This window comes from Thalia democratica, chromosome 5, assembly GCF_965202585.1.
Source record: "Thalia democratica chromosome 5, ktThaDemo2.hap1.1, whole genome shotgun sequence".
Lineage (NCBI taxonomy): Eukaryota > Metazoa > Chordata > Thaliacea > Salpida > Salpidae > Thalia > Thalia democratica.
Window position 1 is genome coordinate 32823173 of NC_139169.1, and position 60948 is coordinate 32884120.

Genomic DNA, 60948 nt, shown 5'->3' on the forward strand with positions numbered 1-60948 from the left:
CATAAAAAAGAAAAAAATACACATATCAGAATACATTTGGTTTAAAAACTGTTATTACAGTTTTTAAAAAAAAAAAGGGATTTTAGTATATAATTAAATAAAACAACTTTACAATTTATTTTTAATGGTCTTTTAGTTTTTAAAAGCTTCGTATTTTTAACAGTCAAAAGTTTTTAATGTGTATCCCAGAACTTTGATAATTCACTTGAACCTTTGAAAATTATGTTAAACATGTTGTACAACATTTTATAAATATTACAGCATAAAATCAACTGATAAATAATAATAAAAAACAAAAAAAATACTCTAATGTCATGCCTATCAACTTTGAAACTAATTCCTAAGTATTTCAACATGTTACTGGTTTTTGCTGTTTTAATTACTGTATTTTTCTAATATGTTGTTAAAGACTTAAGACACTTTTATTAATTTAAAATGCTTACTTTCACTTAAAATTGGCCACTATTTTTTGCGACTTATTTGTACTCATAAATTGTCAAAACTCTTGTGAGTTTTTTGGACTTAAAATTTTTCAGTTCTATTTGGACTTTGTTGACTTAAAATTTGTCAGCTCTATTTTGACTCGTGGGCAAAAACTTTATCAATACTAATCTGACTTTGTTGACGTAAAATTTGTCAGTTCTACTTTGATTTTGTTGACTTAATGATTTTTAAACTTTTTGTGACTTATTGGGACTTAAACTAGGACAATACCGTTTTTTACTTATTTGGACTAAAATGTTATTAACACCTATTTGATTTACTATTTATTCCACAAATTGTACTTTATTTAACATGACCCTCAATTGCCTGTTGACTCCATAAACCCTTATACTTTTTGGTATATGATTAAATTAAAAAGCTTTTGAAAGAGCAGAAAGCAAATATAAACAGTGTTTCAAAAAAATTAAATGCAAGTATTTTGTAAAATTTCTCTAAATCTACTGTTTAAAAAAATGCACTATAAAATTTGTAGGAGAAAAGTATCAAAATGTAAGACATAAGTTTGAAAAATGTTATGTTTAAAATAAAATGAATAAACAATAATAAATTAATAATAGAACAATAATAGAAAAAAAGTAGAAAAATAAAATAATAACTAAAAATTAAAAAAAAATGTCCTCTAAGCTCTAAAAATTAGCCCGCCTGATATTACCATAATAAAGGGTAGGATTTTTGTTTCAGAATTTTAACTCATGTTGTTGTAAGTTATTTAAAAATAAATTTTATTTTGAATAACAGCAAAGGTAAAAAAATATATCATATTTTGATAGATAGGTAGCAAGTAATGTTTTAATATAACAGGGTTGCCACTCTTTGAGTCAAAAAATCTTCCCTGAGTAACCTTTAACTTCCCTGAGTTACCCTGAGTTTTTTCAATACTTTAAAATAATTTATTTATAAAAATTAAGATTTTTTTTAAGAGTATTGAAGAACTTACTGCAAGGCTAAAAAATTTCTAAATAAGCACCTAAAAATTAAAAAAAAAATCTGAGATTTTTTTCAATCAAAACTGCCTTAAGTTTCCCTGAGTACAAATAAAAGAATCTAAATTCCCTGAGTTTCCCTGAACTTTTCTACAACATGAAAATTCCCTGAGATTGCCTGAACTCCTTATAGTGTGTAGAAACCCTGTATAAAAACAAAAAATGCAAATTTAAGTACTGTTTACTAAACTAAAATCTTTTAACTTTTATCTAATATCAGACTAATAAACAAATTGCACTGTGCAGTTACAAAACTACAGTCTAGTAATAGCTTGTACTTGTTTTCAGTACTAATTATTAGTACAGAATAAAATTATAAGAATGTAACTACATAGAATCTTTTATGAACTTTTAAAAAGACCAAAATTTCCTTTTTAAAAGGCCAAAATGTTCAGCTTACCAGGGCAGAAAAATTCTAAAAGTGATCATTAATAACTTTTAGGGAACTACATTGGCAACAGCAAGATCTGTTACATCTTTTTGTTAATTTTGCTATTTGGACATCATAAGTAAAAAAAATTAATAAAAGTATAATCAAAAAAATACTTATAATTTTGAGCAAAATTAACCTTAATAAGAATTTAAGGTTATGTGAAAAATACTTTAAAACTTTAAATAATGTGAACTGAAAATATTCAATGAACTCTAAATAATTAAACCTTGTTAAATAAAAACTCTTAATACTTAACTAATAATCAAAATTAAAAAAACAATTTACATATAACAACTTTTAGCAATATCTCAATACAAGCTCTAAGTATTATCAAAAACCATCTAAGACTTACAACATTGTCTGAAATACTTGCGTTCTAGTTAACTGATTTTGTTAAACTCAACATTAAAAAATCAACAATTAAATAGCATATAAAAGATGCATTCCATTACCAAAATAAAAACTAGTTTTAATTTTGCTTGATTATCTACATTAGATTGTTTTACAATATACTAAAGAAATGGCTGGCTTAATATAATTTTAAATTTATTTTAAAGATACTTTGAAACTGTTTAAAGTTTAAACATTTCAAAGTATCTGAGTACTTAGACAGCTATGTAGTTTTCTAAATTGTATTTTAAAAAGTTACTAGAGAAAGTATTTTATAATTAAACAAAAATTGTACATCTCTACTGAAAAAATATCTAAACACCCCCTTGATTTACGCAAAATCTAAAAAACAAAACATTTTACATCAAAATAATTTTAAGTTCATGAAAACTAACTTTACATAAAAATACAAACTAACAGTAATTTTGTAAAAAAAACCTGAATGTTATAAAGTTTTAAATTCATTAATTAGTCTAAAAATTACAGAGATTAGTTGAATTTTTAATCTATTAAAAAAAAAAACTATACCATTGGTATAGACAGGGTTGCCACTCATTTTTTCAAAATTTTTCTCAGGTTTTCCAAATTTCTTCAAGGTTTTTAAAAAGTTAAAACTTTTGGGTCTGTTATTAGTTTTAAGTTAATTTTTATAAATAAACTGTGTTAAATAATACAAAAACATTTAAGGGATGCTGTAAAGTTACTTTAAGTGTGTTTTTTAATAAAAAAAAATTTTTGACAAAAAATCTTATTTATATGATAGATATTTTGTGTCAAATTGAAGTTTTAGTTCTGAAAATTTTAAAATTAGTAAAAATTCCAGGGTTTTCCAGGTATTTTGATCAAAATTCTAGATTTTTCAAGGTTTTTTTCAAAAATTCTCTAATTCTAGGTTTTTCCAGGTTATTTTTGGCTAAACTGTCGAATTCCAGGTTTTTCAAGGTTTTTCAATGTTTTTCCAGGTTTCCTAGTAAATGGCAACCCTATATATAACAGGTTTTTCTTAACTTTTTTTTTTATAACTCAAGTTTTAAAAAATTACAATAAAAAGTTTTAACATGCCTTCCATGTAATGTCTACAGAAATAACTAATGTTTATGGTACAAAAATTTTACATAATTTTTGCAGTTAAGTAGGAATAATAAAGGTTCACATAAAAAAATACTTTTTTGTAACATAACTAAGTATTGATCTATTTAACATTTTGGAGATATTAATTTAAAATTTATATTTAATAAGCCCAATAACTGTTTAAATAAGATTACGAAAAAGAATTAACTTTTTAACTAAAAAGAGTCTGTCTTAAAAATTTTATATTTCAATACTCAATTTGATCAAAATAAATTTTTGTAGAACTGTTTTTTTTTTTCATAAAAAAAGTTTTTTTTTACAAAGTAGCTTTAGTACTGCTAATTTTAGATTTTCTATTTTGAAAGATGAAAAATGAAGTGTGGGATTAAATTTTGTCAGTTTTATTTTTCTATATGTCAGTTTAAGTTTAACTTTGTCACTAACTTTCTCTAACTTTTTTAGACTAATTTTTTGTTTACAACCATTTTATTTGTTATTTAATCTCCCAATGGCACTTTATTTATATTGACTTTCTTACCTTTTTATTTTCATAACCCCCTTTTCTTTCTGATTATGACTAAACTTCAAAGGCTTAAAAAGAAACTAAAACAGTTGTAAGTGCTACTTCTTAAAAATTAAATGCAAGATTTGTTGTAAAATTACCTAAATCTATTGTTAAATAAAATGCACTATGAAATGAAATTTAAGAATGTGAGTGGAAAATGTGATAAATACTATTTTGAAAATAAAAGGTAGTATACTAATAAAATCTATTTTGGTAAAATACTATCTGGGTCTTATTTAAGCGTTACCTAAAATACTAATGACTCTTTACATGGATGACACCATTATAAGCTAATTGCTAAAAAAAAAAATTATAAGGTTAATAAAAAATAATTTAAAGAGGTAACTTGCATTAATACAACATCATCAGATTTCAAGAAATTGTGCACCTATAGTAAAAGTAAATGTAAGAATCTAACTACTAGTTGAATATATGTTAAAAATATTTAAAATAATATATATTTGAAACAACTGTTTACAAGTTGTTTTTCAGTTGTTGGCAATCTCTGAATAAAAAAAGCTAAAACTGAGCTTTTAAACTGTCCTTAGTAATTCTAAACTTTTAAAAATACCTGAAATAATCAAGTAACCTTTTCAACATTATTTAAAATAAAACTTTGGTCATCCTGAGTTTTATAAATAACATTAAACTAGTCTGAGTTACCCTGAAATTTCAAAAAATTCAAACTGTCCTGAGTTATGCTGAGTATACTAAGTCTGTGGATAACTTTACTGTAATGTTACATGAACTAACTAACTTACAAAAAGTTAGCTTATTATTAGATTAAACCATTTTTGTTAGTATATTCTCACAGGTCCTTTTTCAAAAAATATTTATCAACTCTACTCATTCATACTTTGAGAGGTCTATTTTGGGCCATTTTGTTTGACAGTAGTCTAAAAGTTAGTTAATTTTTTTTAATTCGATAAAAAAAAAAAACTAAACTGTTGGTATAAACTAGGTTTTCCCAAACTCTTTTATAAGGCCTCTTTTATTGAAATGTAAAAAAGCTATAGCCCCTTCCGACCAGGTTTCTCAAAAAGCTACAATGAAATATGCCTGGTACTGTTTTTATTGTTTTGCATACAGCTTCACCTCCAGAATATCTAATGTGCAGTTAAATTGTGACCTCATAGTCCCCTGTGGCCGTTTAGACAACAAACTTTTAATAATAGCATGAACTTTACTTTTCTAAAAACTAATTGATTAGCTAATGCAAATTAAGTCTAAGATATTTTTTACTGATTCTTTTTTATCATTATATTTCAACCCTAACATTAAGAAAGAAGTTAAAAGTTTATGTAGAGTATGTAGTTTAAAAGAAGAGCTATAAAATGTTGGTGCAATTTTTGCCAATATAAAACGAAAATAATATTTATTTACTTATAAACTTGTATGACTATTTTTTATTTACGAGAAATTGTAGTTAATTAATCATATACTTGTCATAATTTTACAAAAAAAATATCAATAAATTTTAGAAAATAGATAAAATTTTAATTAAAAAAAAATCAGTATAAACCAAATCATACATTGTATTACATATTTAAGACAAATTTTTATAAATAAGACAAAAGTATTTAATTTACTTTTATATCGTAGTTTTTTATTCAATTCAAAGCTTAACTTTAGAGCAGTCATAGGACTATTACTTTTAAGCTTGGTATTTACTAATTTTGCTATCACTACAAATTACTATTGATACTAATTATTACTACTAATTTTTCTTTTAGTAATTTTAGCTTTAATTTCCATGTTTTACCCTAAAACAAGATGTAAATCTGTTTTTTTAAATAAGCTTACTATGGCAAGAAGGCAAATATAATATGGGGGAAAACAGTGAAGATTTGTCAACTAATAAAGGGGGCAATTTATATAAAACTTTCTTTTTGAAATCAAGTGTCTGCCTTACAGAGATTAAACTTTCAATAAAGTATCATTTAAGAAATGAAGGAATTCTACGTGTCAAGCTAAATTTTTCTAAACCATTTTTTCTTCTAAGTGTTTAAAAGATAAAAAAAAATATCTCGATTCAAATGCTAGAAAAATTATATTTTCTTTTATATAAGAATTAGAATGTTTTAAATTTGTCCTTACTGGTAACTCATTTTGTATAAACAAAATGATTTAATAAAAATAAATAATGTATATATTTATCAGTGAGAGAAGTATATCATAAATTCAGTGTTTCTGTTGATTTAGATATAAATAAAAGATGTTGTAGGTGGTAAACTTATAATAAGGGTTTTGGATACCATCCTATTGTTACTTTTTAATGGGGTTCGCTTGTCAGTATTTATGGGTAGTAAAGTTTTTGACTACGTGCATTAGTCAATCTAAACCTGGTAAAACATTATTTACTAAACTCGGAAAAAGAAAACATGAATTTTCCTGACTCCTTAGGCTATAGTATTTGATTAACTTAATATATATTGAGTATCTTTAATTAAATCATTTTTGTAGAAGTAACAACATAGCTAATTTATAAGTAAAATAAAGATACTGCGAAAAGAAGTAGAACAAATATATATACAAATAAACTCCACAACTTATAAACTTATTGTTGAGTGTCTTACTGACATTTAGAAGAAGAATTTTAAATGTAATGTGAATTGTGGCTTTGCTTTTTGTTGTACTTTTTTTTTTGGTTTTTATAAAATTGCATTAGATAAAAAACTTTTAGTGCAACTGGCAGTCATTTAAGAAACAGCAATTAATAATGTATCAACTTTACTACAAATTTTGAGTATATATACTCTGTAGATAAAAGGTAAAATAAGTGTAAGCAGTTACATATCACTTCAGTATCTAACGACTTTTACTTTAATTTTTTTTATCTCCGGGCCATGCTTAGTTATATAACAAATTATCAAAAAATAAAACTAAAGTTATATATTATAGGTTACGCCGTAGTCAAAACTAATAGGCTGCATCTTAGACGTGGTTTAAGCCTAACTAGTTGCGGAAAAAAACATAAGGGATATCTTAATTGAGGCATTTCAGTCAAAATTTTTAAAACAAGGGTTATACTATAACAAAAATAATTTTATTTTTATTATTTTTTTATATAAATTGTAGAAAAAGTAGTGTAGAGATTTTAAACTTTAAAATGATTTTGGTTTTAAGAAAGCTTAAGATTATATCTACAAAGACTTGTATGATACGACCCATACCAATATAATGTATTCTATGTCTCTGCCCATAGTAAGGTATTTCCCTAAAATAATAAAGATCACGCATAAAGGTTAGTTACTCAAGTTTTATTTTCCTAAGACAAGAAAAAACAAAGTTCTAAATTTAAACATCATGCTTGTTCGTCCAGTGTTACACCGAGGGCTTTCATATCTTCAGTAACACGATCAAGATATGTGGGATCCGGGTACCCGTAGGCCGATACTCCCCCGCTACGAGAAGTCTTGTGATGGATGTCGTTCCAAGTGATCACATTCTTCTCTCCGGTGGTCAAGCTGGTGCCCACCGTGAACGTCAGCTTCATCCTCCACGCTTTCCTGAGCAGCTCCGCCACTCGTCGTCCTTCCTCGTTGTCAGGCAGGTACGCCGTTCGGTGATCTCCCTTGTAACGCGCCCCCGGGTTCTCGTGCTGGGGTCCCTGACGACCGCTCAGAAAGCTGTAGCCGATCACGATCGTGCCGAAGTCTTCGTAACCTTCGCAGCTCCAGTTTTTCTTCACGCTCACTGACATTGTGCCTTTGGGGCAAGGGCCGAGTTTTTCGACGACTGTCTTCCTGCAAACCGGGCACTTTCTGTCGATTCTAACGCAGTCTTTCAAACAACATTCGTGGAAGAGATGCTCGCAGACTCCAGTGCCTTTTACTGGTCCTTTTTGTTTTAACGGTTCCAAACAAACGGAACATTCATCGTTTTCGTCGTAGCTACCCAACTGCACTTCAACACCTTCAAAGTTTTCTTGAGTCACCGTTTTCTTAACACTTTTGTCAAATTCTGCGATTTTTAGATAGTTTGGCTGTTCGCCACAATCAAGATTTGATACTTCGTCGAGCCACTTTTTCATCTTATCAGGATATTGCTTTTTGATTATTACGGTTGGGCAATATTTAAGCATTTCGTAGACTGTGGTCAAGACATTTGCAATTGAAATTTTACGTTTGTCAAAAACGTTTTTGTGAACTTTTCCAGTTTTCTTGTAGACTTGAGGGTGTGAAAAGTCATAAATAAAAGTCACAGTAGGCGGTTTGTTGGGGTAAGAGTCCGGAAATTTCAACATCACATCAACATCCTTGCCCTTTTTTTCAGAGTTTGGATGACTTGTCACTTTTGCATTAAGTGTTCCTTTTTCGTAGTTTATTTGTACGACTCTGATGTTGTCATTCAGGTGGTACACTTCAACTCCTTCGTCGTCTACTTTCTTCGTGAAAGATCCACAGGCTACTAGTTCCTTTTCAACTTGTTTTGAACTGATATGCTTAAAAATCATTTTTACTTTTAGTACATAAGGTTTTTGATCTGAAATTTTATTACTGTTATACAATTAAGACACTTATACTCCTTTTTTAAGATAGTTGCATTAACTAGTAAGAGTCTTAACTTTGTTTAGTTGAAGTTTTTAATAAATATTGGCAAATTTTATATATTTTATTTATCTATTATTTATAATGAAGTTCTTTGTAATAGAATATATTCACATACTAGTCATTGGAATTACACTCAATAATAAAAAAATCCATCTTATTATTTTTTATTTTTATATAAGCAAACCAGATTAAAAAAACTAAAGGTGTACATAAACTTTATATTTGTTTTTTTATTTTTAATAGGATCTTTGGATTAAATATTCTGAATTAAAGTTTAATTAATAAGTTTTCTAAACATTTTATTTTAATATTTCATTTTTTTATAGATTACTAGTTAAGGATTTTTTGTATATTAAAAGTGACAAATTAGTTTAAAGACTTTAAATGTCACTTTACAGAATGTATACAATTTAATTTCAACTAAAAATATATATAAGTTTAAAAGCAGTTAGATTTAATCTTTTTTTCTGTAATTATGATTTTCCTTTAAAACAATTAGTTGGAAGAAAACTAAATGCGGCTACAAAAACAAATTATTCTTACAAATAAGTTATTTATTTTACTTACATGTTATAAGCTCACTAATTTTTAAACTAAATCTATAAACTTGAGTTACACTAAACGAAACTGAGTCAGCCTGAGTATATATCAACATAAAACTGAAAAAAAAAAGCTACTTACGACCTGTTTACTGTTTCTTCTGAAGTCTATGAAAAAAAGAAAACTTATTAAAAAAACAATTGAAATGGTTCGTATCCATCTGTTAGTATTTCGGTATCAAGTTGTAAATCACAAATGTTGTAGGTGTAGTAAAGTGTACTTTAAACCTTTAGTATATATATAACCCATAATATATAAACAATAATAATAATACCGACCTAACTAATAATTATACTAAATAATACTTAAGGCTACTCAATATAAATCTAGGCATGACATTAAAAGAATATATTGTTAAAAAAAACAAATCTAAAACAAAGATTTTGATAAGAATCTCACTTAACCCTACCTTTGCCTTTTGTAGAAATATAAATACTATACTTCTTTCATAAAAAAGAAAAAAATACACATATCAGAATACAATTGGTTTAAAAACTGTTATTAATGTTTTTCAAAAAAAAAAGGATTTTAGTATATTATAAAATAAAACAACTTTACAATTTATTTTTAATGGTCTATTAGTTTTAAAAAGCTTCGTATTTTTAACAGTCAAAAGTTTTTAATGTGCATCCCAGAACTTTGTTAATTCACTTTAACCTTTGAAAATAATGTTAAACATGTGGTACAACATTTTATAAAAATTACAGCATAAAATCAACTGATAAATAATATTAAAAAACAAAAAAAATATTCTAATGTCATGCCTATCAACTTTGAAACTAATTCCTAAGTATTTCAACATGTTACTGGTTTTTGCTGTTTTAATTACTGTATTTTACTAATATGTTGTTAAAGACTTAAGACACTTACATTAATTTAAAATGCTTACTTTCACTTAAAATTAGCCATCATTTTTTGCAACTTATTTGTACTCATAAGTTGTCAAAACTCTTGTGAGTTTTTTGGACTTAAAATGTTTCAGTTCTATTTGGACTTTGTTGACTTAAAATTTGTCAGCTCTATTTTGACTCGTGGGCAAAAACTTTATCAATACTAATCTGACTTTGTTGACGTAAAATTTGTCAGTTCTACTTTGATTTTGTTGACTTAATGATTTTTAAACTTTTTGTGACTTATTGGGACTTAAACTAGGACAATACCGTTTTTTACTTATTTGGACTAAAATATTATTAACACCTATTTGATTTACTATTTATTCCACAAATTGTATTTTATTTAACATGACCCTCAATTGCGTGTTGACTCCATAAACCCTTATACTTTTTGGTATATGATTAAATTAAAAAGCTTTTGAAAGAGCAGAAAGCAAATATAAACAGTGTTTCAAAAAAATTTAATGCAAGTATTTTGTAAAATTTCTCTAAATCTACTGTTTAAAAAAATGCACTATGAAATTTATAGGAGAAAAGTATCAAAATGTAAGACAAAAGTTTGAAAAATTTTATGTTTAAAATAAAATGAATAAACAATAATAAATTAATAATAGAACAATAATAGAAAAAAAGTAGAAAAATAAAATAATAACTAAAAATGTAAAAAAAAAAGTTCTCTAAGCTTTAAAAATTAGCCCGCCTGATATCACCATAATAAAGGGTAGGATTTTTGTTTCTGAATTTTAACTCATGTTGTTGTAAGTTATTTGAAAATAAATTTTATTTTGAATAACAGCAAAGTTAAAAAATATATCATATTTTGATAGATAGATAGCAAGTAATGTTTTAATATAACAGGGTTGCCACTCTTTGAGTCAAAAAATCTTCCCTGAGTGACCATAAACTTCCCTGAGTAACCTTTAACTTCCCTGAGTTACCCTGAGTTTTTTCAATGCTTTAAAATAATTTATTTATAAAAATTAAGATTTTTTTTAAGAGTATTGAATAACTTACTGCAAGGCTAAAAAATTTCTAAATAAGCACTTAAAAATAAAAATAAAAATTCTGAGATTTTTTTCAATCAAAACTGCCTTAAGTTTCCCTGAGTACAAATAAAAGAATCAAAAATCCCTGAGTTTTCCTGAACTTTTCTACAACATGAAAATTCCCTGAGATTGCCTGAACTCCTTTGAGTGTGTAGCAACCCTGTATAAAAACAAAACATGCAAATTTAAGTACTGTTTACTAAACTAAAATCTTTTAACTTTTATCTAATATCAGACTAATAAACAAATTGCACTGTGCAGTTACAAAACTACAGTCTAGTAAAAGCTTGTACTTGTTTTCAGTACTAATTATTAGTACAGAATAAAATTATAAGAATGTAACCACATAGAATCTTTTATGGACTTTTAAAAAGACCAAAATTTCCTTTCTTAAAAGGCCAAAATGTTCAGCTTACCAGGGCAGAAAAATTCTAAAAGTGATCATTAATAACTTTTAGGGAACTGCATTGGCAACAGCAAGATCTATTACATCTTTTTGTTAATTTTGCTATTTGGACATCATAAGTAAAAAAAATTAATAAAAGTATAATCAAAAAAATACTTATAATTTTGAGCAAAATTAACCTTAATAAGAATTTAAGGTTATGTGAAAAATACTTTAAAACTTTAAATAATGTGAACTGAAAATATTCAAGGAACTCTAAATAATTAAACCTTGTTAAATAAAAACTCTTAATACTTAACTAATAATCAAAATTAAAAAACAATTTACATATAACAACTTTTAGCAATATCTCAATACAAGCTCTAGGTATTATCAAAAACCATCTAAGACTTACAACATTGTCTGAAATACTTGCGTTCTAGTTAACTGATTTTGTTAAACTCAACATTAAAAAATCAACAATTAAATAGCATATAAAAGATGCATTCCATTACCAAAATAAAAACTAGTTTTAATTTTGCTTGATTATCTACATTAGATTGTTTTACAATATACTAAAGAAATGGCTGGCTTAATATAATTTTAAATTTATTTTAAAGATACTTTGAAACTGTTTAAAGTTTAAACATTTCAAAGTATCTGAGTACTTAGACAGCTATGTAGTTTTCTAAATTGTATTTTAAAAAGTTACTAGAGAAAGTATTTTATAATTGAACAAAAATTGTACATCTCTACTGAAAAAATATCTAAACACGCCCTTGATTTACGCAAAATCTAAAAAACAAAACATTTTACATCAAAATAATTTTAAGTTCATGAAAACTAACTTTACATTAAAATACAAAGTAACCGTAATTTTGTAAAAAAAGCCTGAATGTTATAAAGTTTTAAATTCATTAAGTAGTCTAAAAATTACAGAGATTAGTTGAATTTTTAATCTATTAAAAAAAAGAAAAACTATACCATTGGTATATACAGGGTTGCCACTCGTTTTTTCAATTTTTTTTCAGGTTTTACAAATTTCTTCAAGGTATTTAAAAGTTAAAACTTTTTGGTCTGTTATTAGTCTTAAGTTAATTTTTATAAATAAACTGTTTTAAATAATACAAAAACATTTAAAAGATGCTGTATAGTTACTTTAAGTGTGTTTTTTAATAAAAAAAAAGTTTTGATGATGACAAAAAATCTTATTTATATGATAGATTTTTTGTGTCAAATTGAAGTTTTAGTTCTGAAAATGTTAAAATTAGTAAAAATTCCAGGGTTTTCCAGGTATTTTGATCAAAATTCTAGGTTTATCAAAGTTTTTTTTCAAAAATTCTCTAATTCTAGGTTTTTCCAGGTTATTTTTGCCTAAATTGTCGAATTCCAGGTTTTTCAAGGTTTTTCAATGTTTTTCTAGATTTCCAGGTAAAGTGGCAACCCTATATATAACAGGTTTTTCTTAACTTTTTTTTTATAATTCAAGTTTTAAAAAATTACAATAAAAAGTTTTAACATGCCTTCCATGTAACGTCTACAGAAATAACTAATGTTTATGGTTTAAAAAATTTACATAATTTTTGCAGTTAAGTAGGAATAATAAAGGTTGATATAAAAGAATACTTTTTTGTAACATAACTAAGTATTGGTCTATTTAACATTTTGGAAATATTAATTAAAAATTTATATTTAATAAGCCCAATAACTGTTTAATAAGATTACGAAAAAGAATTAACTTTTTAACTATAAAAAGTCTGTCTTAAAAATTTTATATTTCAATACTCAATTTGATCAAAATAAATTTTTGTAGAACTGTTTTTTTTTCATAAAAAAAGTTTTTTCTACATAAGTAGCTTTAGTACTGCTAACTTTAGATTTTCTATTTTAAAAGATGAAAAATGACGTCTGGGATTAAATTTTGTCAGTTTTATTTTTACTTTGTGGACTTAAAATTTTCTATATGACAGTTCTAGTTTAAGTTTAACTTTGTCACTAACTTTCTCTAACTTTTTTAGACTAATTTTTTGTTTACAACCTTTTTATTTGTTATTTAATTTCCCTATGGCACTTTATTTATATTGACTTTCTTACCTTTTTATTTTCATAACCCCCTTTTCTTTCTGATTATGACTAAACTTCAAAGGCTTAAAAAGAAGCAAAAACAGTTGTAAGTGTTGCTTTCTAAAAATTAAATGCAAGATTTGTTGTAAAATTACCTAAATATATTGTTAAATAAAATGCACTAAAAAATGAAATTTAAGAATGTGAGTGGAAAATGTGATAAACACTATTTTAAAAATAAAAGGTAGTATACTAATGAAATTTATTTTGGTAAAATACTACCTGGGTCTTATTTAAGCGTTACCTAAAATACTAATGACTCTTTACTTGGACGACACCATTATAAGCTGATTGCTAAAAAAAAATTATAAGCTTAATAAAAAATAATTTAAAGAGGTAACTTGCATTAATACAACATCATCAGATTTCAAGAAATTGTGCACCTATAGTAAAAGTAAATGTAAGAATCTAACTACTAGTTGAATGTATGTTAAAAATATTTAAAATAAAATATGTTTGAAACAACTGTTTTCAAGTTGTTTTTCAATTGTTGGCAATCTCTGAATAAAAGAAGCTAAAACTGAGCTTTTAAACTGTCTTTAGTAATTCTAAACTTTTAAAAATACCTGAAATAATCAAGTTATCTTTTCAACATTATTTAAAATAAAACTTTGGTCATCCTGAGTTTCATAAATAACATTAAACTAGTCTGAGTTACCCTGAAATTTCAAAAAATTCAAACTGTCTTGAGTTATGCTGAGTATACTAAGTGTGTGGATAACTTTACTGTAATGTTACATAAACTAACTAACTTACAAAAAGTTAGCTTATTATTAGATAAAACCATTTTTGTTAGTATAATTTCGCAGGTCCTTTTTCAAAAAATATTTATCAACTCTACTCATTCATATTTTGAGAGGTCTATTTTGGGCCATTTTGTTTGACAGTAGTCTAAAAGTCAGTTAATTTTTTGATTTCAATTATATTTCAATTTTTATAAGGCCTCCTTTATTGAAATGAAAAAAAAAAACTATAGCCCCTTCCGACCAGGTTTCTCAAAAAGCTACAATGAAATATGCCTGGTACTGTTTTTATTGTTTTGCATACAGCATCACCTCCAGAATATCTACTGTGCAGTTAAATTGTGACCTTATAGTCCCATGTGGCCCTTTTATTACTAACGTCAGTCAATCCTTAACACGAATGGAAATATTTATGAGTTATGAAGCTATGATATTGAAATTATGTAATACCCCATTAAAATTATCATCAGATTATGAAAATAGCCCTGAACTTTAATTTTGCACAAACTATTTAAAGAGACAACAGTCTACCTGTAGATTTTAATAACATCTAATATTTTTTGTTATCAAATTTTGTTGCAATGTTTCAATACATTTAAAATAAAATCAAAATGCTTAATTAAAAAAAAAAAACTTGAACAAAAATTGCAAAATTTAAAATAATCTCAATAAAAAATATTTGAATATAGTATTAGTTGTTAAGTATAACACCTACAGATAATAGAGTATTTTTATAATTAATTTTGTTGAAAAAATATTTCAGAAAAAACCTTCATACTGAAATAAAAGAAAAACTTTATAGTTTAAGCAGTAGGTTATTAATGTCTCTAACGTAATTCTGGCTTGCTTCTTTTTGAAGCAATAAGTGATCCTGAGTAACCAAAAACTAGACTGTGTTTCACTAAACTACCCCCCTTCAGCCTAATTTTATGATGAACAATAATTTAGTAATATTCAAAAAGAGAACAAAAACTACTATTTAAATTTAACTGTTTATATTATATACAAACTACATAGATGGCTAGATATAAAAGGGGAAATTATTTTACTTTAACCAATTGTTATTTTTTAAAATAATCAAGAAATTTATTAAAAAAAATTAACTACAATCTTTGGTTAAATTAAACTTTTGAAAGTTTTAATAAGTCTAAAAATCACAAAGTTACTGAAAAACGTATTTTAATTTTTATGCTTTTAAGAAAAAACTATTTCATAGGTATAAACTGGAAGTCTAGTTATCAATGTTACTAAATTTCTTATATCTTTACCTCTGGGATCTAGGTAGGTTATTAATTTAAAAAAAAAAAAAAAACGATTTTAAATCAATATTTTTATACTAGGTTAGCTTAAGAAAAAAGCACCTGTAAGTAGAAGTAGTTTATAATTATCTTATCTTAACATACTTACTTCTTTATAGTAACTACAATATCTAAAACAGTCAAAAAAAAAATTTAAAACTCTATGTCCTTTTAATTATATTGAAACTCTTATTTTTGTATCCGAAGCTTTACTTTTAGATTATTTAGCTTCTATAAAAATACCCGCTACTATAATAGTGAATCATATTCATTTTAATCATGATTAAAGTTCTAATTAGTTGTAAATAAAAAAAATTTAAAAATGTAATTTTAAGAACAGTTTAAAATTCTATAGATTTTATCATATTTTACCAAAATTTCCACCTTTTTAAATAACCTAAGGTTTTTTAAATTTGTTTAAAACTATAAAAATACTTTTCTAATGCGTTTATACAACGATTATCAATATATAAAGAAAAAATATTTTTTTATTTATAGATAGATTAAGAAAGGATTTCGTCAAAATTAGTATGAAATTTAGAAACTACTCAAAGTATGCTGATTTCTGAATTCTTCACAATAATTCTAACTCACTTGAGTTTTATAGAATTTATACAAAAAGTATAATATGCTTTCCATTTAAAGTCTTCACAAATATCCAATGTTTGTGGTACAAGACACTTTACTTAATTTTTGCAGTTTAGTAGGAATAGATAGGGTTTGTAATAAAAAATATTTTTTTTAAATACATTAAAGTACTGGTTTATTTATCATTTTCTGATATTTAGTTCAGATTTATATTTGATAGGCTCGATAACTATTTTTGCAAGATTAAGAAAAATAATTAGAATTTTAACAAAAAAATCCGTCTTAAAAATTTTAAATTTCAATACTCCATTTGATCAAAAATAAGTTTGGATAGAACTGTTTTTTAACAATAAAAAGTTTTTTACGTAAACAATAACTTAAGTACCGCTAACTTTAAAGTTTCTATTTTAAAAATTAAAAAAAAAAGACTATTATTGTTATACTAGGTAAGCTTAAGAAAAATAGCAGTTAAATAAAGTAATACCCCATAGTAGTAAAATTGTAACATACTTACACACTTGAAATTACTAACATATCCAAAAATTTCTAAAAACATTGTAAACTTTATTTTATAAAAAAATTTATTAGATATGTAAAACATTTATAACAATAAAAAATAATAAATAGTTAAAAAATATATACTCTAGTTTTTATTAGGTAATACTGAAAGTTATTTTGTTTATAAGGTTATTTAAAGATTATATCTTAATACTTAATGTTATAACATATAACATGAAGTATTTAACAAAGTTTTAACTACTTAAAGAATCCTTTCTACCATAATAACTTAAAAACTATTTTATGAATATTTAAGCTTATTTTTATTTTTTTTTTCTAATGCATTGTTGAAACAAAGTACTTTTATTGTTTGGTTTTGTTGTTCAATTAGCTTCTAGTTGCAAATAAAGAGAAAGTATATGTATTGAATAATTTAAAATTGCAATAATTAAGTTTTTATTACTGTCAACATTTTTAATAGAAAATTATAAAATCAAAAATATGTAACAACTTTCAAATAATAGGTATATCGTAAAATAAGGAGCTAGACAATATTTAGTAATTATTTTTCAATAGACATTTTAATCAACTACATTTTTACATTAGTAATGACAGGCACAGAGCTTTCAAAAATTTTAAAAACATTTCATGATTTTGATAAAAATATGTTTCTTTTTATAAAATCATTCAAGGTAACTTCTGACCAAATTTATTTTCTTAAACTATTTTTAAATATAAGCTATTTTAATTCTAATTGACTGGATAAAAGGGTAATTAGCAAAAATTAAGTTATTAAAAATATATTTTGGTTTACAAACTACTAAGAGATTATAAAATTCTTTCCAACATAAAAGACAAACCATATTAATACATTTACATACAGAAATATTTTATAATAATAACAGCTATTTAACAATTGAAATTAACAGTATGTTTCTGAAACTGATAAAGATTAAAAAACTTTTGTTGTAAGATATAACAAAAAAAAATTCATAAAACCATACTTTAGTTTAAAATTATAGTTTTTTTTTATATACATTATACAATTCATACAGATTTGCAACTCTATAAGACATAAAAAAGTTGCCTAACACACAAAAAATATCTTCATCAGCTATAAACAAGCTGAGTCAGTCTAATTTTATATTAAAAGGTGAAAAACTAATTGTGTATTGTACACTTTTTGTGCTTATAAAATTATTTACCTTGCAAATAAAATCTTAATAATAAAGATTATGTTAAATAAGTATAAGAAAAATGATTCTTATATTTTTTTCAAATATGCTAAATTTTTCTAACATTTACAAAATCACAATCGAAAAAATGTTTTATCAAAATGGTTGTAACAAACTATTTAAAGCCAAAAATAACATTTACAGACATATTTACTTTCTAATTAAAATCAACAGTGTAAGTTTAGACAAATTGAATTAGTAGAAATGTTTTTATATACAAATTATGATAATGAATTATTCTTCTTTTTTGAAACTTATACTATACATGATAAAAAAGAGCCTAATAATATCAAAATTTGTAATAAATAACCTAATTTTCAAAAAAATTCATAGCCTAAAAAAACTTAATTTTTATTTTAGTTTCAAAAAAGTTTATACTAAATTGAGTTTTCTAATAATTTTAACATGTTAAAACTATATTGACTTAACATGAGTGAGCGGAAATCCTGATCATCATAATTGTACGTAGATTCTCTTCATCAAAGTTTACACTTTTGTCTAAGTGTTTTATAAAAAGTATTTTTTTTAATATTGCATAATTAAGTAATATACAAATATTTGAAGTTCTAAATTGAACAAAAATAGTTCTCAAATTATTTGAAAATAGCGAGACAAATATACAACACTAATTAATCAAAATTTTGTTTGTAAAACTCAGTTTCACCCTTTAAAAGGGGTCTTCAGTTACAATTAAAATCTTTTTCAAATAGAGTCTATTTCCTATTTGGATAAGATTAAAATTAAAATTAAAGTTAAAGATAAACACTATTTTATTAATTATAATATCTTTAGATGGTTTAGAGCTAATTGAAGTAGGATAAATTTGCAGAATTTAGTTATTAACTAATTTGTTATTTTAAAATGCTAACTATTTAAAATACTTTTGTTAAAGCTTTAAAATAATTAAACCTTAAGTTATACAACTATATTTTTTAGGTAAAGAAATGACAAACACGTAGATTATATGCAAAACGAATATTACTATTAATATATCAGAAACAAATAAGGACTTTTTGTGCTGCAATATAAGGTTAATATAATGTTTGTCAACAATTTACAACTGAATTTTTGTTTGCGTGTAGGTTCAATTTTTTTACATATAAAGTTTTAAAAAGCAATGCAATTTTTAAGTTTAAAGTTTTCCTTCGCAATTGCAGGTAAATATGCATATAAAATTAAAATCATAGTTTATCAGCTTGTTTAGTATGTTATAAATAGCTAACTGTTTTGTAATATAAAACTTTTTTGTGTTAATATTATAAAACTAAACATATAACTTTAAATGATTGTTTTCAGTCATCATCAACTAAATGTTGTTTATAGTACTCTTAAAATATAAATATCTAGTTTAAAATATATTTCTAAAGTACTTTAAGTATTCTTCTGTCAAAATTAATACAACTCAAAATATAATATAAGCTTCATACATTTAACTGAAAATTAATACTAATCGCTTATAAAAATTGTAACAAACTACTAAAAGTAATTTAGCATTATAAAATTTTAGTTTAATTATAAAACAGTAAACTTATTAAAAAAAATGCGAACCTAAAGACTGTCATAACTTCTTTTTATATGATAATGACATAAATTATACTTTATTAATTTTTGTTTATAAATCCTTTTCATCTCTGAAAAATCAAATTTTTAATAATTTAAGGAGATTTCTAAGAAACTGCAACCAACAATAAATATAAACAAAACAACATTACTGTTTTACAGATAATTAATATAAGTAAGTTTGTATAGCAGTTTTAGATAACTTTCAAAGTTTTTGATTATACATTTTTGAATATCTTGATACGTTATAGTTAAAATTTAACAAAAATAATTTTTACAGATCGTTCTCTTTGTTTTGTTTATTGTATTTTTATATTATAAACTACAACCAACAATAAGTTTCATTACTTCTATTAATTTTTAAAGTTTCGATTTTATATTTTCAAATATCTTAACATGTTAAAGTTAAAGTTTTAGAATTTAAGTTTTGTTTAGTCCGTTGTCTTTGATTTTGCTATTGTTTTAATTTTCCAGTTTAAACTAAAAACAACAAGATGCTTTGTTTTTTCTAATAATTTACGAAGTTTCAAGTTAATACAATGTAACAAATTTTTTTCTAAGTGTAAGCTTCAATTTAAGTTTTTATTATTATATTATACTATTTCCTTGTATAACTTTTCTACATGCGTTACAATTTGTGCTCGTTTAGTTAACATTCAACTTTTATGCTGAGGTTTAATTTTAAAGTGCTTGAAGTAATATAACGAGTGTAAAACAAAAGCTTTGTTGATTTTTTAAAGTATGATAATTTTATGTGTGGCAATTTAAAGAAAGACAAAAAAATCACAAATAATAACTGACATTCCTAAAGGACGATTTTGAAAACATATACATTATAATACTGTTACTGTATATGAACTTGTTAATGATAAACTAATTCAAAGTAATATAAAACATGCAGTACAAATCCGAAAAAGATTAGCTTTTTTAAGCTCGTTATTAGTTTTTATGATGTAAAATAAAAAATGTTTTTGTGATTTTTAAGAACAAGAAAATATTGATTTTAACTTAGCAGCAATTTGATTTAGACTGTTTTGAAAAAACTTAGGCTAAACGTAAAAAAGTTATTGTTCTAAAGCAATGATAATCTCAAACTTTTTTTTCATTAATTATTAGATTATAAGTTTTCACTAGAGATACCTTTTACAATTAAAAAGCTTAAGTTTTGAATGCAATTGCTTCGTTTTAGAATACAAACTTATAAAGATACATGAACAAATTAAAAAAATACATTGTTTTAAAGATACAGATTTTCAAGCTAAGTTAAATAATTTTTATAAATGTAGGTTTCAAATGTTCTAACTGCTCAAAACAGTGTAATTTACAGAATATTGTAAAACATCTTGTGACATGTTTTAGAATGAGATGAAAAGTAAAACTGTGTACGTTGCTATTGATAAAAAGTATACTAGTAACATCACATCATCAGTAGAAAAAAATAAGTTGTAAGTCCACTGTGGTGTTGTTTATTAGAAAAATAAGAAAGTATGTAAACCAATACAACCATTAAATAGTCAATTAACTCAAATTATTATGGAATATTATTGAAAAAAGTTTCTCTCAGTTTTCAATTTATCATTTCTTTTTTTTCTTTTCTTTTTTTTCTAAATACATGGATATATATTTGGAAAATTTACAGTTTTCTATTTAGTCAGAAAATTAAGTACTTTAAATTAAATATGAAGGTCTTATTCAGTCTGAACTTTTTTATTTTTTATCAATTTTTTGTAAGTACAAAAGGTAAGTACGATATACCGCTGTTGTTTTAAAAATTTTATTCATCTAACAAGTTAACAAAATCAGCTTAATTAGTTTTTTTAGTTTAAAGGTAAGATAAAAAAATTATGTAGACACACTTTTGAAAAGTAAACTTGAAGATATTTTTTCAAGAACTAGACAAAATAAAAATTTTGCTCAAAAGCAAGTACATTACATATACAGAATGTATAGTAATTTGTTATGGTTTATGTTTAAAAAAAATTCAGTTAATAAAAAATAAATTAACTTGATTAACTATTATAATATTGTCACCGATTTTAATTACGTAACCAAAAGACAGGTCACAGGTGTAAAAACTTTGCTCGCATTAAAACCCAGACATGTCATTTATATGGAAATCAAACACAGCCGTAATTAGGGTAGAACGCGTCACATTATATTTTAAAAGCTTCGCGTCGTGACTTTATCGTCCATCTAATTTACATCATGAAAATCGTATCAAAGAAAATTTTTAACTGCGTTTTAAACGTTTTCGCTTTTTTAAACAGTTGTTTCAAATAGTTTTCATTTCAAATGTTTATTATAATTAATTTTGTTGCTTTCAACAACAAAATAGCGCTTAAACACGCTTCTTGTTTGATTTTAAATTAGAATGTAGAATTAAAATTACTAAATGACAATAAAGTATATGCTCTAATTACTATAGTCTATAAAAGCTCACTTTTAGTTGATACTAACTTCGTCTACAACATAAAACCAAAATTTCATTATAAAGAAAAAAAATTAAATTAACATTTAAAATACCTTTAAAGTTACAGTTTCATAACAAATTAAATTTAAATCTGACTTTTATTTGTTGCACCGCTTTTAACACTTTTACCAGTTGGTGAAGTCATAAAAAACGCAAGCTTTAAAAAGTGTGGTGTATTAACCATTAAAAAAATTTAATAAGAAGCATGCCACGCTTTGTTCAACCACCAAGTAATTTTTAATATGATTATATCTGCAGCATTGGTGTGCTGGAAATGCGACAACGCACGTGGAGATAGTGACTGCTTCAGAAGGGGCAAGCTGCACACTTGTACTAATAAAGAGGTAAAATTGAATATGTAGTTAAGATAACTTAAAAGAAATTTTAAAATAAAAACTTGTTTATTTATTTTATGTTGTTTTTAAATTATATTATTAGTATAACTGATAGTTATGAAAATAAAATTTTAAGCTATTTTTTTCATGAAAGAATTGTGACACTTAAGTTTTTACTTCTTTTTCTCATGTAGAACTACGTATTTTTCTAGAATTTGTTTGTATTTAAAACGTTTTATGAAGCTTTAATTTTCATACATCAATTAAGCATTACTTTAAATTTTGTTTGTAAAAATAGTGAAATTAAATATACTTTCTTCATTCTTTGTTTTCAACGACTCATACAAGTTTACTGCTTAAAAAGATATTAGCTTTTTTAAATACAAAAACGACACCTATAAACAAACTTTTTTTAATGGAAAGTTAATGTCATGAAAACTTTGATTGCTTGTTTTATATTTTAGATAATTTTAGTTAACCACAAATTTAAAACTAATATTCAGTTATTTTTTAAAAATAACTAAAACTAATGTTTTATTTGTTTCAATTATTCAGCATATTTTAGTCAATTCGTTTTAGATTACACTTTTATTTTTATCTTAGCATTGCCTACTATCAGCAGGAAATGATTCATCAGTAATGCTTTTAAAATTTTAACTTATTTAAGAAGTTGATATTCATCTGAAATTTATATACTACAAACTATTACTTAATTAACAATTTAAGAATAGTGCTAAAAACCTTAGACTTGAATATATTACTTAAACTTTGATTACAAGAAGGTTACTTGTTTATAAACTCTTCAATTAAACATTAAAGTTTAGTTAAGAAAAGTTAGATTAAATACTGTAGTAAAGTTCTCGAAAACTTAAGACTATTTTTAATTTTTAGTTTAAACAAGTTTTCAAGTTCAAACAGACTTTTAAAAAGCAGCACGCTTATGGTGGTTTGTGATGTACTTATCTAATCGCGCGGTTTATACTGCGGGCATACGCAGCATTTATTCACAGCGGTCAATCAAATGTATATATGCAATGTGTAGCAAATATTTCAAAAGGGTTTGTATCCAACAGATTTTTATTAAAATCAATTTACAGGAAATTTGCTCCACCGAAATAAGAACCATCGCAGGAAAGTGGAACATCAAAAAGGGTTGCCAGCAGAAAAGGGCATGCGAAAACAACAGACTCCAGGTTATATAAATTATCATGGGAATTATCTGACCAGAAATCACGAACGTGATTAAAAAATTGCCATAAATGAGATCATTGTATAGTTTGAACTTTATCTGTTTTTGTTGTTATCATGTGACTACAAAGCTTTTTCACAAATTGTTTTTGGATTTTATTTTTCTATTACGTTAAAAATCTATTTTAAATCAAAGCGAATGAACACTTCTCATACCTAAGGTTTTTAATTCGTCTGAGAATTTTTATGATTTATTTTTGTTTTCAACCAAAAACCTTGACGATTTTCTAATTGCTACAAACAGAACTCTCGTGCATCCAGCTTTAAGACGCAGTGCAACCCACCGAAATGGGGGTCTGTGTGTAGGTGCTGTTGCGGTGATAACATGTGCAACAGTAGAGGCTACAGGTGCATACAGGGTGAGTTGTTTAGTAATATATTTGTTATTTTAAACCATTATCATTAAAATTCATTAGTAAAATTTTATAATTTTTTTTAAGTAAACTTGTTATACGAGATTAGTTTGCATAAATGTAAGTTGTTTAACAAACTACATATATTTCAACACGGGATTTGGTATTTTAAAGCCAACGAAATTTAAAACCTTAGTATAGTTTTAGTTTGTTTTTTATTCAGATTAAATACCAATTGAAATTCATTGTTAAAGTAATTTCAGTAAACAAATGCATAGTTTGTTTTTTAAATAATTTTTCTGTTAAAAAGTATTTACATTTTAGTAATGTTAGTTGTTAACGAAAGCGATTAAGTATTTTTTTAGTTAGTTGAAATGTTATTTTTTGTATTTATTTTTAATTTTGGCATTTCTTTAAGCAGTACGATTTATTCAAAAAAAAGTTTGATTAAAGTTTTTTCTAAAACACAGATTAAAGGCTAAATGGTTTAGAATATTAAAGTATTTACATTTTTATAGTTACGAAATAAGTTTTGAATACAATGTAATTGTTTTTAACCGAATATTTACAAATGTTTATTTTATAAACTTTGAAATTTCTTTACCAAAATTACAATGCAAATTTAGGTATGGTAAAGGGTTTATATGATTTTTATATAAAAAAACGGTATTAGACATTAAGGTACTTTTTGTTGCACTTTGTTCTTAATGTTAATTCTATAAAAGCAAAACAAAAAATACGAAATACTAAGTTCTATAAAATAATAATTTTAAACACTTGATATTTTATTCATACAATACTTATGAATTTTATTTTAATTTATTTTTTCTTTTGAAAGATATATATATATATATATTTATATGCAGTCATAGTCTATGAAACTACGATTTTATAAAAATCCGTCCTTTATCTTAAAACCAAAATTAAGTAATTTTCCTTGCACGCTTAAATAGCGCGCAGTTTGTACTTAGTAGTACCATTTGTAAATATTTTACATTAGCTAATGTTTGAACGTTAAAAGTTCACAAAGCATGCTTATATTTGGTGTAAATTTTTGAAATCGTGATGTCAAAAAGACCGAATGGCTCACAATCAGTTATTACCTCAATCAAAATTCAAATGTTTTTATTTAAGTACTTATAAATACAACATTAACCGACATGAATTTGTAGACAAAGACATGAGTTTGATTTGCTCAAATTATTTTTCTAATCTTGTGACTAAAATATTTTGTCGATCTGACAGTTATTGATAGTTTAAACTATTTATTGTTTGAAGTTGAAGAAGCCTAATAATAAAACAGTTTGCAATAATTATACAACATTACACAGCCTAAATAAAAACATGACATTAAAATTTGTAAAATACTTTTCATAGTAAAAAAAAATTACTTCGATTTAAATTTAATATAGTTGTAAACTAAAAAAGTAACTATTTAATTGTATATATTCAAACTTTATTTTGTTTTAGCTCTGAATTTTTGCGATGAAGTACCAAGGTTTCAATACGGAAGTACAAAATGTACTTACAATAAATATCCAAATGAAATGGGCTCAAAGTGCAAGTTTACATGCAAAAAAGGTAAAAATTTATTTAAAAGTATGTTACTACGTTATGTTATATACAATACGTTTAGAGTATAGCAAAAAATTAAGTAACAATTAATAAATCAATTAAGAATTGTATAATATAGCTGTTTAAATTATTTAAAAAATATGTATTTTTTCACATTTAGTTTGATAAAAACTATATAACTATAAGTAGTCATTATAAACCTGTTTTAAATTAATAGTATTTTAAACTATATGTATGTGAAACTTCAAAAGACTTTAAACTTAGTAATAAATACAAACTAAAGGTTATGAAGCAACAGGCCTTGCAACTTCAACTTGTAGGAATAACAGTTTAGATTACAAGAGGCCTTCATTCGATAATCCGGCTCCTAAGTGTATAAGTTAGAACTAATTTAGTTTTTTTAAATAACAAATTTATGTTTAAGCAGTTTTGGTTTTTGTTAGTTATTCTTTCATTGCTTAAATTATTTTATAATGAGGTTATAGTCAAAATACTTAAACATTTGTTACTGTAAACTTATGTTATGTTATTTATCTAATGAATCCTTTCGCTTATAAAAACAAAACATTTTAAATTTATTTTTGTTGACATGGAACATGAAATTATTTTTGAATATGAATTGTAGTTTAAGACTTTTTATTCTATACTATAAAAAGGTTTCAAACTATCATAACTAGATTGAAACAAAAACTTTTGGTTTAAAACATAAAGTTAAGATTTTTTAAGTATTTTAAAATATGAAATAAAGTTTAAGAAAATTACAATTACTAAAATAAAACTTAAATACACGTTTTGTTACTTTATGTACAGAAAATATAACTATTAAAAACTTGAAAACTGCTTAAAATGTGTAAGCTTATAATTGAAAATGAAAAACCGCTCTACAACACAAATGTAATAGTTTTTTTTTATATTCCAAATTACACCAATCACTCATATTAGAAACATTTATTTAAATTCGATAACTTTTAACGTAAACGTTACACTTTTAAACACGTTTTTAATTACAAGATTTTCCAGGAATCGGTTGCCCAATAAGGCCAAGCAGCATAAGAAACGGGCGGGAAAAATGCACCCCTGATACTGATGAAAACACGACGAAAATGGGTTTTTACCGAGTTGGAAGCGTGTGTAATTACTCGTGCGATGATACATCGTTTGCAATTGTCGGCAAGTCTACTTCAACTTGTGGTAATTACTTGTTGTTTTATCTGTTTTGTAAACGTTAAGTTTCGCATTTTGTTTCCTTGGTGCGCTTTGTTGTATGTTAAAAATTTCCCATAGACTAATTATACCAAAATAAAGAAACATGAAACAATAAAACTAAATGACGCGCTTGCTTATTACGTAACTAATTGTAAAACTAGCACTTTTTTTTTCTTTTACTACTGAAGTAGTTATAAACTACAGCGTCAAGTTAAAATATTTGATTTCAATCATTTAAAATCAGTCAAAAATTCCAGGGCTTAATTAGAAATGTTTTCAGAAAACTTAAAAGTAACGTGACACGCTTATTTTTATGTAATTTTATCGTTTCCTATGTAGCTTGGAGTGTAATTCGAAATAACTAAACATTTTTGGGCGTTTTTAGTCGATGGAATATTAACTATCCTACAAGGTGGCTTTTAAAATATCATTATGACTTTTTATATTATCGGTCATTCTGTTTTGTGGTTTTAGATGGTTGTTTGGTATAACCAAGTAATTGCATGTGTAGTAGATAAACCTGTTTAGTTTATTTGCACTATTGTTCAAAAAGTTGTTGTTTTCAAACTAGTTACTTTTATTTTACAACTCATTTTAAAAATCTTAAAAGAAGCTCAAACAGTGAATTCTAGATAGAATTATAGTTGAAGAGCTGTATAAGGTGAATAATTAGCGAACAAATTTTTAAAGAACAATAAGTTGTGATTTTTTATAAATATAAAAACAAACTAAGAACGTTTGTGTTTTACTGAATTTCAGATCTAAAAAACTTTCAGATCAATCACGAAGTAATGTTTGCTATACTTTATTTCTTACCTCTTTAAATTAATTTTTAAACTTTGAATTAGCACAAACTCTTGTAATTTTACCTAATGAAATGTTAAATTTGAATTTTCTTGTTTTAAAATATAAAATCAATCTTTTTTTTTTGAACATAGCCTTATTTACTGTAGAATTAAGCTGAAAAGAAATAGTTTTATTAAACATTGTATAGTTTTCAAACATACGGTTATGATTTAATATATGTATTTCTTATAAGATTAGCGTTTTTTTATATAAAATAATATAATTTTAATACATTAACTTGAAGTAAAACATGATGACTATAATTATATAAGTCTAAACGACATTTTTAGTTATATTAACTAAGCTTGTATAGCTTATTATAAGGTTAAAAACTTGTTAAGCTACATTTTTGCTAAATTTAAAACTAAAAAACCTTTAAATAGTAAAATGTTTGATGAAAATTCTTAGTAATTGCATTAAGCTTTCAACTTTGAAATTCACGTTATCTGTAATTTATCTTGCCACACTGTTAATTTCAATACCACAATGCTTACTATACATCAAATAGGATACTTTGTATGGTTTTTGTGATCTACTAAAAACCGACGTATAATATTTGTACACACAAACCTGTAAACTATGAATAATTACAATCTTTGCAATGTTGTTTAATAAGGTAAATATTACAACCGTTTGGTACAGTTTTGTACTAAAAACATTTACTTAAAATGTTATCAAAAAAGCAAATGGAAGCTAGAAGTTTAATGCAAAATAACAGAAGTCAGGTTATATAGCAGAATAAAAAATATTTTAAATATGTAAAACGTTTTGGTTTTTGTAACACAGAGTTCACCATTTATTTAAACTTGTTAAGTTAAATTAATATACTCGATTGGAAATGTTTGGTACCGTAACTAAACAATGCTTTTATAGTTTTAACTGCATTATTGAAAAACTTTACACTTTATTTAAACAACTTAGTTTTTTACTCTATAAACAGTGATAATCAACACATTAACTTCGATTTTTTTTTCTTTTAACCACAAAAATGACATGAAATTATCACAGGTCCGAACAAGAGCTGGTCGTCACCGCAACCAAAGTGCGTTTCCATAACTTGTCGCAACATGACATCGCCACCTAACGGTAAAACCGTTTGTTCTTCAGCAGAAAATTTTCTTGGCACCGTTTGTAGGTTTGAATGTTGCTTTGTTGGTTGTTCGCATTGGTTAGAATTTACTACTTAGTTTTTACAAGTTTGATTGTTTTGCTGCCTTTTTTGCTAAATATTTTGATATCGTTTAAGTTTAAAAACTTGATAAAGTTTTAAGTTCATGCTTTTCTTTTTTAGCTTAAATATGTATCTCTAAACTTAATTTACTAAACCATAGTATAACTCATGAGATAGAAAATACATAGGTTGAATATGAGCTAATGAGTTTAAACCAATAACATTTCAGCCACACTTGCGGCGAAGGTTGGCAGTTAATTGGAGCTACATCAAGCGAATGCGTTACAAAAAAATCTGCTTCCGGTTCACTATTTGGTGATTGGAACACAAAAACTCCTACATGCAAAAGTTTGTGTCATTAATTACTTTCGTTTATCTTTAAAAAAGTATGGCGTGTTGTAGCTCACAACAAGTACAAACAAAAAAAAAAAAAAACAATTTAGATACAAGTGGCTACTGTATCTAAAGTTTTTAGAAAGTTTTGGATAAATTGATTTATCAAACTACTTATTCTTTATCTTAATTAACACAATTTTATAGTATTAAACTTAAATTAAGTATTACGGTGTCTTTTCTTTTAAGTTCAAATCAAAAACAAATACTTTAGAACTATTTATACCAGATGCAATTGTTGTAAAATTTTATTTTCTCCTGTTATTTTCTTCAAACTAAATATTACAATAAGCAATGTGAATTGTAGCACATAAGTAACCTTGTTTGTTATAGGACTTAAATGCGATGAATCTAGTTTGTTAAACGGTCAAGTAGATTGTACAAACGATAACTTTTACGGAAGTATTTGCACTTACAAATGTAGTGAAGGTTATGAACTAATTGGAAACTCTGTAAGCAAGTGTACATTTAGTCAAAATGGAATAACTAGTTGGGGTAACGACGCACCAACTTGTACAAGTAAATTGAAACTTTTTTGTTTTCAACATTTGCTGCGATATAACATTTTGCGAAAGCCAAATTAAAACAAATTGTCTATAAATAACATTAACAACACTCGTTAGCTTTAGTTGATAAATAATTAGTAAATTAAAAATAGTTAAACTTTTGTACGTATTCTTTTTGTAAGTTATGTTTAAAAACTGCTGTTTATAACTTTTAACAACCGAGCATGTTTTTATAAAATTTTCTTAAATATTGTCAAACAATTTATATTCTGATTTGATATCAATAAAAAAGTTAAGTCTCATTTTTTTGACATTGATTGTAACGAAAGTACAACGACAATATTAAAAATCTAAAACGTGCAAATCATTAGATAAAGAAAACTTTACAAAACAAACTCTTTTTGTCATGATTATGAACATAAGAAACATTCATAAAATAATTTACAAGAAATATTTAGCGCATTTGTAAACAACAATTTAAAAAAAACAGAAGCAAAGTTTTAGTTTTTATCAAAACCATATAAGATTAGACATTTAAGGTTTGTTACTAAATTATTCGTTAATTACTAATGAAAATTTGAAAAACTTGACAGGACTTCAATGTGAAGAATTAAGTTTATCAAACGGACAAGCAAATTGTACAAACGACATTTTATTTGATAGCAGTTGTAGTTTTACATGTAATGATGGCTATAGAATTACTGGAAAGTCTGTAAGCAAATGTGTTTATAATGGAAATGGAATAGTTAACTGGGATACAAATGCACCTATTTGTACCGGTTAATACGTTTAATAGATATTGTATGTATGCATTTGAGAATTTTTCTGGTAGTTTTTTTTGAAACAAACTAAAAAAAACTCAAAAAATAACACAACATAATTTAATAATTTTTTGAAATTTATTTAGTATTAAAGTAACATCAAAAAAAATTATATTGTTTTATAAATAAGTATAGTAAGTATGTTCTACAAACACTTATCTAAATTAATTTCTAAGCATCTAAACAATATCTAACCGTCAAAGTTTATTCATTAATGATTTTTAATGATTACTAAACAGTTTAAGGTAAGTTTGAAGTAAAAGCTGTTTATAAACAGTACTACTAGAGGTTTTATAAAATTTAAATGGTTAGTAAAATACAAGGATTTTTTTAGTTCTCCAATGCGAAGGAAGAAGTTTATCAAATGGACAAGTAAACTGTTCAAATAATAATTTGTATGGTAGAAGTTGTTCTTATACATGTAATGAAGGTTATATACTAACTGGTGATTCAGTTGCAACGTGTGTTCTTACTGGAAAGGAAACAGTAAATTGGAATAATGAAATACCTACGTGTACAAGTGAATACAAATTTCTGATAAAATATTATTGTCCAGTAAAACAACTTGATTTAAAATATTTAATTTTTAGAGTAAAATATTGTCTTATTCTTTAAAAGTTAAACCTAAGTAACATAAGCATACGTAATTGTTAGTTTACATTTCAATTATGAATCTGGTACATTTTAAACTAAACACAATAAAAATTCATGAGTTTAAAAATACAAATGTTAATTACAGAGTAGTTGTTAATGTAAATTTATATGTATAAATATATATATATATACTATACAAATTTAGAAAACAACGTAATTCATTTATTGATAATCGGCACCTGTTTATAACATTTGGCAAAAATGGACTAATTTTACTGCAAAATAACTACACAAAAAATAAACTTATGATTACGTGTAACAATTATAATAAAGTAGCAATTTTAAAGTACTCCAGTGTGAAGATAGAAGTTTATTGAATGGACATGTAAATTGTACAAACGACAGTTTATTCGAAAGCAGTTGTTTGTTTGAATGTAATGACGGTTACAAGTTGATCGGAGATTCTGAAAATAAATGTGTTGTTTATGAAAACAGAAAAGTTAATTGGAATAATGAATTGCCTATTTGTATTAGTAAGTTGTTTTTTTTTCGAAATAGCTATCTCGTAATATACATAGTTTTTTATATAATATTGTAATCAAACTAAAATAAGTTTTGATAGAGAATAATAGTTTTGTTTTACATGCAAAAATGTTCAAGGTATAATTAAAATTATAGTGTATACATTTGCTTTGATTTTGTAGGACATCAATGCGAAGATGAAAGCTTACTAAACGGACAAACTAATTGCACAAATAACAACTTTTACGAAAGTAGTTGTAGCTACATATGTAATGACGGTTATGAACTAACTGGAAGTTCTGTTAGAAAATGTGTGGTTGACGAAAATGGAGTGGTCAATTGGAATAATGAGTTACCTACTTGTACAAGTTAATATTTTCATCTTACTACATTTTGTAATATAATCTAGCTGTTTTGTTTTAAAAACTACTATTAAACTTTACTAGTTAAATTATCGAACCAATACTAATAAAACAGTACAAAACTAAACTTTTAAACATCTGTTTGTTCTTTATCTCTTGTTGAAACTTACAGTTTTTAGACAGTTTTAACATTTATTATAAAGTTTGATTTATCTGAACTTTGCTTTAACTTTTTGCAATATATAAAACTATTAGTTTTTAATTTTAATAATTAAGTTAAGTAATAATCATTGTTAACTACTACAATTTAACACTTTTCGTAAACTGAACAAATTGTTTAAAAAGATAAAAAATCAATACTTTGAACACAATTATGAACTACCGAAGGCTGTTAATGAACTAGTTTTATCATAAACATGTTTTAGTGATGATATTGAAAAGTCTGTTTAGTTGAGTGGTAGCATTGTTTTGTTAGTATTGGTTGTTTTTATATACAAATTAATAATTCAATATTCAGTGCTCCAGTGCGAAGAAAGAAGTTTAACGAACGGACAAACGTATTGTACAAACGACAGTTTTTATGAAAGTTTTTGTTCTCATAAGTGTAATGAAGGTTATATACTAACTGGAGATTTAGTTGCAAAATGCGTTTTTACCGCAAACAAATCAGTAAACTGGAATAGTGATATGCCTACATGTGCAAGTAAATACAAGTTTCAAACATATGTGGTCATTGACTTTTGTTTTTTAGCATGCTTAACTTTAGGTTGCTCAATGTTTAAAACAGTATTAAAATAATAAAATTTTTTGAGTATGGCTTTATTTTTTTAATTTTCAAATTATTGACAACCACAGTTAACAAACTAATTATGTGTATGATAATTATATTTTTTAACTTTACAAAAAAAAAAGTTAAAACTGAAACGATATTTCTAAGTTCTTGGTTTAAGACTTTAAAAAAAAGAAAATATTGTAAAAAGCTTATTAGTATGTATTAATAATATTATTTATAAGTTAATATACAGCTTTTTTGTAAAAACTAATTTATAAGTTTTACTAACTCCAGATACAAAATTTATTTAAACTTATGATAGTGTAGTAATATATATATATATATATAAAAGTAAGTAAACTCTAAATAAACAAATAATTTGTATAAATAAAGTCTTAGTACTTTACTTACATGCATAAAAAAGGTATAAGTTTTAATTGTGGTTTACCACTAAGTTTACTAAAACTTGACCGACTCGTTTATTCTTCTATCTTTTTTTTAAATTTTTTAAACAATTCTTGAGAAATCAAACTTTACAGAAATAAACTAAAACTAAAAACAATTAAAACTACGTATTCAAGTTTGAAAAATAACAATTATTCAGTTCTTCAGTGCGAAGAAGCAAGCTTAACAAATGGACAAGTTAATTGTACAAATGATAGTTTATTTGGAAGTAGTTGTTTGTTTGAATGCAATCTCGGTTATACATTAAATGGAATTTTTGAAAACAAATGTGTTGTTGATGACAGCGGAATAGTAAAGTGGAATAATGAGTCGCCTACATGTTCAAGTAATCTTTATTTATTCAGTTTTTGCTTTCCAAAGACTTTTTACATAGTTTTAATTTCAAAAAAATAATTCTTTTAATTAGTGTTTTAAAGTTACTTTGACTCCTTATGAACGTATTAATTAATGTATTATACTTTTAATTAAAAATCTTTAGATCCTCAGTAGAATAAACATAATTTTTTTTTATATTTAACACTAAAAAAACTTTCAAAGTTACAATCAATAACATATTTTTTTTTAAATAGTTATTAACCTTTATAGTTGTAATCAAATTTTAGGACTTCAATGCGAAGATGAAAGCTTACTAAACGGACAAGCAAACTGTACAAATGACATTTTTTATGAAAGTAGTTGTAGCTACATCTGTAATGACGGTTATAAAATAACTGGAAGTTCTATCAGAAACTGTGTGGTTATCGAAAATGGAGTGGTCAATTGGAATAATGACTTACCATCTTGCACAAGTTAATTTCTTATATTGCTGTATTATTCTTATAATGGACTTTTATACTATTATTATTATTCAATTTAATAAGAAAAAAGTATCATTTGGTTCACTTACTATACAGAAGTATAAAGTTTGAAGATTGAATTTCTTTTTTAAAAACTTAAAGTCAGTTTTTAAGGTAGGTATGTAAAACCACAAACTCAAACTACTTTTCATTTTTATATGCATAAAAGTTTAAAACAATGACTTCTTTATAGAAAAACTTTGGTGGCAACCATTTTACGTGTTAAGTAGTTTATTTTGTTTAAGCTTTATTTTAAGATAACATTTAACTAGTTATATCGACTATCCATAATAAACAATATAGTCATAAATTTTAATACAGAATTTTTTTTTCAAAAAGTTTTGCTATTTTTTAATGAAACTTACAACACTTTATTGTTAACCTTTAATAATTTCTTGCTAGTACAAATATTATTTTACCTTTGTGTTAATTTACAAAGATGCGTTGAACAATTAATTTTGTGTTTATGCTTTTCCAACAAAATTCTAAGCAAGCTCTAATTATAAATTAGAGTAAAAAAAAGACTTTTATATTTTTATTTAATCCGTTTGAAAAATCATTTTAGATTATTTTATTAAAAATACAGACATAATCAAAACTGTTTTACAATTTCTAGTTCTTCAATGCGAAAAAGAAAGTTTAACAAATGGACAAGTTAATTGTACAAGCAATAATTTCTATGGAAGTAGTTGTTTTTATGAATGCAATGAAGGGTACAAAATAACTGGAAGTTTTGTTAGGAAGTGCGTTTCTAGTGAAGTTGAAATGGTTAAGTGGGATAATGATGAACCTATTTGCACAAGTATTAACTAGTTTATTTAAAAATATTTTATCGAGTTTTATTTGGTAAAAAAGTATATCAAAATTAAGATTTAAAAAAAAATAGTTATTTTCTTTTACATTCCTAATATGTGCAAAAGGTAAAATAAAGAATAAGAAACTATACAAAAAGTATTTTTTAGTCTAAAAAGTTTATTTAGATAAATTTAAGTTTAAAATGAAAGTAAAATAAATATAACTTAGATCACTTTTATCAAAAGTCGATAAGGTTTTCTTAATTTCACAGAAATTATTTGCGAAAACTTAAAAGAAGCAAAAAATATTACAACTAGTTGCACCGAGGACAACTTCGTGGGTTCCACGTGTTTATTTACCTGCCCCAACAACCTTGACGTCCACCCTAGTTACTCCCCTACTACTGAATGCCTTCCTGACGAAACACCATATTGGTCATCACCACTTCCTTGTTGCTACGGTAACTTTAAGTTTAAAATTTTTTTAAACATCATAATTTATTAATTTGTCTAAAAAGTTTCAATAGAGTAGAAAGGGCGCTGTAGATTTATATGTAGTTTAAAAGTAGAAGTTGTATTTATTTAAAACTTTGTTTGCTTTAAAAAAAAATTCTTTCTTTGTAGAACTCACAACGCTTTGATTTTTTTTTTTCTTCTCTTGACATGTGTTTTAAAAGATAAGCTGTTTTAATGTGTACTTTTTCTTTATCAAATATTTTGAGTAAAAATAATAAGACGTACTTCTTAATTTGTTAACTTGCACAAATAACTAGTTAATACCTTTTTCTTTATATATCTATACCATATTTTTTTTTTCTCAGATCAAATGAAATGCATAAGAAACATGAAACTGGATATAATAATTGTTCTGGACAGTTCATCTTCTGTGGGATCTAGAAATTGGAAAATGAAAAAGTCTTTCTTGTGGAAACTAGTCAAGTAAATATTTATACATACAAATAGTTGAAGAGTTATCAAATTAAAAGTGCAAATGTTAATGTAAAATAATTAATACCCAAAACTTTGTTTAATCAATTTAATGTGTAATTTTAAATACCTAAAGCCTTCAAATTAAGATAAATTAAATACTTTATTTCTAACTTTTAATTGCGTTAAAATAAAATCGCGCTAGAATATTTAGAGCTTTGTTTTTATCATGCTTTTAATAATGTTTACTTGTCAGTTGAAAATTTAGAAAGTATAAACGTTTGAGTGCTTTTTATCATCATTATTGATCTGAAACGTGTATAGAAGTTATATAGATATATCACATTTAACATAAAAATTTAAATTTTTTAAAACTTAAAGTCGGTTTTTAAAAGTGGCTTTAAAAAACCAACAAACCAAAAAATTTTAACTGTTGAATAAATATATTTAAAAGTGGTGTTGCTAAAGCTATAAAACTTAAAAATACTATAGCATCATTTTTCAACTGTATAACTTGTTTTTTTGTTTATTTTTTCCTAAAACTTTAGTGTATACTATTATATATTAGTGCATTTTTATATTTTAAAGTACTAAAATTAAGTGTATTTATTGTTTTTAAAATTTCAACAAGTATTTGAATTGTTTGTGAGTACTGTTTAATATAGCACTTATATTTTAATTATTTTTGTACTGTTAAAAATTTAACTTATAAAAAATGCGATACTGAGATATACATCGCTTTATCTTAAATTTTTTCTAGTTAGCAACGTTTCCTTTTTATTTTGTTACAATGGTTTCTTAACAGCCATAAGTGTAGAATACTTATAACCGCCTCTTAATCATCATAAGTTGATATTTAACTAATATTTTAAAACTTATATAAATTGTCTTCGTATTTTCACAGTAATTTTGAGTTGGCTGATGCAAAGGCACGAATAGCAGTGTTCAGGTTTTTCGAAAATGTCGATCATTCGTCAGAAATCAAGTTGTTAGACGAAGACGTTTCGAATACGCAAGAATTTCTACGAAAGTTCGCTAAAATACCCTACAACGGATATGGTCAGTACTTGTAAAAGTTGTTGAGCCTGCTCAACTAAAAGGCTTAATAGTTGTTAATACACGTGTGTTTATTTTTTCCGAGCGTTAATTAGAGAACAAATGTAGTTGTCATATAATGTTTCGAGAAACTTATAAAAAAGTACAATAGTTGTATGTTAATTAACACATACAAAACTTTTATAAAAACCAACTATGTTTCTAAAAGTTTGAAAAAGTTTCTATCACCCTATATTAAATTAACATTTTATAAAGATAGGTTATTAGCAAAAATTTCAACAACTAACTAAAACACTAAAGAAGTGTGTTCAAAGTTTTTGATAGTTTACTAATTTCAATTTTAATCGTGCTTTTATTAAAAGTAGTAAAAATATTTCAAAATTTTTAAGTTTTAAAGCCATACAGTAAAACAACGCATCAACTATGGTGTTTTGGTTACAACACTTAAACTCTTTATTGTACACTTTTAAGTTATTCACAACTTTTCTATTTTACTTATTTATCTAAATATTTAACAACTTAATTTAAAATTTTACAAATAAGCGTGTCAAAAGCATAAAGCCACTAACTACGAAAAACCTGAAGCTTGTCCACAAAATGTTAAATTAAGGTTAAAACTTACACCTGAGAGTATGGTTTATTCAAACTGCTACTACCACAAGCCTTAAAACTGTTTATAAGCTCTTGAATTTTCACTTTTCAGGCTAAATAGCGTTTAACTTTCGGGTAAACATCAAAAGTTTTGAAAAATATACCCGAAAAAGTTCAAAAAAAAAGCGTTTAAATTAAAAATTTTAATTTCAAGTCGTTTAAAGTTGGTTTCTTAAAACGCAACATAAAACGATATTCTCGATAAATAATACTTTAAACGTTTTAAGTGGTGTATACAAATGCTAGATTAAAACTAAAAAAAAGCCTAGACTGAAAAAGAGTTATCAAAAGTTGTACAATTTTTTTTTCGTTTTTAAATTTACTTTAATTAACAACTAAGTTAGGAGCTAACTATATTTAACTTGCAATGGAAGTTTTAAAATAATAAAGAAAATTGTGAAACATTGTGTTAGTTTTTTCTATCAACATTAGCTTCGATAAATTTTTATTCTAAAATAAATTACAATAGTAAATTACAATTACAAATAAATTACAACTATTTAAAGGATCGCGACTGGCTAATGCAATCGATCACGTGATTGATAACTGCACTTTGACGTCATACGGAAACCGCGAGTCTGTTGATGACGTCATAATAGTGATGACGGATGGAAGAGCCAACGATCAGAAGGAAGTGATAAAAAGATCGAGAAAACTGAGGAAAAAACACGATGCTAATGTAAGAAGTTTATCATAAAAAATATTACAAAATTAGAAAAAAAAAACAATACTGGCATATCCTCAGTTATATTAACATATATAAGATTGTTTTGTAAGTTTAGTAAGATCAAAGGTTTTAAGTAAAGTAAAAAAAAAATCAAAAACATTTTGAGCATTCCAATTTAAAACAGTCAGTCATAGTAAAAACCAAATAAAAACGCCTTTCAAGAGATTTATATGTTTAATAGCTATTTTTAAATTTATACTATTTGAACTTTAGTTTGTTATTTTTTAATTTAGTCAAACTTTTCTTAATTTTTAGCTTATTTCTGGAAAACACTACAATTGTTTTAAAGTTTCAGAACGTAAAAGTTCAAACTTAAACATTTAAATAACTTAAGAGTTTTAAATAACAAGTAAGTGATGTTGAAACTTACAACTTTATATATCAGACTTAAAAGCTTTTAAACCAACAAAACCTAAGTTGTAATGTATAGACAAACAAAACATCTATTTATTCAATTAGTTATTTTAACCTCTAATTTGTTTTCTTATCACATATATTTTAAACGATTTTATTGTTTTTAAATATAGTTTAATCTAAAAAACTTAAGCTTAGTTTTAACCAAGAAAAAAGTATGGAGCTTTTTATCGTTAGCAAGCTTGTGCTATAACATTATCAAGAAAAGTAAAGCATGTTAAGTGTACAATTTTTAAAAGATTAGCTGTACTACAGAAAAACTGATGTTTGTTTAAAGTGGCTTACCAAGAACAAGTGCTTACATTATTAAATAGTTTGATTTTACTGCAACATTATTTCAATATTTGATTACTGTAAAATATGTTTATGCCATTAACTAAAGAAGTTTTAAAAACTTTTTATGTTATGCTTTTATAAAAATGTTTTGAGCTACTTTTAAGTTTTTTTCAAAGAATAAAAAAAGAAAACTAGTATAACGTAAACTAATATATTAAACCTATTTTGCTTCAGAATATTACTTTAAAACTTATTGACGGTAGACTTATTGTTACAACACACCTTAATGCTAAAATTTAAAAGTATTTATAAAATACACTTTAAGCGTATAAAAGATGATTATATAATAAAAAACTGTAAACGTAACAACTCATCAAGTATATAAAAAATTTTGTTCAGATGTATGCAGTTGGTGTTCGTTATTCCGTCGGTCAAGTCAATAAATTATCCAGAATGACGGGTAATCGAGATAACGTGATCTATGCACAGGATTTCGATACTCTGGAAAGGAAATTCCTGCGAGAACTTGCAAGAAAGTATTGCAAAGATCCGTGCTTGTTGGATAATGATATAGAGTAAAACGTTGTTTAACTTTTGATTTTTTTCATAAGCCTCAAGTTTTGCAAAGTTTCGTTTTTACGTCGTTTTTCGTAGAACGAGTTATTTTTCAATGAAAGTGTCGATATTTTTTTACAATTCTTTTTTTATGTGCTTATATTTGCAGTTTTATGCAATACCTTCACACATACGTAGTTAAAACTTTTATGCAAGCGTTTTTCAATACTTTTGTATTAAAAGATTCACATTTCTAGCTGAAACTACAAATTCCATTGAACACAATATATATGTATGTATAAGTGTTTACAATGTTAAATCTACTTTTCATGACATCCAATGTAATTTTAAACAAATACTTCTAAATATGTAACATTCAATTGTCTTGTAATGTAGTTTTACAAAAAGAAAAGGTTTTTCTGTATCCTGAAAAAAAAAGCTTTTATTTTAAGTGAAAAAGCAAAAGTACTAATAACTCTAAAAAAGTTATCTTAAAATTTACTCAATTCTGCACAACTTGTACTCCAATATGTATTTTGTTTACGTATTAATTTGTGGTACTCATTTGAAATTTTGTTTAACATGATATATTTATTGCACAGCGTTCGTACAAAGTTATATAAAAATTTTACTAATTTTATTGATTATATTTTTATGCTTGGTGCTTAGTTCTATTATTTACTAAGTAGTTTTATATTTACTTAAACAGCTTGAGATCTAAAATAAGTACATAAATATGTTTTTTGTTAATGTCATTCTAGTATAAACGTACATTAAATACAAGTTACTTTTGTTTTCTGCTTTATAAACGTAAAATCAAAATGTTCTTTCTTATTATAAATAACCATAACTTCTTTCATTATGTACAAGGAAAAAAATTCAATTAAATATTGACTCCTTAGGATCTTTAAAACTAAAAAGAAAGAAAAGCATGCTTTATTTACATATCGACAACACAAGATAATAACAAGTATGTATGTACACCTATTGTACATTTTGGTCTCTAACAGCGAATAGTAAATGCTCGAAATAATTATTTTTGTACAAATATGAAACAAATACTGTAATTTAGTAGAGAAAGAAGACTTAAAGTGTATCACAATTTTTATTTCTTTAAATTTTTACAATATTTTTAAGTTATTTGAGTGATAAATAAATATAGGTTGCTCTCTAAATAGTGTGTAAAGTTGTATTCAACACAAAAGTAGGAATTCCAAGCTTAAAATTAAATGAATAAAATAACTTTATTTTTTTATAAGTGTTATAATTAAATAGTAAATATATAAAGAAAAAGTGAAAGTTTATATGCATTATGAAAAAACGCTACAAAAATAATAAGTATATAGTTATGTTAGCATAGCAAAATATCTAAAAACAAAATACAACAAAGACAGATTACGAGTAAGTAGTGATTTTTTATTCTTTTTTTAATGCTGTATATAAAATAATAAAAAGGCAGCATGCGTAATGTAAAGTTCAGTTCCAATAAAAAATCGGTATCAGTAAAGTTTTTGAAAAACAGCTATTGCTTATCAATAGTAATATTTCCCAATTTTTGCTTGCTGAAGTTTAAAGAGTTACTTTTTATAGGTGTATTAAATTTATAAATTCATCCTAACTTGTAATTTATGATTAATAGAAATACAGCTAGATATTTTAAAATAAAAAGTGATTCATCAAACTTCAGCTAGCTTATCATGACATCATAATGTTATGACATCACAACATTAAGACGTCACAACGTTATGACATCAAAAAATTATGAAATAACAACAGTATGACGTCACTATTCCTTCTTTCCGTAATCCCTTCCGCTTGTGTACGGAGCGAAGGTGTCCCTGGCTTTCGACCTCAACTTAGCAAGACTCGCCTCCGCAGACTCCGCTCTCTCCTCCGCATCGTCCAGTTCGTGCTGCAGTTTCCGGTACTTCATTAGGTGCATATTCGCCTGCTCCTCCTAGCATAATTATATTCGTTAAAAAACTTAGAAGCGATAGAGTTAAAAAGATTAGTAGAGTTTGTTAAGTAAAAGTTTACGCTTGTAAGTATACTTAATAGAAAGTTATGAAGAGTTATCTACCATCATACAACGCACCACTCATTCACTTTAACTACTTTTAGCTGTAAAAAGAAAATGATGAATACAATCATTTTATAGAAAATAAGAATAATAAACAACTGGTACTTTCGACTCTTTCGGTTTTAAAGTGAAAAAATAAGCTCTTATGTAAAAATCGATTTTCGAACAACTAACAGTTTCTTCGACTTGCCGCTTGTAAGCCTTCACCTTGGCCTGCAACTTCTCCAGCAGGTCGTGCATCCTCGTCAAATTCTTCTTGTCCTCCTGACCCTGGTACGTCACCTCCTTCACCCTCCTCTCCGACTTCCTCAGCTGCTTGGTCACCTCCTGCGTGTGGCGCTGCTCGTTGTCCACCTCGTTCTCGAGCTCGCGAACCTTTCAATGGTATAAGAAACTTTTACGAACTTTATTTTGTGTAAAAATATTGTAATATACAACAAGTTTACTTTGTATAATAATAGCATTGTCACATATTTTATTACAATCTGTTCATAAAACCTTTTTTGAGTAAAAATCCATCCAAAAGATTTACAACAAAAGGTATTTTTAAAATATTTTTATACATTTTTAGAGGCAGCAGCGTAATCTTACCTTGGTTTCGAGTTTCTGCACTTGCTTCCTGCCTCCCTTCAAAGCAACTTGTTCCGCTTCATCGAGCCTCATCTGCAGGTCCTTCACCGTTTGCTCCATGTTCTTCTTCATCCTCTCCAAGTGCATCGACTGATCCTGCTCCTTTTTAAGCTCCTCTATCATCATCGCGGCCTTTGAGAATAAAATTATAGTTTTCTAAATATAAGTCTTGATTGTTTTTTACTGCACTTTTAGGAAAAACAATAAAGAAAAGTTTAAAAAAGTACAGTTCTCATCCAGGTTTTTAAACATTAAGAATTTTAATTGGTTTATCTGCGATAAGATCAGTTATATTATTCTCCACAACTCACATCAAAAACAAAGTTTAATACCCTACTACTTTATTGTTATATTAAACTATAGTTTGCTAAAATTTCTTTTCTTACTTTAAAAGTAAAACTTCGTAAGAACTAAGTCAAAAACCATTATTTATCTATATAATAAATTCCTCACAACTCACGTCAACCATGGCCTTCTTCGCTTTATCCTCCGCGTTGCGCTGCTCCTCCACGGCATCTTCTATCTCGCCCTGCAAGTTCTGCACCTCCCCCTCCAATTTTCTCTTGTGGTTGATGAGCGCGGTGTTCTGCGTGTGCAGCATGTTCGCCCTCTCTCCCACCTCCATCAGCTCCACCTCCGCCGCCTTCCTGCCGCGTTCGGTTTGCTCCATCGCCGCACGGATCTCCTCCACCTCCGACTGTTTTGTTATTGTAATTTTGTACATAAAGTTTCTATTTTTTTATTAAGTTTTTAATAAAGACTTTTTTTGTGCTTTCCTTCCTACTAAAAACAATTGTTTTTATTTTGTAAGTTTTACTCATTGCATAAAAATTGAGTTAACCTTATCCGAAAAAAACATTAATAAAAATTTAACAAAAAGAATTGTTTTTAACTCTAATTAACTTTATAGTTAACTTACCCCACAGCTAAGTTAATTTTCTAAAGCATTTAGTATAAGGACACAAACAAGTTGTTTTAAACACATATTTGTTCTATTCAATCCAACCAACCATCAGTATTGTAGATTTCCTGTCCATGCTGGCGTGCTGTTCCTCCAGCTCCTCATTTCTCCTCTGCACCTCGTCCAACCGCAGGTGCATGTCCTTGCTCAGCTGCTGCGCCTCCTTCATCTGCCTCACCGCTTCGCCCTGCTGCCTGCACGCGTGCGATACCTGTGAGGTTAATGGGTTGATGAACGTTGCAGCTTGTATGAACAGGTTTTGTAATGAAAGTTTACTAAGCTGATTCAGTATTTCATATTATAACTTCAACAGTTAATTATTATTATTTATGTGGTAATATTATCTGGTGGTTTATATTATGCTTCAATTTGTTTGAACTTACATTTATACCTGTCTATAATGGGTAGATGAACTTTGCAGTTTGTATTAACAGGTTTTGTAATGAACACTAAACTAAAATAAAAATTTACTAAAATAATTAAGTATTTCATTTTGTATTATAACTTGGATAGTTTTTGTGCTAATATTTTTAGGTAGTTTGTATTTCTTAAATTTATTTGACGATACATTTACAAGAAGCAAGTAACCAAACTGAAACAAATTATAAAACTAGTTCAATGTGTTAAAAGAGCTTTATTTGCTTATATTATCATGCAGTCTGTACCATGATTATTTTACTTTTTCGACATAAATAGACAACTAAATAAAAACTTGTTCAAACCTGCATCTCCAGTTCGTTGATGTCTCCTTCTAGCTTCTTTCTGATCCTGACAGCTTCACTCCTTGCTTTTCCTTCCGCGTCCAACGTGGCTTGGATCGAGTCTACTGATCTCTGGCCGTTGCGTCTGATTAGAGTTTAGATTTATAAAATATATTGAAACTGTTTAAACAAATAGACAAATCATTGAACTGTTAAAACTTTTTACAGTAATTCTGCAAAACTTTAAAACAGTTTGTTGATGTGTAATAAACACAGCGTATGAAAAGTACAAATCAAAAAATGTAGATAAAAGATTGATTTTTTTTATTTACACATAAATTATCTTAAACATTTACTTCTTGGTGGAAACCAAACAATATTGTAGCATTCATAAAACGTTATACAAAATCTAGTACAACTTATTTACAGTTCCAATAGATAAATAAAATATAAAAGATCTTATAATTAGTAAAAGGACATTTTCAAACCTCGCATTGTCAATTTCCTCATCTTTTTCGTGAAGTCTCCTTTCAGTGTCTTGCCTCATCTGAGCAATTTCAATCTGCAGCCTCAAAACTTTGCTCTCCTCATTTTCAATAGCGCACTCCGCCTCCTCCAAACTCGTCTGTGTTTGAAATTATTTCGTTAGTTTATGTCCAAGTTTCATAAGGTTATAACAGTCAGTATATTTAATAGCTTTGACATATTTATTTTTTGAATTCACACAATAAGTGAATTCCTAACTTCACCTTTCTATTATAATTATTGTTTTTAAACTCAGTTAAAGTTTAAAAATTGTATAGACTTGACTTCTAAAAAAATCATGATTAATTGCTTTTTTTGTAAACTTATTGAAAGTTTAAGTTAGAACTTTATGTTGTAGTCAACAAAATTAGAATAGTTTAAATCTTACTTTTTAGAAAAAAAAAAATTTTTAGATTTACTTGTTCATACAACGAATCGAAACAAACCTGGAAATCGTTTCTTTCGTTTTCAAGAATCTTCTTAGCTTTTTCAAGCTCATATATACTTTTTCCACCTTCGCCAAGCTGGTCAGTTATATCGTTTATTTCCTCTGAAAATAAACATTTACGTTTAAAAAAAATTATTACTGTTTCGTTATTTTTTTATTATAATAATATTTGTTATGTAAAAACAATAAAAACAACCGTGTTTAAAAAGTGATTATTGTTGCTTTTTAACCATGATGGTGCTTAGTTTCTGCTTTTTAACTTAGTTTCTGTTTATTAACTATTAAAAAAAACTATTTTTAAACTTTAGACAAACAATATAGTCAAAACCTTGAAGGTTTTTATTTTCTCTCTTGACAGTTTCCAGATTTTCGAGAGACTCTTCGTAGGAGTTTCTCAGCTTGAAAAGCTCAGTTGACACGGTCCTTGCGTCTTTCTGAGACATCTCCAGGTCCATTTGCGTCGCTTCGTATTTCTCTTTTTGTTCCACCAAAATCTGTGTTACAAGTAAAGTTGTGTAAGTGTTGTTGCTAATACATGTAATTACTCTAAATAAAAATTAGTATAATAAGCTGTTATCCTTATACTACTATCATTTTTTGATTTAATACATTAGTTTTCATAAAACTACTGTAAATCTTATTTGATTAAAAACTTTTTTTTTCTAAAAACAAGAAAATAAAAAGTTTAAATAACGTTTATGCTTAAATTATTTTTTACTGCTTGTTAAGAACAATTCATTACAATAACAACTTACCTTATCGAAATTGCGTTGTTTTTTGTCGAGTATCGAAGCTGCGGCGTGGGACTTTTCCAGATCAATAACGAGATCCTCGATTTCTCCCTGCAGTCTCAACTTGGTCTTCTCCAAAGAAGACGATTTCGCCTGAGCCGCTTCAACCGCCTCCTCTGCGTCCTGAAGACGGGATGCAAGCCTCTTCCTAGTGTAAGTTTTATGTTTGTAACAGAGGTAAATAAAATTGTTATTGTTCCAAACTGCTGTTTAGAAGTTATTTTTACTCTCACAAGGCTGCTGAACAGTTTTATTTTAGTACTGTGAACATTTTTACTATAAAAAAATCACTTTTCTTTAAAATGTTTAATATTTTTATATTGAAATGTTTTTTTTCTTTCTTTTGTACATTAAAAGTTATACCTCACGTTTTCTACAGGAATATGTTTACAAATTTAACTTTAAGTTGCCTCAACTTTCCGCTTAAACTTTTTACAACTATTCAAACAAACTTTGCTTCTTCGAGTTCTTCGGTTCTCTGTATGGCGTCGGTCTCGTACTTGGTCCTCCACTGCGCCACTTCCGCGTTCGCCTTGCTCAGCGACCTCTGCAGCTCCTGCTTCATCTCCTGCTCCTCCTCGTACTGCTCCCTCAGCAGATCGTTGTCGTGCCTCGATCCCTGCACCGCGTGCGCCATCGCGCTCTTCGCCTGTTGTGGTTTTTGTTAAGTTGGGTGAACTTTTAGTTAAAAAGGTGTTTTGTAGTGAGAATCAATGAGAGCTTATACTTTAACATACTTTTAGAAACTGTTTGTATTTTTTTCGTGAAACATCTCTTCGATAGCCTTTAAAAGAATCGATTTTTAAGCAAGAAAAATAGGCTCTTATGAGATTACAATTGAATGATGCTAGTTAAAAGTATTATTAAATTATGCAGTGCATTGTTTTCATTTTGTAATTCTCCACATGACTTTTTAGGAATAGTTAACATAATATATATATAACCAATAACATAACATAATTTTATATGAACTAGACTAAGATTCTATACAACACTGTAGTAGAAAAATGTACTTAGACGAAAAATAGTAAAAAACCAACTAAAGAAATATTATGACGTATATAATATACTTTTTTTTTTAATACTTTATACGGCTTACAGCTAAAAGTAATATTAATGGACTGATATTTAGTACATTTTAAAGATGGTTTATAGTTTCACGTTGTAACTTTTAATAAAAATTGAGTACTTTTATTTGTAATCATCTTTAATGTTTTTTTAATTTTTGTTTCTTTGTTTTATTTTTATGCTTAAACTTGATATTTTTAAAATACTACTTTAAAATGGCTTACAATACTTTAGTACAAACTTTAGATTCTTCTTCCAACAGTCTCTTGAGTTCTTCCAATTGCTGCTGCATGGAATTGCGAGTTCTCTGGTACTGGTTCATCAATGACTCCTTTTCATCCAATGAACGACCAACTTCGTTCTAAAGATAAACATTTAAGAGGCCGTTTAAATAATTATGTTAAATGTTCAAAGTATAGTTATTAAACATTCTAAATATAAAAAGATTAGTCTTAACGTCTAACTTTTTTCTGAAAAATGTGTGGCAAACTTTGCAAACAACTTTAAAGTTTAAATGTCTTTTTAAACTAGTATTAGTGAAAAGAAAAAGGTTTTTTTGCTTACAAATTCTTTTGTTGAAAGTGAAATTAATATTTTTTCATCTAACAAACTAACTCTTTCGCTTTGCAGCCTGGCAAACTTTGCATTGACATCGTTCAGGTCTCTTTGGAACTGCTCGTTCTTAGACTTGGCTTCCGACAACTGGTCTTCCAAGTTCCTGCTCATCTTCTCAAAGTTCATCTGATGATTAAAAAGGATGATGTGTCCAAATAAGTGTATACTTATTTCATGAAAGGTTAAAACAGATATACAACTTAGCAAAAACGTGCAACGAAATCAGTTTTTCAGTACTTTTGTATTTCATACATGAATTATTTGTATAGAGAAGTTTAACTTAAAAATTACTAAAAAAGTTGTTACAACTATTAACTTTATGTTTGCTTAGGACTTCTTGCGTCGTGTTCAAATCGTCTATTTCCATTTTCATTTCCGACTTTTCTTTTTCAAGCTTTGACTTAACGCGTTGCAAGTTGTCAACCTGAAGCAAAAATATTCACAGGTAATTTCCTTAAAACAAGAAAGCATTGAAATCAATATTTAACTGGCAATGTTAACAATTGAAAGATAATCAAGTTTACAAGGCAATAATGGCATTTGAAAAATATGGATCTAGGACTAATGGGTGTCCTTTACGCAAATCAGAAAAAAATACAGTATTAGAAAGCTTTAATGGTTATTCTACTTATTACGTCACAAACCTGATCGCTGAGCTCTGAAATGACGTCAGAGTTCTTTTTCCTCATATTGGCGATGGTGGCTTCGTGGGACAAGTTTGTTTCTTCCAGTTCTCTTTTCACTTTGTTGTACTCAATCTCACGTCTCTTGTTCAACTCAATCTGGAAGGTTTAAAAAGTTGAAGCAAAGTAAGTTTTATTTGTTTTTAATTTTCGTTTTGGGTTTTTAGTTTTTGTAACAGTATGATTCATGCTTGAATAGTCTTAAAATAATATATCTTAACGTTTAGACATAATTCTTTAAAAATTAAGTACAGTATATACTTATCTCAAAGTTTTACAGTAAACATAAAGTTTTCATTTGTTTTTGAATATTTTTAACTTAGAATTTATCAAACCTGAGCAGTAGTAGCACCACCGCTCTCTTCCAATCTTTCGCTCAACTCGTCCAGCTCTCTCGACATCTCCATTCTCTGCTTGTCTATCTTCGATCTCGCTATCCTCTCCGCATCCAGCTCCTCTTCTAGTTCTTCTATGCGAGCCTGTTGTTAAAATTCAAAACGTTTTAACATTTTCAAAAGAAAAAAAAAATGTTCAATTATTTTTTGAGTTCTTTTAACAGTACTATGGTTGATGACAGTCAATCAAAAAGATACGTAAGTTACAAATGGTTAATAAGTAGTCGGAAATATTAAAAAAAGTTTTAAAGATACCACAGCATATCATAAAAAATTGCAAATTGTACAATTATCATCATGTTTTTGAATGATACAAATGTTTAAACAATAGATAGAATGTTATCTAAGTGTACTTTTGATAAAAAAATTGTTTTACACATTCTTTTCTTTTTTAATCTATAAAAAATTCTTTAGAAACGTCTATTTTTACTAAGTTACCTGCAATTCCTTTATTTTCCTCTGCAACTGGTTCACCAAGCTCTGCTCGTCTTCGTATTTTCCCTCCAGCTGCGACAGCTCGAACTCCTTCTTCTTCAGCTTCTCCTCAACCCTCTGCTGATCGTTCTCCAGGTCCATGATCGTGTCCTGGTTCAACCGGATGTCTCCCTCCTGCTTTCTCTTGATCCTTTCCAGCTCCATTCGCAACTTCTTCTCGTGCTCCAGTGCCGCTTCGAACTGACAAGATTGTTATATGTTTGTTGATTCGGTTCGAGTTCGGTTTTGATAGGAGCTTTTGCAAAATAGATTAACATTTATAAAACTGAATTTGTGCTAACAACTTTATAATTGAGCTCAACAATTGTACTGAACTATGTATTTAGTCTGAAATCTTAACAAATTACAACTACACAACAAACATGTTTTATTAGGTTAGTAATGTTTTTTAAATCGTTTGAGTTTTTGAACTTGAGTTGTCAACAAAATTAAAAAACTCAAGTATAAGTACTAACATCGTCAATTTGTTGTTCGAGTTTAGCTTTCTGCTTGGTCAAGCTGTTGCACTTATCTTCTTCAGTTTGCAGATCGTCCAAGGTCTGGTGATGGGCTTCCTGCAACATCCTCTTCTCCTTACTTGCCTTTTCCAACGCTTCTTCCAACGTCTGCACCTCGTCCGCCAAATTCTTAACCTTGTGTTTGATTGTTAAATATTTTAGATTTTTACTAGCTATAAATGATAAGCAAAGTATGAATGCGTACATTATGACTTTATTTTGTATTTATTTCCATACTTTGAATATACTAGTTTAAGTAATAAGAAGGGTATGTAAATTTAGTTTACACTTCATAACTTTAAATGATGAATGAACTCAAAACATCATATGCATCTTGTGTACATATTTTTAATAGTAGGTTTAATATTCAAAATACGATTGCCTAAATACATGTTCTTATCTTTTATTTAACTTTTTTTTTCACAAAAAAATAAAAAAACATCAAACTTTGTTTTCAGTCGCGTGTTTTTCTTTTTCAACCCTGGCAAGCGTCAGTTCCACATCATCAATGTCCTTCTTCAGGTTCTGACACTCGTCTTCCAGTTTTCTCTTCTTTGAAGTCAGATCGTTGTTGGACTCTTCTTCCTCTTCTATCCGCTCTTCTAAGTCTGTGATAATAATAAAGATGTTATACGACAAACCGAACAACTGAGAGCTTTAGTTATAAGCTGTTTTCGTTTTTTTAAATGTATAAGACTTAAAAAATAGTTAAGTGAAATTAGTTAACATATTTAAATTTTTAAACTTCGGAGAGACCAGTAGCTATCAAGATACAAATGCTTAAATAATGAGTTTCTTAAAAACTTAAATCTGTTGTTTTGACCTTTTTATAATCGACAGCTCTAAAGTGTTTTGGTTTAAGAAATCTGTAAGTTTGTTTCTATTCTTATTTCATTTCTTTCAGCTTTGAAAATACAGTCTGAAATGTATATCAAGTTTCATAATAAACCTTTCATTTTAGCTTCCAGTTCAACTTTAGCCTTCATCAAGTGTTCGTACCTATCTTCTGCATCATTTTGTAACTCTTGTTCCTAAAATTAAGATTTATCATCAATTCTATGAAAAAAAAACTTAAAAGCAGTTCTATCAAAATAGGTTAATAGTAGGTAAAAAGAAATTGTTCTCTACTTTATTGTCGGAAAACACTACAAAATGATTAAAAATATGAAGGTTTTATTGGTACTCAAACAATTGAAGTACTGTTTATACAAGCTTACTCATACATTTTGTTCATTTTAAAAGCTTTTTCAAACTGTAATTTTTCAAAGTAAGTACTTAAATCGGTTTGCAATATTGTTTTAGTAGAATATTAAAAAGTAGAGTTCAAAACATACAAGACACAAGATATGAGAACTACTTTTGGTATCTACGTTTTTTACAGTACACTTTTTTTATTGTTTACACTGTTATTAAAATGAAGAATAATTTTAAATAAAAAGAATTAAGCTTTATTCTCTCAAACACTCAGTTTAAAAACAGACACCTTTTACTCTACCAGAAGGTGCTTAGAAATCTTACTAAGTTAATACTTGAACACAATCTTAAGTGTATTTATCCCAGCAAACAAGCAATGTAACAAAAGTATTAGGTTACGAATGAAAGTTTATATAAAACTAAGGTGTTAGACTACAAAATTCAACAAAAACTTTAATGATTATAAACAAACGATTGAATAAAAACATAAACGTACACTAGTCAACTGCAACAACAAGTCGTTCTTCTCCTGTATCAACGACACCTGCTTCTCCTCCAGCTCCTGCCTCCGCTTCTTCTCCCTCTCCAGCTCCTCCTTCACCTCCGACATCTGCTTCTCCACCTGCTCCCTCTCCTTCGCGTCCTCCGCCGACTTCAACAAAGGTTTTATCTTGAACATCAGCTTCATCCACACCCAGTTGCGAACCGCCAGGTAGGATCTTATGTTGGCTTGGATCAGCGCGCAAGCTTGTCTGTATGATTTGCAATTTTTTAATAGATAGAAACATTAGAGTATTTAAAAACTATTGTTTACACTAAAATTATTCTAATATAGATGCCTAAGCTAGTTAAGAGGATTTTAGTCTCAAATTCTTTCAGTACAAACTAATTTAAATTTATACTAACTACATATAAAAGCTACATACCTTCTTTCGTACATTTTCTTGAACTCCACTCTCATTTGCTTGGCCCTGGAACGAGATTGTATCTTGGTGATGATGACGGTCAACCTTTCATCTCTCATGTCTTCCAACACTCCCAACATTCCCGCTTTGAAGAAGATCTACAACAAAGATAGAAGTTTAATAAACATAAAAAAAGTAAAACACAATCAAATTAAGAAACTAATTCAATTTAGATAAGTTGTATAAGTAGAAAATATTATAAAAAATTTAAAATATTTAAGCTTATCCAAAAGTTAGAACACTTTCAACATCAGAATATCTAAAACCTTGGTGTTTCCAAATCTGTACTGGGATGAATCTAGGTCTAAAGTACCGATAAGTTTTTCACAAGCCTTCTTGCTATCAACAAATTGTCCATCCGGGATGGCAGATGGATTTAATACACGATACCTGATAGAAAAATTAAAAATATAAGTTTTTAAACAAAGTTTTTGTTAAAATATCTATAAATTATAATTTGTGAATTGGTAAAATAACACTTTTTGAAAATATTAAGCAATAACCAAACAGAGGACGAGTTAAGAAGATTATTCAATAGAATGTACGTCAAATTGAATTTGTTACAGGTTTAAAACGTTTGCCTAATTATTAAAATAAGCTTTAATATCTTCTTTCAAATTTTTATTTATTAGTTTAAAGTTTATACGTTAATATTTTACCCCTGCTTTTAATTTGTTAATCTTTTTTTTTTGTTAGGCATTTTAAGTAAAAAAACACAACTATTTTGAATTTTAAAATGTTAGAGTTCAAATTTACTTTTAAAAAAAGTATAATAGTTAATCTAATTAGTAGCTTAATTAACTTTAACAAGTCTTGTTCTCACAAAACACAACTACATTTTAAACTCGACATTTTAACCACATTTGTTTTATAATTACAGCTATTAACAATCTATTAAATTTTTTTGAATCTTGCTATCATCAAAAAACACCTAAACTTTAAACTTAACATCAAATAACCTCTGTTTGAATTCCGCGTACAGTATTCTGCTCGGGAATCCCTTCCTACAGATCCTGATTCCTTCCAACACACCGTTGCACCTCAGCTGATGCAGCACCAGCGAGTTGTCCATCTCGCCCGGGCACTTCCTCTCGTTGGGAATGATGCAGCGCACAAAGTGGGGCTGAGTCGATCGCAAGTTTGCCATCAACCGGTTCAGTGATTCCTATTGATTGACAAAAGTTTGCTAACTAAGTTTTAAAGCTGGTGTTTGACTTTGTTATTTCACTAATGTACTAACTACTACTACTTAAAATAAACTGTTATATTTTTGGAGCTAATATCAAAACATGTATAAATTTATACCCTGTGCAACGACGATACAGTTTGGAACGAGCCGCCCTTTTGCCGTTTCGATCCTCCTTTTCTTGAACCGCCTTTTTTAAACAAAGTGTTAAGATAAATTAGTTTTATTATATGTGTCTTTACATTGTAGAAAATAGGAAGAGAGTTTTTAAGTTATTAGTAGAAAAAATAATAACTAGCACGTATTGTTGATTTTAAAACTTTCTTTTACCTTTCTTGGCACCTGCAGTTTCAGCAGACTCGTATCCCTCCCATATGGTCTGTAGGACTTTCAACGTTGCCTTCTTCATCAGGGCAACTACAGATCCGTTCAATGGATCCTTGTTCTTTTCAAGCCAACCGACTATGTTGTAACCCACCTGAAAGTTATCTTGAATTTAATTTCAGAAATATTTTTAAGTAGACTACCTTTTCTTAGCAGTAAATGTTTTGAAAAAGTCATACTAAAAGTATTGGTTTGAAATTGACATTAAGTAATAAAATGAAATTAGTAATAATGAATACCATAATGTTTTTTTGAATACGCTAAAATTTTTAACGAATAACAGTTTCAACTCTATATTTAACCTCTTTTTGATTTAGTTTAAAACACCACTGATGGTGAATTAAAAAAATTGAAAAATGTATCATTAAAATCATCAAAAATACCGACAACTAACAATGCCTGCGTAGTGAATCAGCTCGAAATGCGCTTCGTATTTCCTCTTCATTCCCGGTCTCGGCTTGATGAAGTTCTTGGATTTTCCCAGGTGATTCTGCATCAGCTTGTCCTGGAAACTCTGATCTGTTGCTTTTGGAAACATGCACTCCTCCTCCAATATCGACATTATTCCCAATGGCTAAACATTGGTGAACAGACTTTTTTAAACAGAACTGTTAATTGATTATTTTGTTCAAAAATTGATAACGCTTTAAATCGATGTTTTCGTACAAAACACAATACTGCGTAATAATGGTATCTACCAGGGGCGTCGCGTGGGATGAAACGCTGGAGCTATAGCTTCACCTAAAAAAAACGAAAAATTATTCCGAATTTTTTTGATTTTAGTGTTTAAGCCTTAAAACACGCTGCTTTAAATGGGCCTCTGCTTCAGCTGTACAACCTCAAACTACGTCAAAGTAACTTTATTTTAAAGCTAAGTAATTGAGCTTTGGAATGATGTAAAAAAAACTATATCACCTTAAAAAATAAAGATGTTATGTTATCATGAAGTTGTACATAAGAATACAGCCAAATGTGTACATGAACGTCGTTAACTTCCCTGTTAAATTAGTTTTTTTTTTCAAATTTTTATATTTGATGTTCAAAATGTACGTAAAATTGCAGCTGCAAGCTCAATCAGTGTCAGCTGCATCTTAAATGTTTACAAGTTTTCAATAAAAAAAATGTTGAAAAGTTGAATTCTGGAGCTGCATGAACTTTCAGCACCATGTGAATTAAATCATGATCGTCGTTTCAAATTTACTACAGCCCGAGAACAATAAGACAAGTTGAACTCGAGCAGAATAAACTCGAGGAGGGAATACTCAAGCAGAGGCAACTCGAGCAGGAAAAACTCAAACAGGGAAAACTCGAGCAGGGGCAAACGAGAAGGAACTATTCGAACCGGAAAAACTCGAGTAGGAGCAACTCGAGCAGGGAAAACTTGAGCAGCGGCAACTCAAACAGGGAAAACTCGAGCAGGAAAAACTCGAGCAGGGGCAAAAACCAGGTTTTTTTAAGTTACTTGCATGTTTTTTTGTTTTTATTACTAGTTTGACAAGTCATAAAATTAAGTTAGCAAATTTATAATTGTGCAAATACAGAAACTTACATGGACATTTATAAAAATAAAAGCAGCTATAGTTAATAAGAAAAGGGTGATGATATACATGGGTTTGAGATATGTGTTTTTTTTTTTATATTGTTTTTATTTTTATTTTATATACTACTTAATCAAACAGATATGTTTAATTCTTTTTTATCAAAAATTTTCTATTACTTCATATTACCTTTATGGTTTAAATCTAAATGTTTCAAACTAGTGAATTTTTTAGTTTGACAATGTCAATCTGCAGCACCCCCTAACAAAAAGACCACGCGATGCCACTGGTATCTACTAAACACATTACAAAACTTTTTAAGGTTTTTCTTACTTTTAGACATATAAAAGATTAATGGTTTTGTTTATAAACAGCCTCTTGTGTCACATAAGCTGTAACGTGAGTAGTTCGTGAAGAATTTTAAGCTATTTTTTAAGGCAAAATTATCCAAATACTTAATAAGCTAATAAACATTTAAGGTGTTGAAGTAGCTTAACGATTAGTTAAATACTATTAGCTTAATTACACTTTACTTTGTTTTTCCTACACAAAGTTTACATTTAAAAGGTACATAGAACAGCTTTTCTTATCTTTAAATCAAAATGCGTTTTCAAAAAACGATATCCTAATCAAAAATTACCTTTAGTAAACTTATTCACAAATACTAATAATGTAAACAAAACGTGTAAAATATAATAATTAAGATTAAAGTTTTAGATATTTTATCAACAGCGTTGTACAAAATAGCGTCACTATAAACAATATAAATCTAACAAACTAATTTAAACGTACTTTTTCAATAAGTTCAATGCATGCTGCCAAATCGAGCCCGAAATCGATGAATTCCCAGTCAATACCTTCGCGTTTGTACTCTTCCTGTTGTTAAAATAATTAGTATGAAAATATTCTAAGGCGTTTAAAACAAAATAAAGGTCCTGGTATTTAAAAGTCATTAAAGTTGTGTTTTATATACAAAAACTTAATGACATATTCACTTGTGCTAATAGTTTGGTAATTTATAGGACTAGAAAACGGACTTGTATTTTAGATTTATTTGAAACCTGTGTACTTAAAGTAGAAAAATAAGTTCATGGATACAATACTAAATAAACGAGTACGTTAAAGTTTTATTGATTGAAAAATTATCTGTTTGACACTTAAAAAAAAGTAACCTGTTCCAACACAAACATATGGTGGTTGAAAAACTGCTGCAACTTTTCGTTTGTGAAGTTGATATTCAGCTGTTCCAAGCTGTTGTACTGCAAAAACATACCAACACTTTTGCAAAAATTAGTTAAATTACTGCTTAAATAAACATTTGTAAGCAACTTTTTGGTTTACGAATTCGCGGTTAGAATTTGTTAGTGATGTAATTATAATGTTTAAATGTAAACTTACCGGAAAAACCTCTCGGAATATTCTTCAAGTGCTAGTAGCATATATTTATTTTCGCAAAAACAAAATTTTAAGTACTTTCCAGCAAAACCACCTCTGCCAATTAAACTTCTCGGCGAGTTTGCTAACGCTGCTTATCGACCGTAATTTCAAAATGTAAACAACATTTTTCTCGTGCATCACCGCAAAGAAAATATTTACGCTAAAAATTATTTATTGCGGCGACTAGAATGGAATTCTCGCAACAAATTTCTCTAAACACTCGAATAAAAAATTTACGAGTTTAATTACAAACTCTTAAATGAGCAAAGTAAACAGCGGAGCGGCGCGCGACAAAACATAAACAGCGAATCTCTTTGTGACGTAATCACACTAATGACGTAACTAACGTCGAATATCTCGAATCCGGCGATGTCCAGCACTCCGATGAAGTAGTTGCGAGGAAGCTTGGTTGATAAAGTTAAGTTGATTTTCTTCACCAGCCAGTCGAAAAGACGACCGTAAATTGCCTGTTGATTACATATATTATTTACTATACTATGTACTAATTAATGGTTACTTACTGTGTTCAAATCTTATAAAAGTTTGTGTTAATTCCAAATTATTTCAAAAAAGCACTAGTGCTAAAGTTTATGTGTTAAGACATATAACTGAATAATCCAGAGAATATAAATTTTTTGGGGTGTACTTTCAGCTTATTTTGTTTAATGTACAAGTAATTGGTTATGTATTTTATCAAGCATGTGTATAACCATACACAAATATGTGTTTAAGTCTCTAAAAAGTCAAATTATATGTCATTATTAAGTTTTTATTTGGTCGAACATAACCAAAAGTAAGGTTTTGCTACAACAAAGTATCCATTTTAATGAATAAATTTCAGTTTTAGTTGTAAGCTTATTTAAATCTAATGAAACAAACATTTATACACTAGATAACATACATTTATCATTGTAATTTAGAGGTGAAAAGTTTTGGAATCTAAATTAGCAGTTTTAAGGTTCTAAATATATAAATTGGCGTGTAATAACCTGTTAAACAAGTATAAAGCCGTTAAATAAGAAAATATATGACTTGTTTTGCCGCAAAATAACAAAAAAAAAAACAGTAATCAAAAACAAGTTTTAGTTGGTTTTCAATTTATATAAATTAAAGTTTTTTTTTGTTAATATTGAGTGTAAGTAGGCTATTCACTAGTTTAGGGCTGTAAAATTAGGTCATGTTATATTTAAAATTAACTGCTGCCTAAAAATATTTTTACGAACACAACACTATCACATTATATAACCTTGGCCAAGGCGCCGACAGAGAAGTTGACTTGCTTGACGGTTTGACCTTTAGTGACCCAATCATTTCCGACCTTGACACGTGGTTGTAGCAATGCTTTCGTGTATTCAGCTGAATTTAACCCGAGCAAGTATGTTACTTTGTCCGCATCTGTATAAAATAATGATATACACAGGTTTCATTGGTAGTTATTAAGTTTAGAAATTAAGCATTTTTCATGTAATGTAACTTGATAATTTGATAGTACATAATACTTTACTGAGCTGCTTCGGTTTTTGTGCTACTTTTTATCAAAAAAGTTTATCATTTATTTTAGCTGAACTAATCTTCCAACGTGGAGTTTTATAAGATTAAATATAATAAAAGTTGATTTCAACAACTATTACTAAATAGTTTAAAAGTCAACAAACAGTCGTTATTGCTTCAACTTTGTCAGCTTTTTTAGATGCAGCTAATGAACAAAATAATTGCAAAGGAATGGTTGTTTAAAGAGTTTTTAAGATTTTTAGCACTTTAATTGTTAGTAAATTTTAATTCAAATAAAAAATGAGCACTTAGTCCCTTTATTAATCCCCAAGTTCTTACTATAAAACCACAAACTCACCCTCAGTACCATCGGCTTCTGCTTGCTCGTCCCTGGGCTTCTGCTTAAACTTCATGTTTCCGCTGTGCATGATCGCCCCCATGATCTTGTATATTCCCTGCTTCTCCTCCCCGCTGAACCCCAACACGTCGAACGCTTCCTGTGACGTAATAAAGTATTTTTATATGATTTTAGGAAGATTTTTTTGAATAAATCAGCTGTACATAATGCAACTTGTGCATTGCATTTGTTTTAACTCGCTTTGGAACATGGTTGAGATGAAATAGAAATTTCAAAAAACCTATATAAAAACATACAAGGGCGCAAATACATAGCTGTTTAGACCATTTAAATAAATAACTTTTGAACCTTTTATAAAATTAGATCAAAAACCTATTAACTAAAAAGTTTTTATTATGTTAGAAATTGTTCCAATGATTTTAAAAAATCGCAACTTACATCAGTTAGCTTCAGTTCTTCGCCATCATCCAAGTTCTGCACAACAGTGTCTCCTTGTGAGCAGTATCTGAAGTCGTAAGGATCCTTTGAAACCAACAAGTTCTCTGTGAAACATTACGATTAAAAAAATACATACAAACATTATAACTAAGAATGTTTACCTAGAAGTTCAGGTTTTGCTCCGGAACAGATCTGGTAGAAAATGTGGAACCCTCTCTCTCCGGGTTGCTGAAAGATGACTCTTGACTTTTCTAAAAGGTCTAAAATAACAATGAGCTATTAGCTTAATGAAAACGCTAAATTTGACATAATTTTTTTTTAATAATAAACATTAATAAATTCCAATTATACTAACTATTTTCTAAAAGTATTAAAAAGTTTGTTATCTTAGACCTGTCAAACTTCAATGTTAGGTTTTAAACCCGCCAAACTTATCATAAATTTTCAAAATAATTGTTTTTTAGGATAAAATATTTTACAAAGAAGCTTACATGTTTCGATATCTCCAGACGCCAGTTTACCAGTTGTTCCGAAGTGAATTCGAATGAACTTTCCCTGTACAGCATATTCAAAAGTTAAAAGAAATATAAACAAATAAAACGTTTTAACTAACGAATCGGGATGAATTGTCGTTACGGATGGTTTTTGCATTACCAAATGCTTCCATGGCCGGGTTTGCTTGAATAATTTGGTCTTCCAAAGTTCCCTTTAAATAATTTTTTGTTAACTTCGCAATAATTCCTTTTTTTAAGAAATAGACAATTCAGTTTAGTTAAATGAAACAATTAGTTTAAAAATGTGTTAGTTGTCTGCTTTTTCTTATTAAATATTTTTACTTAAAATTTCTGTTTTCAGTTTAGTTATATGTAACTAATTCAAAAGTATATAAAAAAAAACTTCAGACATTGATTATTAAAATAAAAATTCATATTATCACAATATTAATCTAATCACTTTATTAGCGTTTTGTTTCACAGCTTCGTCCTTGGCGTCGCTGAGAGCTGCCACCATTGCGAAATACTGAATTACTTTCTTGGTGTTCACCGTTTTACCTGCTCCAGACTCACCACTGTAAATTTACTTATTTAAGAATTGAGTGAGTTTTTAAATGAAGAAATAGTTCAAGCAATACAGAAAAACAAAATTTTTATCGTTTGATCAAAGTTATGAAATTAAGTTTTGTTAACTCTGAGATGCAAAACAAAACTGAACAAACTCACGTAATCAACATGGATTGGTTCTCTCTATCTGAAAGAAAAAAATATTGTACTTTAAACAACAGAAAGCAAAAAGTACTATCAAAAAAAATCAACTAACTTCTCAACATGTCATTGTAAGCGTTGTCGGAAATACTGAATATGTGAGGAGGCATTTCATTTCTCCTCTTTCCCTTGTAGCATGCCACCACATATTTCTCATACACTGGCAACATCTTGTACGGGTTCACAGTAACACAAAACAACCCGGAATAAGTCTGTTGAAAATATTGCACAAACTTTAACTTACGAAAAGTTAGATCTTTGTTATTTTTAAGTTGTTTCCTATAATTTAACTCTAGTTTTCATAGTCTTGAGTTTAATTTTTTTAAAAATCTAAAACACTAGAGTAAATGAACGAATAAATTTCAACAAAAATTTCTATAAGCAGTTTACTTATCTTTTCTTTTTTTTAATTATAGCAAGTTTTTTAGTGCAACAATAATGTGTTTTGTGTTGTAGTACTAGATGTATAAAACAAACGTAGATCATGAATTTTTCGTATCTGGTTTTCAAGTTGTAAATAACACTGCCTTCATTCAAGTAAGTCATATTGGCCATGTCTTCTATCAGGTGAAACTTTGGAGGATTCTGCTCGGCTATGTCGTCTTCTTTTATGTTTTTCTGTTGTAAAGTATTATATTGCTATTTAATCTGTTTGATTTATCGTTTAAACATTTGTAAAAGTTTCGTTTTTTGTCTAAGAAAAGCTAAAATTTTTTTTTGATAAGTCGATGTATTGAAACAATAAATCGTAGAGAAAAATTAAACTATTAAAACAATATAAATAGAAATTTGAATTAATTTAAAAAAAAGAAAAATTAATATTTTTCAAACTTACCTCTCCATCGGGTAGTTTGACCTTCTTGTATCCTTTCTTATCAGAATCACCAACAATCTCACCTTTTTGGTAGACATTTTTCTTACACGGTACCCACACCTGTATTTGAGTTTAAATTCATTGATTGCATGTCATTCATTACTAACAATTGAAAGCAGGTATTATAAGGAGAACTTAAGATCGCGACGTCTAGATTGTTTTTAAAGAGTTTTAGGAACAGTATGTTTTATATAGTGTAAAAATCACACGTATAAATAAACTTGCTAACATGAAAAAAATACTTATACAAGGAGCTTAAGTTACAAATCTCAACTCACAGCTTTCTTTCCAGCAAAGGGCTGCGCGTGTATTTCGGTCATTTCCTTCTTACCCAGCCTCAGGTACTGGGCAGCTGCCTGCGCCTGAACTGGATCCCACGTGTTCATGTTGTGAATGAAAAAGTAAAAAGGTTCTATAAAAAAAATTGAAGATACTTTTCTTGAATTAAGTTTAAAGTATAATATGTGGTTTATTTTGAACAACTTTAAATGTGAAAAAAATGTTTTCAAAATACCATTTGGAAAATTATTGTGTTTGATTAGCATGCTTAAGTTGTAATGAAAGGTCTAGTTGATTTAACAATATTTT

The 60948-nt window shown here is 27.2% G+C and overlaps 2 protein-coding genes across 2 annotated transcripts; one reads left to right on the plus strand and one right to left on the minus strand.

The window, feature by feature from the left end:
• The first annotated feature begins 21123 nt into the window (after positions 1 to 21123).
• On the plus strand, positions 21124 to 40027 carry LOC145835365 (sushi, von Willebrand factor type A, EGF and pentraxin domain-containing protein 1-like). The gene is made up of 23 exons (XM_082942926.1): positions 21124 to 21209; positions 22198 to 22283; positions 23372 to 23467; positions 23767 to 23881; positions 25346 to 25456; positions 25734 to 25829; positions 26471 to 26641; positions 28511 to 28637; positions 28903 to 29021; positions 29400 to 29585; positions 30166 to 30351; positions 30728 to 30913; positions 31335 to 31520; positions 31692 to 31877; positions 32389 to 32574; positions 33248 to 33433; positions 33711 to 33896; positions 34561 to 34746; positions 35011 to 35199; positions 35560 to 35677; positions 36570 to 36724; positions 37879 to 38051; positions 39189 to 40027. The coding sequence occupies exons 1-23, from the start codon at positions 21149 to 21151 to the stop codon at positions 39366 to 39368; spliced, it is 3471 nt and encodes a 1156-aa protein (XP_082799052.1). The 5' UTR covers positions 21124 to 21148; the 3' UTR covers positions 39369 to 40027.
• Positions 40028 to 41130: 1103 nt separating this feature from the next.
• LOC145836422 (myosin-6-like) lies at positions 41131 to 60746 on the minus strand. The gene is made up of 42 exons (XM_082944221.1): positions 60639 to 60746; positions 60322 to 60420; positions 59964 to 60104; positions 59542 to 59698; positions 59445 to 59472; positions 59179 to 59293; positions 58838 to 58930; positions 58716 to 58779; positions 58386 to 58484; positions 58225 to 58328; positions 57787 to 57925; positions 57184 to 57332; positions 56285 to 56404; positions 55673 to 55759; positions 55293 to 55376; positions 53357 to 53536; positions 52909 to 53056; positions 52698 to 52768; positions 52352 to 52557; positions 51659 to 51782; positions 51354 to 51490; positions 50924 to 51179; positions 50183 to 50264; positions 49681 to 49841; positions 49192 to 49368; positions 48680 to 48916; positions 48182 to 48325; positions 47808 to 47945; positions 47480 to 47587; positions 47164 to 47289; positions 46790 to 46909; positions 45933 to 46129; positions 45445 to 45628; positions 45018 to 45183; positions 44688 to 44791; positions 44205 to 44341; positions 43738 to 43861; positions 43065 to 43226; positions 42515 to 42751; positions 42016 to 42186; positions 41599 to 41799; positions 41131 to 41301 (listed from the first exon to the last, which is right to left on the minus strand). The coding sequence occupies exons 1-42, from the start codon at positions 60744 to 60746 to the stop codon at positions 41131 to 41133; spliced, it is 5856 nt and encodes a 1951-aa protein (XP_082800347.1).
• Between the last annotated feature and the right edge of the window lie 202 nt (positions 60747 to 60948).

Excerpts from the sequence above, each read along its gene's own strand:
- LOC145835365 (XM_082942926.1), top strand. The coding sequence starts at position 21,149 with ATGAAGGTCTTATTCAGTCTGAACTTTTTTATTTTTTATCAATTTTTT. Across the intron at positions 29,022-29,399 it reads AAAAACTCCTACATGCAAAA|GACTTAAATGCGATGAATCT; the intron begins GTTTGTGTCATT and ends TGTTTGTTATAG. Across the intron at positions 35,200-35,559 it reads ACCACTTCCTTGTTGCTACG|ATCAAATGAAATGCATAAGA; the intron begins GTAACTTTAAGT and ends TTTTTTTCTCAG.
- LOC145836422 (XM_082944221.1), bottom strand. The coding sequence starts at position 60,746 with ATGAACACGTGGGATCCAGTTCAGGCGCAGGCAGCTGCCCAGTACCTG. Across the intron at positions 51,783-52,351 it reads TACGCGGAATTCAAACAGAG|GTATCGTGTATTAAATCCAT; the intron begins GTTATTTGATGT and ends TTTTTCTATCAG. Across the intron at positions 46,130-46,789 it reads TGTTGGAAGAAGAATCTAAA|GCGAAGAGCGCGATGGCGCA; the intron begins GTTTGTACTAAA and ends AAACCACAACAG.